Raw genomic sequence first — 51,142 nt, forward strand, 5'->3', positions numbered from 1 at the left:
ATTTATAAGTAATCTAAATCACTGAGTACTCTATTATTGCATTAATAAATAAATTAAAATTAGTTTTCGTTCCTAAGTAATTGGAACACTATCTAGTATGTAAAAAGTAAATTATTTCTCAAAAAACTTAGACGTTTATGGTAAATCTCGTCTGTGGTAGTACTACTAGTTCGGTGAATTTTTGGTAAATTCTAAGATCGAGGAATTTTTGTTAAGGATCGGAGATGGCGACAGATAAACGAGCGATGTATTAATTCATTAAAAACGGTACAGTTTAATCGTCATAAAATAAATACATCATTTGTCTGCAACGAGTTGTCTGTATTATACAAAATTACTTATTCTACGCGCTAAAAGTGTAGCTCTCATCACATTGGGTCTACGGTTTCTCGGGTTTGGGCAACAAAAGTTCTGCACGCGTTTCCACCATACGACGAATTAAATTCGATGGCGATTGTAAATACTGGCCGTGTACGCGGTCATAAGAAAGCGTGACTATCGTAGACACCCGCGGTAAAGACTGCTGTGCCATAATAATTAACGAAATATGCTTGCGGTCAAGTATGATCTCGAATAAATTAAATAAAATCCCGAGGAGTGCTCCTTTCCGTTGTTCGAAGTTCACCTTTAGATTAAAAACCGTCATCCACGTGTCTCTTAACCCTAAGATTGCTTCGTGGGAATCGGGTTTAAGACTTGCGCGATTACGATCTCACGCGAATCGCTGGAGAACGGGGACTTCCGGTTTCGTGGCAGCGAGCTTACGACGCGGGGGAGATCGTAAAGCGATTTGAGCAATGGGAACGTCGCGAACAGCGACAAGATTCGTAAAAGCTCGCCACGCGTCCGCGGATTCGACGATTTGCACTCGATTCCAGAGAGAAAGGCTATCGTTAATATACAAACTTAAGGAGAATCGTGCGCAGAGATTCAAATAACATCTGGCAACCCACCTAAACTAACGCGACGCTGGTTGAGGCTTTTTCGGAGGAGACGATCAATAGCTGGCGACTGGAAGCCATAATTGACCGGAGGACAATTAAATTATTTGAAAAATTGTAACAAATAATCTTTAGAATATCTGTTGAATGTGGTTGAAAGTTCCATCCTACCTGGGAGGTCCAATTTTTCTCTCTGACTCAAAATCATTTTTTTTTCAGGCCCATCGAAGGATCCACAATGGCCACACCAACCAGACGAAGTGCAAACGAGTGCAATTAAATATCGTGGTCGCCAGATACCGTGAATTAGTTTGAAAGAGCCTCAACTCGACGTCGACGACAACCAAAGTTGGACAAAATTATATAACCATCGAAACTAAACATATAAATACCCACCTTCCCTTTTATAATCAACAATTTTAATTTTATTCAACGATCAACGAACAGATTTCGATAATTTTGTCCATCCCTGATCTCCTTACCCTATCATGCATTTCTTTGTACATATATAAACTACACTGGAACATACAACCAAACATGTACACACGCACGCACAGAAAGCGTGAAAATAGTAATTTCATACGCACATATCCTGCGTGCAGAATAACAATGGGGGCAAACGAGCCGGCTGATTCGATTCTCGCTCGTCGATCGACGTGTTCGTCGAAACGCATAAAAATTTAGCCCGACTGACGTAAACGGGGATCAACGAGCGAGTCCAGAACACTGTTCAGCCTGATCGTCTTTGTTCGTAAGCGATGTTCACGGTTTCAACGTGTCTTGTTCCTTGAAGCCTCGATTATCGATAAACACACGGTTCCGCAGGCCGTTGTCCGATATGTATCCGGTCGCCATTTTGTACTGGTTCGCGTACATCACGCCGTTCTCTTTTCCCTCGTTCTGCGTCGACGGTTCCTTGCGATCCTTCACTCCGTTCTCGTAGCTCTCCGATATCTTCCTCTTCAACGCCATGGACGATTTCCTCCTCTTGTACGTCTTCACGTAGAAGTTCCGGAACAGGTAGTAGAACATGATGGCGTGAGAACCGATCCACCAGACGAACGCCTTCGGGTAGTTGCAGTCGATGAACAACAGCTGGAACGCGTGGATTATCACCAGGACGAACTGGACCATCTGCAGAGTCGTCAGGTACTTCTTCCACCACAGGTACGGCTGGATCTTCGGCCCGAGTGCGGCCAGGAGGTAGTAAGAGTACATCACTATGTGCACGAACGTGTTCAGGAGCCCGAAGAACGTGCCGTGACCGCCTACAAGCCGGAAATCGTACGATTTAACGATCATACTGGGTCGGTTTTAACCATGGATTGGGGAATTGAGGATCTTGCAAATAGGTTCGAATCTTTTTCCGCGTCCTTTTCTCAAACGGAACTCTGTGATTTTGATTGCACTATTCGAAGCGGCTTTTTAATCTCTAAAAGAGGGTTATAACACTTGGAGATTCAAGGATTATTCGAGGGACGCGTGGTGGATATTTTGATCACATCAATATTATACGAAAACGAAGCTCTTCTTCCAGGTCGATTACCATAAAGCAGGAAATCACGTACGATGAAAAGCTGAAAGCGAGATGAGAAAGGAAGAAAGTCACTTACCGGGAGTGAACTTGACGCCGAACCAGACGGATATCGGCATGCAACCGTGATGAATCACGTGGAGTGTGCTGATGTGATCGTTTTTCTTCCTCAAGACAAAGAAGATCGTGTCCATGAACTCGGTGAACTTGGAGAAGTAGTACCACCAGCAAGCGTGAGCCATTCGTACCGCCAGTGGGTTGTTCGAGTAGTCCACTGGTTGGCAACGTAACGAATAATGGCCTCCCCATCCAGCCACCACGGACTACAAAGCAGACAGGAAACAAACGTAGAGTTTTAGACACCATAAAAGTGGTCCTCGATCGTCAGCGCCGGGAGCTTTCACAATCTACACTTTGGACCGAAATCTAACCGACTACTTTCGATTTTACGTATTAGAACGTCAGGCCTTGAGAAACGACGGTTATCGAAATATTAATAACGTTGGTAAATAACTCCGGAAATCGATGGGTTAACGAACTCTCTGAGATCGAGTCCAATACTCCGATATATCGAAGCTGATCAATTTTAAAGGAACGTTAGTCTTGAGCCCTTTGCCTCTAAATTGAGTACCATCAGCTTCGATTTATCAAGATGTCAGACTCTGGGGACCTCCATTTGTTAGCGAGGGATGATTTGTGAGGAATGAAAGTAGTTTACCTCGGTGAAGAGCCACGTGGAGAAGACCACTTGGATGATGTTGTAAACAATCATGGTGTTCTTGAGATCGAAAGGTTTGCGGTTCTCCATCAGCTTGGGGCCTAGCACTTTGACGAAGTAAACGTAGGACAAGCATATGAGCAGGGTGGGCGTCGGGCCGCTCATCATAGGCCAATCGTTCACCCTCGGATCGCTCTTGTTGTCCATCAGGTCCCGATAGCTATCGTACACGATTTGCAGAAGCTTCGCCATCTGCGATACAATGAATGAACAGTTCACTTAAGGGTAGAAATAGAAATTATCAAAGATTTCAAAGATGTCAAAAACAAGTGGCTTGAGTATCAGGCTCGATCGAGCATTCAACTAAATAAAAATAAAATTCATCCGATTTTCTGATCATTGGGAGATGTTGCGTCTTCAGAACCATGTACGAATCGAACGTAAAAGGAGCCTAACCGCGCCGATGTGAAAAGTTACGAAACCTCTGGAGTAGCCAGCCAGGGCGTAATTCGAAGAACAAACGCGCGATTATACATCGAATTTTACGAATCGCTTCGGACTGCTCGGTTAGAAAGGAAAAAAAATGAAATGAAAATAGTTTTCGGCCATGGAATAGCAATGATTAGCGATGCAAATTACTCGGAACGCGTTAGTCAGTCCGTGATTTACGTCAGACGGAACCGTTTCGTTGACTTTAGAAATTTGAACGCGTGATTTTTTTAATTTTTTTTATACTCATCTCCTCCTCTTTCGTCGGAAACGAACGACAACGCCTCGAGGAAACAGTATTCGTCGCGTACCTTGAATCGACAATGCGTCGATCTTTGCAATAAATCAATGGACGAGTTGTTTTGCTAGCGAAACGTCAGAGTTGAATATATTTGCTAGGCGTTGCATCAATGTTATCTCATTGCCGATATTCGTCAATACTCATTTCTAGATAATCCGTACACGCCTCTTTTCTGAGAGATCTTCGCTTAACAGCGTTTCCTTTAACGAGAATTTTTAGTCGAACATTCAACGCTGGTGGTGAATATTTATTCATTCAAGTATTTCCCCTTGAACATACTGTTTATAAGAATCTCCATCTCTATTATGTCATTTTAATTTGCTTGTACGTCGGCGTTATGACCGGTTCGTTATCGATGATTAGTCTATCCATAATGGTCTGTCACATCAGTTATTATTATTGTTATTACCCGCACATACCATCTGGGTAAATAAAACGACGCTGCGATTAGACTTTTTTTTCGAAACGATCGAGGATGACCAAAAAAAGAAATTGTTTCCCAATCCATCGATAGACGGTTCAACGGTTCTTTCTTTGGTGAACGACACGACAAGTTGGAACTATAAAAATCCACGGGGAATGGGCGCTTTTTAGCTAGTCTTGCGAAATTTAGGAAATCACGGAACTACTTCTCCGAGAAGCTATATGGATCTGAGAGATTGATCGTTTCGAGCGTCGATTTTGCAATATCGCGCGATTAGGGCTGCAAGGGAGAAGCCTGATGGCCTCGCAAAAAACTGCAGCGGATGACAGGTAGCGATAGAAACAAGACAACAATTACCGATCAACTTATACGCGTAACAGTGTTGTAAACATACATGGTAATACGGGCAAGTTCTCACGATGCGGCGCTAAACAGTAGCAGACAGTCACGACTCGAGACAATTATCATTCATTGAATTTTGCAATTATCTATTCATCTTATTCATCGATGTCTTTATCAAAAAGCCCTTTGGAAAATTGATATTTAAAATTTAGATACGTTCTATAATTGGCGTTTGAGTGATTGTGGATCGATTGGCTCGAGTGTCATAAATACGTAATCGCATCAGTCCCATCGCTACCGGCGAGGAACTCGTTTCTGTCGCTTAAAAATGCGGCCCATCGTCCAGGATCCCGATCCTCCGCCATTGGATCATGCAACTCGGTTTGCTCCTCCGCGATTCGCGCTCGTTTTATGCCAGAAATTCATCCTCCCCAGAGATCGATGCTCCCAAATATTTTCTTGACGTCTGAATATCAAAAGCAGATCGTAACAGATCGCCAAGACTTTTCATAAGGATTCGATATAGAATATCACGTATCCAGGGATTTCTAATACTCGCCGATTAGGATTTCAAGGCCCCCCACATAACTTATTCGCATTTTCTCGTATCGAGCGCGTTCCAGTCGCACGGTCTACGCATAATATCGAAGTATCGTAGCCAATTGGAAAGGATTAAACGCAAATTTCTCTGTTCCACCCCGCCCAGGATCGGCCGTGTCACAACGTAATCATACTACTTGCAAATTCCCGGCTCGCTTCGCACGCGTACGCGTAAACGACATAGAAAAGCCGACATTATAAACCTCTGTGATAGACTGCCTCGTGGCTTACAACAAGTCAGATTGTCTTTAATACCCTTTTGAGGTATCTACGTCAACCTTCTCCGTTCTTTGGCTGTCCTCGTAGAACCAGTTACTCCGACAATGGCAATCTCCGTCAGCCTTACTAGGTTACTTATTAAAGCGAACCAACCTCCAGACACTATTTTCAACGCGCTATACATGGTGCTTCACTCAACTTGGACGAACTGTATCTTTTCTAATTTCTAAAGCAAGAATTAAATAACACTCGATTAAGATTTTTCGTCCACGTTGTACCGAAACTCTGTCGAAACTTATTTTCTATCCGTATCACTGTGTTTCAATCGTCATTTTCTCGCGCCATTTTACTTTTTCTCGTCAATTTCTTCTGCTATATCTTGCCGTTCTAAATTCATACTTTCTTGATCCCCAATGGTTTTCTTGCTTTATTGCTGCGACGTGGTTCGCGGTCCCTGTTGTTTCGCCCACCCAAAATTCGTGTATTTTTGTTTTCGATGCAAGGTTCTCTTATTGTTATCAGGCATGTGCGAGGAAACATAATATCGAATAAGGAAATTGAGCCTCGAGCAAACGTTTGTGATTTATTAACTCGAGAAGAAGAATTTCAAACAGCCAGTTAATCAGCTTCGAGTGTTAATATCGAATTTGTCACATTTACGAGAGACGCAGAAATTTACGATTAACGCGTAAGATTGTAAAATAGACGTTATCATACTTATATTTAATTTCAAAGACGAGAGAAGAGACGATCGACTAAATATGCACAGATCGTCGTTCCGTTTTTCCCAATCGTTCTATCTATCGAAAATTCACGATTTCATTTTACCGGCTCCTATAATTTGTCACCGTCGAGCGGAATAAAAATACGATCAACGACACGTGGCGGTGTTTATTCCTCGTTGCACAAGCGATCGGCGTGGCTCAAATTTCCAATTCGATTTTGCAAGTGATCCGCGCCAGAATAGAAATTCGTCGATCGGTCTGGCATTTCTGATTTAATATCGAACGATCGCCAAGCTCTTCGTTTCGCAATTACATCGGTGCAGCCTGTACCAGCGCGACATAATGTCATTAAGAGCGAAGTCTGCTCGAGTCACCTCGACATTGTTTTCCCGCCGATCCGTCCACGTCAGAAAAAGTGATTTCAGAAAAGTGTAAAAAGATTTTGTACACATTGACACCTTCGATTCTAACGCTTGTAAGATCGTAGATCCTCAGGAATGCTCGTAAAAATCTTCTAAGAAATCGATTGTTTTCTTCGAGAGGGAATTTTGGCACACTGCGAAACCGTGTCCCGTTACCTTTCTTGTATGAATAAGCAACCCGTTCGACTAATTCAAAATCAAGCAGACTTTAGGGAATAGTAACGGAACGGGTGCCCCCACTGCTCGCGATTTAGTGTAAAAATAAACGACCGAAAACAGGTAATACGAGCCAGTTTGTTTAATTATGCAGGTGAAAAAAGATATTCGGAAAGAGATCGTAAAGCAAAACGATTGCAAAGGCGCGTCGATGGGCTCAAAGTTCGAACAGGAAACCGTGCTCGAGGAAGCGAACGTTTCCAGATGTTTCCGATCTTTGTCTTACGGATTTTTATTTGTTTTTCCATTCTTCGTGACGTTCGTTTCCGCGAGAAACTAGCTAGAATCGTGTTTGAATTTGAATTCGAGTCGAACAAGAGAACAGTACTTGAGGTATGCTAATTTTTAGTGTAATCGAATTGGCTACCGTGAATCTGTGTTCGTGGGAGAGTCGTGTATCGACGAGCTGGGACTGTCAACGATCGATTTCGAATTCGTTTCGTTTCAGGCGACAGATGAGACTCGTATTCCGCTCCGTATCGTCGTTTTTATTATCTTATTTCCACAAAGAGTAGCTGGGAACGAAGAACAACCAGCGACACGCGCGCGAAATAGACAACTTAGGAAATATATTTGCAATGTAAAGCCTGCGGACACGCAAGGCTGCGAGGCAGGCGTCGCGTGATGCAATTGAAATCGCTGCTCTCTCGCCTGGCGATTCCCTTCTTAACTGCCATTTGCTGGCTGGTCAGGTGCATCCTTCTGATATGTTTATTAGGGCTGCAGCCGGAGTCAAATTAGATTTTTTTCCACTTCGGTAGAAGACGCTGGAGGAAACATACCGCGCGGGATTTGTTCTCGAACGCGTCGAGACTAATTTTTTAATTCGAAAATTAAGCGGAGAATCAGCTCGGTGGCGGTTTACTTTGATATTCGAAATTGCAACCACGGAAGCGTTGGGATATTCGACGAGCAAATAATTCCCGAAGAAGTGCCAATCCTGACGTTTATCCGCTAACGAAACGAAATCGCGTCGATTATCGTCCACGATAATTTGGGGACTGGCCGTCTAAAATCGACTCGGTGGACGGATCGATACGTCAAGTAGGCAAACCTGTACTTTGATCCCGTGATTGACCGGACGTTGATCGTAGATCTTCCTCATTTTTGTTTGACGATTACGTCATGTCGAGGACCGAGATTTGAAGGCAGACGTGTTAATTTCTATTAGTCGTGTCACTTCTAACGAAGAAATTACTATTTTAAGAAGATTTGCCAAGCGACGTTGACCTTTGTTCCGCGTTTCATTTTTTATGTATGTTCGAACAATACTTCGATAGAGATCTAGTTTTCCTTAATTGCTAGAGACAGAGTGCTGTAAACAGAAGAAGTTAATTAGCAAGCAGTCAATTATTGCTTGCATTTACTATTATGAACGATCGAAGAGGCACGGTGCAAAAACATTTGTCGCAACAACTTTGTTCAAAGTAAAACACAGAGATAAATCACGTTGGCGATAAATCACACTGATCGAGAACCGCAAAAGTATATCGAGACAGGTAGTTTACAGACGTTGTCATTATGCTATATTTTAATTTCCTTATATTTATCATTCTTATTGAAGTTGTAATTATTTTATATGGCCAGTATCTGTATTGGGCTCAAACACGATCGTGCTAATTTTTTTCGGGAAGTCACACTACGCGTCTAAATTTACCAATGGTCAACACTTCGTCGCCCAGTAAACGGTAATTTCTTCGAGAAATGTTTGCTATATTATGAAAATATTAGGAGCAAAATGAAAATTCATAGATCAGTTCTTCCACTGGTAGATAACGCACTAAAACAGGAAACGATTTAAAAAATCGCAAGTCAAATACTTGTATCAATATTCTACATTGTAAATTGTAATGTTCATCTATTATATATCGATGTTTTTAATCTTTCACCAAATATCGTGTTGGGTGAAATTTTCTATTTCCTCTGTGCTACGAGTTTTCATACTTTCTTCACTGTTTTTAAACAGCAGCATTCTCCACGAACCGCACAAATGTTTCAAACTAGCAGCTTTCGAGCCACGATTAAAATGATAAAATGTAATTCCTTTTCAATTATCAGCACAGAAGAAGAAACAATCACCCAACGGACGACACTAAAAACCATGAAACGATGTATAATTCGTAAACTTTCGGATATTTCTCAAAGGGCACCCGGTCGATAATAAAATATTGAAACAACCAGAGCGTTAAAAAAGAAACAGGTGAAAAAGAGGAGCAAAAACAATTGGCCACGGCACGTTTTGGGGTACGCACGGTCACGATCGATTCTACTCACTTTGAGGTCGAAGGGCACTCCGGGGTTATTTTTCTAAAGATCGTTAATTGATTGCAGCGGGCGCGTAATCACCACTACGTCGAGATCGATCTTTGCATCCAGCGTCGAAGAGAGCACCTCGTGCTTGACCACCTTCGTGGAAACTGAAGGCCCAGCATGAAAACCGTGTTTTATATCTGCATAAGCTCGTGACACCTGTGCCTGCACGTTGCCCGACGGTGTCGCGAGGCACAACACCATACCCCACCAACCTCCATCGGAACCAATTGTCACTCCTCCGATCACTGTCGATTGTTCTCGATCGTTCAAGGGTCGTCCGCGCGCCCACGACGCTGTATTCGGCTGTGGTCGCCAACCGGCACGACAGGACAACAATTAGTGGTCCACTCCTCGAAGGGGATAAACGCGTTCTATCCGCTCGTTGCGTCGCGTCGGGATACGTACCTTTTGCCAGACGATCCCCAGGCTCCGCTTTCGGGAACCTGTTCCTTCGCTCGATCGCCTTGGAACCCCTTTTACCCCCGACAAAATAATTTCCACCACCGAGTGACGGACTAACAGTGCGCCCTACCGGAAGCCACGATGGCCAACTCCCTCCGCGTGGTGTTCCCGCGTTAACGGATTAAACAGATCGTGTGCAAAGGTAAGACTAATCGGTGAGGATCGTCCACAGACTGGCGTAAATATCGTTCACTGGCGAAGAGAATTTTTGAAGAAATTATTTTCAGTCACGTTTTAAAGAGTTTAATTGTGTCTTGAAAATGATATCGAATAGTTTCCAAGTTCCTCAATACATTTCCGAGACAGAGTTTAATTCGAACGAATACTACAGTCGATATAATTTATTTTAATTGAACCATGTTAATTTGAAGAATTAATTTTGTCTTGAAAACGATTGTTTCCTAGTTCCCCGGCACATTTGCAACTGTTTTTTCGTCGCCGCCGCTCTATTATAGTCTCCATATTAGCATTATGTATCGTAACTGAATTTCGTTAACATTCCCGTTGGAGCAGTTTGGATCAAAAGTGAACGAAGATCGAGCCGATGAAATTGAACGTTAACGAACGCGCAAAAAACATCGGAGACGGCTTAATATTTGAATAAAGTTGGTTGTGCAATAATGCGTCGTAAGTGATCGCCGAGCAAAGAATCTTCGGAATGCATTGTTTGTGTTTCTAGACGACTCGTTGTTGTTGAAAGGATCTCCCGCGTTTAATCGAGAAAGGGGAATCGTTGGGTAAGAAAATGAATAACATAAAAGAGTGCTGAAGCTAATGGTTTTCTAGCTGAGTATAATCGATGGAGATACGGTGAACGGATGCACGGTTGAAGGTAGGAAAATGAGAGCCCAAGCGATAAATTACAATGTTTGGCAAAACGTAAGTAACCGAATAAGCAAGGCCCTGTAAACGAACGAGGAGACATCGTTCGTAATTATTCGAACAACGGCGTAACATAATTTTTTGCTTGAAAATGTATTGAAAGATTAATTTTCTGACCCCCGCCGAGTTATTCAATTATCAACGGGGTTAATTCTTATTAGAGATCACAATAGCAAGCAATTTTATGACTTCGAATAATTACCTGTTCAACAAGACGCATTGTATTGGGACTCGTTTACGTTCGAGTCGTGCTTGAAACTCATTAACGCCTAAAGCAATAGCATCTTTTGCTTCATTTGCAATTGTAACTCAGGACGAAACATTCTGTAACGCCAAACGTTACTGTAATTCTTCCTTTTTTTTCGTATATAAAGATTCAATAATTTTTAATACGCTTCAAATCGATTAGTGGCGCTTTAAATAGAAAGATATAAAGAGTCACAAGATTTTATTTTTTATCTGCATCATTTGATTGCCAAAATGGTTACCCTATGGCGTAGAAGAAGCGATCGAAAATTTTCGGAGCTAGCCTCTAATTGGTCAGTAGCATTCAAGGACATTAAGTTGCCTCCTTCATGTAGAGATTTTAAAAAAAATTCTCTTTGTTTTAGTTTTCGATTAGTGAAGGTCTGTAGAATATTTTTGTTGAGATCAAAAAATTAACGGCGTGGTGCGAATTTAAATGAGACGACTTACGAACTGCGAAACTGACGAGTTTCGGCAGCGTGCTAAAGCTCAGGGGAAACAATGCTCGCATAATAAAAATTCCCTGATGACGGAAAATTCGAAAAAAGTGTTTCTTTCTGCGTAAAAATAGCTTCGGCATCCGATGTATTTTATAACGAAATTAACGGTACACTATTTTTTTGCAGGCCATTCTCCGAAAGGTGCGACGGGTCACGCCAGTAGCAAACTCGGTGCAAAAAAATTACCAAATCTACTCGAACGTGTAATAAACTCAGTAATCAATTTAAATTTAACGTTTATGTAATAATGTCTATATAAAAAAATTCACACACATCATGCGTTTTCTGCTTGCGTTCGGACACATTGAAAATCCTGTCAAAAAATACAACGAGGAAACTGGAACTGAAAATAAACCAGGATCAGGAATTAGTTAATTGGTTAACAATTTTCGATATGTGGGACTCGGTAGGATTCTTTTTGGTAACATCAAGTACTTTCTAACAGTTTAACACGCATTCCACTGACGTTCCAATACGATTATGTCAGCGTTCGTAACAGCGCGAAATTTATTTTTGAGATGGCCAATTTATTTGCTCGATCTTTTAGGAATTTTTACTTGCCATTTTTGTATGCATACCAATCAGAGCTGTTTCAATAACGAACCCATGGTTATTTAATGCAAAACGCAACAAACCAGAGGCCACTTTTGCGTTGGATTCTGTTTGAAGATTCAGATTTTGGAATTCATTGTTCGTGACGTAGGTTTTAATGCATCAACAGTGAATTATTCATACTACTTCATGTAACGAGTAGCAACAAACGTCGATCAGTGTTATGCTAACCAGCACCACTTCGACAACGAATATCAACCGTTAATTGGTATTTAATGTCAGGTCTCAGAGGTCTCAAACATTGAGTGTCTTACTGATTCGACCATGTTTATAAAAATACCTTTCTCGATATCCTTTTGCACGAATGTTTTACGACGCGATAAGCTTCGAGATGCGTTTCAAACATGGCGTATATTGAAATAAATGACGTCGAGGATCGTTCCGTAAACCCGATAATCTGCGAATAAATGAACGTGTGCTGAAACGCTGACCAAACTTGCGATAATCGTTGCTTGGATAACGATAACTTGGGTTGTCACGTCTTCGTCTTCCGTTTAAATTTTCTCGTCGAGGTAAGCCACGATTTTTACGAAACTAAAATTTAACCACTTTTTTGACTTTAAGAGAGACGTCCACCCTTTTCTTCGAGCTACCCTTTCTATTCAATCGTTTATAAAATAAACATATAACGAAACAAAGAACAGAAAATATTGTTAGGGCGTTGCATCCGACCCGGCGAAACTTGTTTTTGCCTCGATGTTTATTCGCTGGACGTGATTTTTTTCAGGCCAAACGATCATTGATTAAAACTGAAATAATTAATGCTGAATATGACTAAGGGCGACAACGTAATTGCGGTAGAGAGCAAATGAAATATGTGTTCATTTATGAGAAATAGAAAATAGACGATAATAAGACGTGATTGCACAAAATGGACGATCGGTTAAAGTTTTCGTTTATAGAGAGAGGAACGCAATTACGGTTTGGTCCAGTACGTTTGCGGAGATTTCAACGCGGCGCGTCATCGGCCATCGTAAGCGATTAGTCGAGACCTAGAGCTTCGGCGAATAACTCAAAGACGGAAGTTTCCAAGGTCTTGGAACTCGTCTAATAACGCAGGCGTATCCTCGTTCCTTTTCCCTGTGGCTCTGCCGACTTACTATCATATTTTATGCCCGAGAGTAGGGACCTTGTGGCGATGATTGCGTTTTGTTGTACGTTCAATGACCTCTCACGGCGATGGTAACATTGGCGTACACTCGTCGCGTGGATGCTGTTCACGGCACAAAGGCCACAAGTTACGATGCCTTTTCGTTGCTTGTTTTTATCCTCTGAGAATCCTTTCGTTTCGACTCACAGCGTTGAAACGTAAATCATAACGTAGGCATGATTATACAAAATGTTTCATACGTTTGTATCACGCTGGATCGAGAGTTTTTGCAGAGTCAAGTTTTAAATTGGTTACTCGTTGTATAAAATTTGTCTAGCCTTGCAAAATTTCCGTATGCATATTCTCAGCACGAGGCGTTAGTTTCGTTAATTCTGTGCTATGAGATTTGCAAACACATTTCCCTACTATTTGCATACGTTAAAATCTTTATTCATAGATTTCAACTTGGAACTTTTATTCAACCCTCAATAATTTGAATTTTAATCGAAACAACAATGACACTAGTGTGACTTGAGTTTCTGGTGTGTCATCTCGTACAGCGTAAATGTACCACGCGTGAAAATATTCGTTGCATTGCCAGTCACAGTGAACAGTTGAAAATTAGTATTCGAGGAACGCGTGAGCCACCCGCATACACGCAACTCCACGCCCAGTGTCATTAGTTCTTTATATAATTTACTGTCGTACGTTGTGTGCGATTCGATCGCCGAGGTTGGGTGGTCGTTCGTCGAAAAAATTGTTTCTTTATACAAAATATTTAATCAGTGAACACCCAGTTTACATAAGAAATCGTTTCTCCAAGTTCGAAACAATTAATGTATATTTAAATCTACGCCAATAGTGTTCCGAAACTCCTAGGAAACGTTGGTGTAGCAAGTTCGTGCAAAGGCCATGATTTTTATTTATCTTAATACGTATGGTACATACTCGTGTAAGTATGCATCACATTCATACGTATGCAATTTAACTGAAACATGCATTATGTAGAATATGCAAAATAAAAAGTAAGCGCTCGTGCCGCAACTTCCTATTCGTTACATTAAAAGTGAAAAGTTCCAACTATTGTTCTAAAATTTCCGATTGCGGGGGGCATTTTGTTTCTAACGAGCGGTTCAATACATTGTTTACTTAAGCCATGAATAAATATTACACTTGGATTATGCGAGACGTAATAATATCGATCACAAGCACCAGCTGTTTGCATGAATAATTTTCATTCTTTAATTTACATTCTTCAACGTTATTCTTACCTGTTCGAGTTGCGTTATTGAAACGTTTTGACGGAATATTTCGCGTCACGTTGTTCAAACTTCTCTCGAGAAGATCTCGACGAGGAAAGCTGCTGGTTCAACGTTTATACTAATTACTCTGTTTGGTTTTTAGAATCACCCGGAGCAGGGATTCTGAACCCGAGGAAAATGTTATGTATCCAGTAAAGAATGGAAGAAACTTCGATAAAAATTAAACGTACGGAAATGACAATGCGTACAACCATAAATGAGCTTCTTCCATCACCTGCAAAGAGAATAATTGTCAAGAGACCTCGGACAATCGCAGAACCAATCTTACGTGCGATGTCGTCTGAAAATAATGCGAGATGACTTCTTCGAAAATAACAGAGCAGACTAAATATCATCCAGAAATAGAAGAAAGAAAATCACGATGAAGATTAGAGGTAGTAATAACCCATTAAGGTTTTATTGGTTACGAATTTATAGTACAAAAATTAATCATTTTGCTATTATTGTTTTACTGTAAGTGATCTAATTGGTTTCGAATTAGCCTATTGTAGTAATAGGGGGTTGCGGAACGTCGAGGAGAAAATATTGTAGACGAGAGGTCGTTTCTCGGAAAGCAGTTTCTATACTCTCGAGGAAAGGGGAATGGAAGAACCAGGTGTGTTTTACGGTCGCGATTTTTTCACACGGTGGTTGTGGCAGACCTTGGCCGTGCCATTCTACACGGTGGTAATTGGCGTACGGTCAGTGATTATCGTCGATGAAAGTGAAATTCAGTCGACGTGATCCTCGCCAGTAGCGGCGCTAGTGCCATCTTCTTGCATTCCAAGATGGCTCCGAATAGTCGCCCAAATCGAAGTCGAGCAATGAGCAAGTTTAGTTTAATTATCAAGATCAAGAACACCAAGACTGTGCTCCTCAAAGTCAGTAATTATCTTTCGATTTCATAAGATAGATTTGGCCTAACTCTGACAATGACTCCACTATTGATCCACGTTAAAATTGCTGCATGTCCACGAGATCGAGTTTAGGTTGCTCGACCAGTCGTTGTGGATTGCTCTGTCCCGCTATTCGGAATGCGTGGGCAAAAATCAATATCGAAACTGTTTATTCGGCAATGCCGTCCCGTTATTCGGCATAGTGTACGGTTAAAATGCTAGATTCGCTGGTGATCGAGGTCTGATCGAAGACTACTTAAGTCGTTAAGGTCGTTTCACTTTTGAACTTTACACCAAACGCTTAATTACGGATTTTACGAATCATCGTGTACCTACGTTTCAGTTTGTTCTTTTTTCAAGGACGGTTATCGTACCCGTAGTCGACTAAAGTTCTACGCTATACTTGACCCTCGAAGCGTTTACTGTCTCCGAATCTATGACGTACTTGAGACCAGAGTTAGGCAAACTGTAGACGGGATGATCGGTGACTGGTGGTACAAGAATAGAGTGTGATTCTATATGAATAAATTTGCCAAAATTTGTAACTTACACTCCAATCTCGGCAGATTACAAAACCCTGAAACCTCGCGTTACGTTGACTTTGGAACAGAGTTTCAGGAAGTGTTTGCATCTGCAAACGGAGTAATATTAGACCCGTGATTAATCGGGCCAAAACGTGTGATAAAACGTGTGTCGACGAACGAAACTGTCGAATCGGTTGGCCGAAGAATTGTCACGCGTACGATTATTACGCAATTAACATTCCACGGTTCGGGAAACAGAATTGTAAAGAAGAATTACCGAGGTCGTTAAGGTGGAGGCACGATAGTCTATAAGTATGAATATTTTATTACTGCCATTATCCAACAATCGCTTCGTTAATCCAATTTGATGCGAACTTGGATGAATCGTTTCAAATTGAATTTTTCATTACGATTGTAACCAGACCTTTGATCCACTTCATAACACATAGTAGATACGAAACAATTGTGAACAAAAATCGTTCACAATGTATCTATTTTCAACGTTCGATGGTTTAATAATTACAAATTATTTGCACAATTTTAAATACACTGTTTACAGCTTGTGCAACTGACAGTCGTGAACCAGATATGGTCATGTTTCGCATATCCGGGAACGATTTTAAACATTCAGGATAATTGTACCAGCAGTCTATAAAGAAAATATTTACATCAGAGACTCCCTTACCTATTTTTTACACTGAAGTAATTTTTAGATTCAGGAGGAAATTAGATCTCATTTTACATCTCATTTTTCTACAATCTCAACCTGAAAATAATTAATCTTCTTGATCAGAAACGCCTTAAAAGTATCCATTGCCTTTTACTTTTACCTTATCAGTATAGTCCACGAGTGGACACCACGGATGGAGCCATATATGCGATTTTGTACTCCACTGCTCTGTAATGTATTTAGAGTTGGAGCATTATTTGAATAAATTTCTTTAGATGCTAAACCATTAGTAGCGTCTGGGCATTGCAAGGCCAGCAGACATGTAAAATAAAAAAGACTCGCGACCCTGCAGTCTTTATGATAGATCACTATTGCATCAAACCCTTTTTTCTAACACTAGGAAGATTTTTCATGGTCTACTTCAAGGATCACTCCTTGGTTATTTTTTATATTAAAAATTATACGAGCTAGTTATCACGTATTCGTATCAACTATCAGCTGTACAAGAAGTTCCTGAAAATTGATGGCAAATTTCTTAAATTTTGATTACCACACGATCTCCTAGTCCCACGAAAGGATCGAGAATCGTTATCTTGAGCTTCAACCTTTGCGATTGTTCTGCATTAGGCGTATTATGTATGTACGACAATTATCGTTTTGTCCAGTACTTTTTTTTGTTACTTAAGACGTAATCGATGTTGTCACTTGGAAGTCGATCATTATGTAGACAAATAACAAGCATGTTCCAGTAAATTTCCGAGATTAGGAAACGAATAAACAACGCAATATGTCTCGTTGATGCTAGCCGACCTTAGTATGCCTGATTTTACATTCGATGACGTTAAAGGCTTGGGAAACACTTTGACACGCGAGAAACGGTTACCAGGAATGCACATTTGTTTACACGAAATAAAGTCTGGCGTGAATTGATAAAAATGATGGGCGACGAGACGTACTTAGGCGCCATCGTGTGTTTTATGCGCGTTTCAAATTGTTTCTAAATTGCTAAATGTTCTTTAAAATGTTCTTTCCAGGTCTGCGTAGAGATACGTACAAGAACGTAATGAAGAGACGTAAGTAAAAAATTTCCAACAAACAGATACGATTGTGATTCCCCGCGTTCGATCATTTCATAATATTTATATCTATCCTCGTCTTGAAGAATAATTTCATGATGCAATTGGCTTTTTGTGGGTAATTAATGATTCAGAAACGGATAGTAAGTAGCACACGATTACTGCTATGGTAATATGATTACTTTAGTTTGTAAATACGGTAACCGAGACACCTTTTTGCTTCTTGTGATGCAATTATCTCGTTCACATTATTGCAGAAGCGTCACAGCTCGCTTTAAATACATAATATTCAATGGAAATCAGTTTTGAGAAGCTTAATATTCACGCTAACCACACGTTTTATAATACCCTTGTGTAATATTTATTCATACCGATGCTCAAGTTCAACTATTTTGGTTGAAGCGTTTTTGGAATCTAACGAGAAACGAGAAAACGTTCTCCCGTTCACCAACCTCTTGAAATCGATGTTAATTCGATTCGATTTCAGATTACTTCGAATCTTTTATTATAGCAGATTATTATTTTCAGCCGAAAGATAGAAATTTAGATGTTCGTTCGTAAGTAAATGGCACGTCGGTCGATTATTTGAAATTTGTCACGCGAAAAACGATAATTACGATAAAAAAAAAATTCCAACTGTAAATCGTTAACAAAAATATCAATAACAATAGAGGTTATTATCGGTATCGGGTTAATTGGCCGACGTTAAGTATATCAATGTTTTGTGCTAATACGCATAATGATATCTCACCTTGCGTGGCATTGCGCACATATATCTATTCACACCGTCTGTATTTTTCGAACGTCATCGGTAAATTTTCCGTGTATCGGTGAGAATGTTTTAACAACATTTTTACGCACATACAGCGAGACGAAATTTTTGACCGAACCGTTGCATAATCGAAACCAGTTTCATCGGTAACGTTCGAGATTTCCGATCGAAGGGTGGTGATTTACGAACGAATCCACGCGACATTTAAACAACTTCTGATGTAAAAATCATCGTTTGTTCCAGTCTACAGTCACGTCGCGTTTGCAACACCCAGACTTTTTTGTTTCGAGAACTTGTATTTATTTGCATTTAAATCGTACATTTGTTGGGAATCCTCGACAATTTTATATCGCTCTTAGAATATGCAAGATAACGTAAATTTTTACTTTAATTATAAAATATCGTTTATCTCGGACTGCCAAACGCTGTCGGTAGCGCTGGCAAATTTGGTTGATTTATAAAATTTGTTCTAAACTTTTAAAACGAACATTACAGAATGTTTATCGAAACGGAACCATCGTCGTATCGATTGTACAAGCAGGACCGACTGCATTTCATTGACTGAATCGATCGCATGATCGTTCAAACGCATCGATGATTGCGACCGATTTCGTCACGTTTCGTCAATTAATTGCAAATATTGAACCTAGTGTAAACTATGACGTTCTCCCAATAATCTATCCTGCATACAAAGACATTTATGCTGCTTTCTTATATTCGTGGTTTGAATAAACCAGGAATCCATTAGTGAAATCAAAATTTCCAATGCGATTTGGACGTCACAGTTTTTGAACTTTGGTTTATTATACGATCGTCTTTAGCCTTGGATACCAGTAATCGTCGTGTAATGTGAGCACAAGTAAAAATTGTACGGTTCGAGAACAAATTAAGACATTGGCAATAATATGATGACGAATATACGGTCTGTTTCAGAAATATATTAAAATAATATCCTACGGGTTATGCACAATTTGTAAAATTATAGTTTGTCTTCGTTTATAGCTCTTTGAGTAAGGTTCAAATGAAACCATAATGCTGGAAAGTTCGTAATGTTAGCAATAACTAGACTGCTCGATTGGTTTTGCATGGCTCTATTGAGTAACGCTGAAGTATAAATGTTTATCGTTGTTATTATCCACGGAGAGCCTTCTACGAAGGAAAATAGGCTTCTCTTACATTTTCACCGATTATCGAACGCAACTAGACTTATTATTCCTCGTAACCGAAGGTTTACATTTGTTCTTAGCCGGTGGAAAAAGTTATTGGTCGTTGCGAGGGAAACGCTGACGATTATTGCACACTCGGCTTTATTATACGTTTGCCGAAGTCTTTCACTTTTTTTTCTAATAATTCACGATAGGTATGGTCGGTATTTCTCTTTATTCGGAGAAGAGTTGTACTCTCGTTTCGTTTTTAATTTGTGTGATGCAATACTCGACGTGAAAATAAAAAAAATTGACGCACCATAAAACTAAGGATAAAGTTGTAAGTTCGTTATTTAATCCGTACACAATTATAATCAATTTTATTAGGGTCTTGATGGTTTGAAATCTAAATAATAATAGCTAAGTGCAGATTCGATTTAATATTTCACTACATAATTGAAGTGGTCATTAATATTTTTATGATAGCTGATTGAGTATCCGTTTTACGTCTTCCCGGTGGAACTTTTTAAAATATTCGTTTATTAAGTTGGCCACGCTGAGCGTTATCGCAGCTATTGCCAACTGTGAGAATCTAACTTCCGCGAACAACTTCAGGGAAGTGATTGTTGTGAGTTGCGAATAGTTTCACACATCACGTTAATCTTGATAACGGATTAGTATAAATAACAGTATTATTGAAAAATGGTTAAGTTAACGCCAGATTTAATACAGCAATCTATGCAGTATATAAACCCTGTAAAGGATCGTGAATTGGATCTCAGAGGTATGTAAACGATGCACATCGAAAATATATAACCTAAAACTTGTTGCTAATTCTTTAATTCTTTAACATTGTTTCTATTTTCTCGCATTGCAGGTTACAAAATTCCTACAATTGAAAACTTGGGTGCAACTCTGGTTAGTACGGAAATCGATAAATTCTTGTTTCTTGACCTTTTTGTAATGTTTACAAACATCGTGGTTAAGCACGTCCTTCGTTTATGTTTACGGCGATCTACAAAGCCACGCGTTTCTAATCTCTATAAGTTGAAACCACGAAACGAATACCAGTGTACATAATTCATTAATATTTTTCAGGATCAATTTGATACTATAGATTTCTCAGATAATGATATTAGAAAGTTGGATGGGTTTCCTCTCTTAAAACGTATAAAAACACTCTTTTTCAACAATAATCGTATTGTTAGAATTGGGGAGGGATTGGAGCATTGCATACCAAATTTAAAAACCCTTATGTTGACTGGAAATATGATTCAAGAACTTGGTGATTTGGAGCCACTGACACAGCTAAAAAATTTGACAAACCTATGTCTATTGCAGAATCCAGTCTCTGCAAAGCCTCAATATAGACAGTATGTTGTATATAGGTTTCCACAACTGAGGCTTCTAGATTTTAGGAAAATTAAGATGAAAGAGCGCGAGGCTGCAGTTGCTTACTTTAGAAGTAAAAAAGGAAAAGAAATGATTCGTGAAATAGCAAAGAAAGCAAAAACACAAGCTACTGGCGCGTTCACGGATAAACCATTGACCACCCTAGAGGAACGCAATAAAATTAGAGAGGCTATCACAAATGCTTCTTCCCTCGAAGAAGTACAACGTCTTAGTAAATTACTTCAATCCGGACACATGCCCAGTGAAGAGAGAATACAGAATGGTTTGTAATAGTTTTTATAATGTACAAATATAGCAGAAGACATTATAATACATTATCCGAAATATTTCAGGAAACACAATACCTGAAGCAATGGAAGAAGAGGATGACTAATTTTTCACACATTACTTTCAGACTTAAAATATGTTAAACAAGAACAATCATTTTTATTGGTGTAAGTATTAGATCGATACTCTCGGCGAAATCGAGAACAGTATGTTAAGCTAATAAGAAATTATATGCTACACAACTTCAATTTTGTTGAGAGATAGTTCAGAGATTCGATAATAAAATTATTGAAATACCTAAATGCCGTGAAGCGATTTTGTAAACGTATGTTAGGTTACCAATCACCTTTCAAATTAACTAACATTTTTAATATATGCATCTGTTTATTTCAGTGATATTTTAATAAATCAAGTTTGTACCTATAAACGATTTTTCCTATTTTAAATCGAACACTCGAACCCTCGATAATTAGAATTATTTAGATACGTGGGCGTGCGGCGTCCTTACGATTTCAAGTCCGTTCGCACGTTACGGTATTTCAAAGGAATCGGTATTAGTTGTTTAATATTAACGTATACAAAAACAAAGGAACATACTTGCGTAAAAAAATTCGGGCTTCTTCAATATTCTTTGTGTTGTGCCAATGGGGGTAACAATTCTTCTTCGTTTGGGTTTGAATACGAAGAATATTGAGGAGTGAAGGAAGGTGCAAGTCTACTTGAATTTCCTGTTCCCGACGACTTCTGGTTAACTAACTTCAAAACCTGTTCCACATTCACAAGTTTTCAAGCACTTCTTTGGAAACATTCGTGTAATCCGTGAGACATAGCAATTTTTCTAGTTTTCCGTATTGTGACTTAGTTTGACGAGGATAACATTATTTCTTCGACGCTCCAAACGCGGGTTCTCCGTTTCTCTCCACATCCGCCGGAAGTGTGGCGCGCGTAGGACATTTAGTTTCAATTCTCATAGTTGATAGCACTTCAGTCTTATTCTATACTGAATCGATAAACGTTTGGATTTAACACCGAAATGGTAAGAAACCTCTAAAGCAGTGTTTTTTAACCCTTTTTCTTAGTTGTCTCTTGAGGCTTATGTATTTTTATGATATTTATCTTACATCTATCGTGACTGCTGTTCGCTAATGGAAACAATAGTGTATTAAGTATTTATTTATGACTTGTAATATTACATTACAATGTTTATTCATACGATATATTAAAAGAATAGCTCGTCAATGGTGTAATGTTTTCATAGATAAATTGCTTCGAATGAATTACGTAAGTAAAGTCACTAGATGTCAGCATTGCGCGAAGTGAACGGTCTTACATTATCGGTTATATACTTTTTATTCTAGTTATTGTAATTTTCTAATAATTCCCAACAAAAATGGGTAACGCGTTAAAAACAATAGGTTCGTCGGATTTTCCGGAATCTGAGATGCCTCCATCGTTCGATCCGAATTTAGGATTTCCTAATGGTCGTAAGAAACGGGGCAAGTATTTCGTTCGATTCTAACCCTCGAGTTTAAATTTATTGTCGATATTTTATGTTCGTCGTCTTTTGTTCACACAAGCAACAGGTTCAGTCAGTTTGTAACAAACGATTTGATTATATCGTTAAGATTTTGTGGCATCGTTGATATTACTTTTGTGTTATAAGTGCTTCGCCAGTGACATAATTATGCGTATAAAAACCAGTTTCGAATGACGTCTTCTTAAATGAAAGGTTTATGTCTTTATTTATTTTTTTAAAGATTGTATTGAAACAAAATTGGTTCTGTACGGACAGTTTATTCGTACAGACCTATTTAAGCGGTTTTTGAAGAAATTTTTAAGTGATTCTTTCGAAGATAAATGTAGAAGGTGCTCACGTTACAAGTATCCAGAATTTTTTAATTAAAGACTGGTGTAACAAGAAGTATTACTACTTTCGCGTAAGAATACGATAACATAAGTTAATTTTCAAAATTTGTGATCCGTTCTTCAATTTGTTAATAATTGTTTTTACATGAATGTTGCTCTATTCTTTTCTATCGAAACATTTCTTAGAATTATTTAGAGCAATGAAGATATTCAAGATTACAGATTTTGAATTATTTACTATTTGTAATTGCTAATAATAATATTATTGTACTTTATAGTAATGGTAGCGTCGGAGCAAGAAATCAATGCAGCTAGAGTTCCAACAAGGTTTAGAGATTATTGTTCTCATAAATATTTAGACCTAGAAGATTGTTCAAGACGAAATTTTCCTATTCACCAAAGGTGTAATCATGAATTTCATGGATATGTTCAATGTATAAACGAAGAGTAAGCTTTCAACGACAAACTTTCAAATATATTGTAACAAAAATTTTAATGTTTATTTTGGGCTTTTTATAATTCTAATGCATAATTGTTTCAGCTACATATTGAGAGAAAAAGAATATGAAAGGGAACGTAGACTTCGTAGGAGACAGAAAAGGAAAGAGGAGGCTATGAAAAAAGCTGCGGCAGTGTAGGTTGCAATGTGATTGACTATTGTTCATCTCTAGGACACTTATATAGATGGGTTCTTTCATCGCTGTAAATAAATAATATTAATAAAAAAATTGAATGGCATGGGTTGGTAGAACCATACTCTTGTTTCGTTGCTAATTCCATGCAGGGTTTATTAAGGACCTTAACCTCATTATTTCGTTGATAATTTTCTGACTTAATTAAATCGATATTTCCCATTTCTGGTAATATACTCTTTCAGCTTCTTTAGATTTTGGTTACATGTATCTAAATTATCTTCAATATACTAAAATTAAATAACTTAGGCCTGGTGTTGGTCTCAAGTAGTTCATTAAGGGCCTTGACCTCATGGTGTTTTGCGTAATCGAAACATTGCATGCCGGTTCGAACGAGAGCTTATCCAAAGTACTTATTCCCGACTAATTCTTTATTCCTCAGCGCTTTAATCGATCTTTTATTTGCTATCTAGACGAGTATTATGTCCAACCCCGATGAAAGGAAGTGTGTTTAGGTAGGGTCCATTTTACACGCGTCGAACTTGCGAGTAACTTAATAAAATTTATTTGTCATTACAAAAAGGAAAGAATTACATATGTACAAACAGTTTCGTCGCATGTGCGTGTGAAGCACACAAAATAAATTACAATCTTAGGCTGAGGTTCGACGATGAATCCGTACGAAAATCATCGGTATCGTCGGCGTGCGTCTCTCCCTGTAATAGTGGAACGACCGTTTCTGTCCTGTTTGAGGGGTTGCATCGAGAGGATCGATAGAGAGAGAGTCTGTATTACTCTGGCTACCTGGGGGAGAGTTGCACATGCCCGTGGTGGGATCGCCACCATGTTTCGTCGGTTCACCGTCTTCTCTGTAAACCGAGTGATTGTCGTTTTACCCCCGACGCGTGCGTGGCTCCGGGGATGTCTAATTCTAAGAGTAAAGCGTCTCCCTCTCCCTTTGTTCACACATGAACGTAGCGCAAGAGCACGTCGATACCCTTGTCCAAGACACGTTTCACGAAACCCGGCTCGTGCTTGCCAGACAGTCGACTCTTCGACGCTGTTCGGTGATCCTGTGTCGTTCCTCGTAGACGGAAACCGCGCGTTTACCGCACTGCGGTACTCGGCCACGTCGAGACCAACATCATCAACGCGATAATGTTTCGAAACTAGGCTACGAGATCCGATTTAATAGATAGATTTCGTAAGGAACGTTGCACACGTACATCTGAATCCATCGATTCGGTAGCCTGCTCGCTGGTGAGAGGAATTATACATGTACGACACGTGTGCGAGGTTGTGCGTGTCTCTGCTGCACAGGTGATACAGGTGTCGTGCTGAAGTCTGATACCGTTCTCGGTTCTCGCTGCAACACGACACTGCTATCCAGAGATGAGCAAAATTTTACTCGAAGAACAGAAAACGTTCGTTCTTTATTTAAAATCTTCGAGATTAGAAGGATTTTACTCATCTCTGGTTGTATCGCGTTGTTCGTGAACGCGTCCGCTTACGACTTATCGTTTAAGGGGTTACTCGAAACACTCGTGCAACGTATAAATAATCGAGAAAAACGTTTAGCTTAACGAGGTTTCGTCAGGTTGTGTTCCCTGCGAAGCGTTGAAAAAGTCTCATCATAGTACGGTTTTTGCATTAGATTGGTCAGTAATCAGTTTTAGTAGGCGTCTATGTTGAAATTAATTTGCAGAGAAGATAATTTTTCTATAGATCGTTTGGGAAGAGACTCTTCTAACGCGTTGTAGTTTCTCACGCAAATCCGTTTTTCCGCCTATTGATAAATTTGTATCTCGTCGCGCGCGACTGGATCGCGCGTAGATTTAAATAAACCCGCGAGAACGGTGTCCCGCGGAATGCGCTAACTCTACTCCTATATTTACAGTAATCTTGATTAAAGATCTGCTGACGCGTAACGCCTAAAAATAGAAAAAGAAAACAAGGACCATTAAATTAACGACACCAAGGACCGAATCGACGCGCGATGCCTCGTCGATTCTGGGTTTTCGATGCACTTTCAAGCGTAGCCTAAACAATTCGTCGAAAACTCCGAGTCTGAAAAGATGTTTCTACGTTAAGGCCAGGCGTTAGTTTCTCCGTAATGGCAAGATTTTTTATATAAATCGCGATACTATAGTACATGAGACATAGTGGGAGTTATCCCTGGATAGTTTTGGCTGGTCAAAATACATGAAAAGTATTATACGCCTGGCCCAGGGATGGGGAACCTACGACCTTTTAAAACGATCGACGATTATCTAAGTGTTTTGTTCACAGATCAAATAAGAAAAATCCTGATACGCTCTATTATCGATATTAAAAGGTTCCACATCCCCAACCCTAACGATTGCTTGCTCATCCCGAATTCGAGATTAACGAGTGCTTCGGAAACCCTGGTCCGAGCTGTTCGCGAGACCTGAGATATCCTGCGGAGGATACGAGGGATAACAAACGATAATCTCTCCCTTACGGAAGGATTCTGTAGGCCCTCGACGGAAGAACCGATCACGATCGTTCCGTACGATCGAGTTCGCGAACCAGCGTCCAATAGAATTGTCTCGAAACGTTCGATGACTAGTTCCGCGTGATTGTGCGTGTGTTCGATCGTTATCCGAAATCGATACCACGTTGGCCGGTGTTTGAGCAAGTTGGTGAAATCCCACGAGATCGGATACACGCTGAAAACACACAAGACAAAACGTTTTAACTGATCCACGATCGTTCGATCGCGCGTGGTCGAGGAGCTGTTGTTCGGAGCGTGTGTTTTAGAGAAGTTTGGGAATGTGCGCGCGCGTTTCAGCCCCTCGATTTATTCCCCCTTCAGCTCCTTCGTTCTGGACTTCCTGTACGCTTGCCGGTAGAAGTCGGAGAACAGGACGAAGAAGATCGACGAGTGAAGCAAAAGAAGCCCGGCCACCAATTTCGGGTAGCCGCAGTCGAAGACCAGGGCCTGGGTGCTGTGGACGAACACCAGGAAGAACTGCACCTGAAAATGGAACGAGAATTCATCGAGGGTGAGTTGAATTTTACAGTTCGTAATAATTTTCAAATTTTATTTGGACCATGTATGTTGTTAGCAAGTTAGTTAATTATACACACACGGAGGTAGAAATCGTTAAATATTTAGTGTTTTTTGTCGCGATTAAGCGAGCAGCATTTGGTAACCATACGGTCACGTGCCTTTCTCGCTGTATAAAGGTGTAATGTGTCGCAAGCCGAATTGTGTCACGAAGATACACACACGGACGTGGAGCTCGAGACCGAATGAATCAATGAACTATAGATTATACTCGAAAGCAGCTATGTCGAAAGGATAATCGAGGATATTTTGCATACTTCGTGCCAACGTTAGACTGGATAGGTTGAAACGATCTGTCTCAGCGATATCTCCCGATCGATTAAACCGCGATAACATTTCATTATACCCTTGGAAGACGTATAATTCTATTGAGTATGGAATAAGGTGGTTTCTAACGAAACAAACGCGTTACAGGGCTAAATAGTTAAGATGAGTATTCTTCAAGGATGTTTGAAGAGTTGAAATCGAGCTTGGTTTCAATCACCCTTCCTCATTGATGGGAGTTTGAGAGATCAGACCTGGAGAAATACTCCTCTGCACACCTGGGAGGAAAGCATACATTCTACAAATCAACGATATTCCCTTATAAATCGAATTGTTTCAAAAAAGTAAAAGTGAATTAATATCCTGAAGTCAATGGGGAGTAATGTAATAATAGGGTCACGTTTCTTAGACTCCATAGTCTTGCATCAAGATAGACGCTCACTTTTTAATGGGTTTCGTCACCGTGATATATAGTGCTCGAAACGGTGAGGCTGATGTATGATTTTATGGCCGGGCAGTTAACAGTTTGCCGGTTATTTAGCGTTATAGTTTTTAGAGGCCCGATATCATTAGCGATGTATGTAATGGTGGGAACGGGCCCGGGCGAGCCAGTGACGCAGGCCGCGTGCTTGATTTCTTCCGTGCATGAGTTTCGATCCTTTCAAACAACGTAAATCGGTTTTTATTGCATACACACGCCTTAGGTGCTGCACCGGTATTAATAACGTTGAATTTACCGAACGTACCAATTAATTTTGTCAACGAGCGTCTATTATACCTGTAAACTTTGGTCAGTATTTATCGTGAAAGCAATTTTAGCGTTTACTAAATTTGATTAGAAATTAAATGCAATTTGCACGTTGTAAATGTAACTTACGCTCGATACAATTTTAGCCTGTGAAACTCAGACGTTGAATAATCGTTCGGTTATTTGCCTGGTCACAAATGTATGCAACAATGACTTCGTGTGGAAGGCTCGTTAAAAAGTGAGCGTCACACTCTGATATTCTAGTTAACCGATGCGGTTTGCGCCGAGTATAAATTCTTCTGACTCGTGGCACCATGTTTCCCTTATCGCGGGATGGATCTTACCGCTCCCTGGCGATGGTTGGTACCACTGGTCGCGGAAGATCCTTTGATGCGTCTCGGGGAACGCGATAGGGGGAGTAGGCAATATCGTTTGGCGTCAGTTGTCCTTCGAGAGATTGGTGCCGATGGTCTCGCGGGATAAAGCATGGTAGGCGAGCACATGGGTGAGGTTACAGGCATGCAGCCGGTTCGTGGTTGTTCCAGCACGGTCGATGGCGACGACGGTGGTGGTGCAGAGGCTGTGGTGGTGGCACCTGTGCTATACGGCATATCGGAATGCCAAATTATTGCGCCACCGCGACGTAGTCGGCCTAGTCCGACCAAAGCAAGTCAGCCTGCAATTGCCCAACGTTGTATTTTTCACTTTCCCTCACCCCTACCACGCGGTTTGCGTAAAATTTCGTCCAGAGATTTGCTTGGGTGGCCACTGATGGCACAGAATCCGCGAAAACACGCGTATCGATACTTCCTACGCATCTTCGCGTCCCTTCATCCTACGCGAGATTCGTCGTTTCTCGGGCAAACGTTCTCCACGTGTTGCAACGAGTACCTAATAACCTCTGTTGCAAGTTCTCGGTGCAGTTTGGACGGGCAGACGTTTCAATTGGTTTTGAAAGTCATACACAAGGTGGAATAACTTTAATGGTTACGAACGATTCAATGTTCCGATGGTCTGGGACACTAGAGAATCTTGACTGCTTCAGGTATGCGCAATAACGTGGCTTTAGGTCTTTCGAGATTTTCTGTGCATTCTACAGAGCATCTTCTTTTATATCTGTTCTGGGTTTCTTCTCGTTTTCATAAATTACTTCTGATCGATCTTCATCGTCTTCATTTCCATTGTCTCGCGTATAGGGTCCTTGATCTAGGTTTCATACATTTTATTTATTTCCATAGATTCCTACCCTTCTGGTAGAAGAAACGATCAGTGCCTGGAATCATGAAAACAGCTCAAACGAAGAACACGTTGACGAAATTAGTTTCTTCGTAGCCAAACGATTGCCCTCCGCGACTCGAGGTCTGCGACCAGTTTTAATTCGTCGCGCAATTAGCACACAATAACTCCTAGCGAACGGTCGTTTGTTTCGCTGTTGGCGAGTCCGTACGCGGTCCATTGAATCGTGTTCGTTTTCCCTACTCCTGTCGATTGCAGCAACGCAGCGTTCGCCTGGAGCCTATCCGGTCGAAACGTTGCGTTTCGACCGCGTTCGCGACGATGCACCCTTCGAGCTCTCACTTTCATCGATCCGCGGATCACATTAAGCGCGATTATGTTAAACTCGCGTTGCGCAAGAAGAAGGTATCGCCGATCCCATTGCATGAAAATCGTTTGGCGATCGTTCACCGCTTATTGCGCGATCTTTTGCCGCGGTCACGTGGACCGGGGAAACGCAAAGTCGAGTTCTCGTTTCGACGATTAAGAATTTAGCCGCCGCGCCGTTACACGCCTTTCGTTTCTTCTCGAGCAACATTTTTTTGAAAACGAAGAAGCTTGGGAGATCGATCTTGAGGACTCAGTTTTTTAAAACAGAAAAAGATCCTACAATGTTTATCGTAAATTGGAAACTGCTTTCTACAGTCCAAATCGGTTGAATTAAACGTCGAGTAACGAAACGTTATAGTTAAGCGATGGAATGACATGCACGAGTTGCACCCGTAACAAATGACCATTGATTGCGTTATTCGTTAGTAACGGTGCGAGGTTTTGTAGGGCAAAAAGATGCGAACCGAATGATAAAAGTCGAGAACGTTGTTCCGTGGTCGATCGGAACACGCCGATGAAGTTGTGTGTTACTTCTTGCGACCAGGAACCGGGGTATTTTTTTCATCGGTCAGGCAATATCTCGTCATGGCGAGTGGGCTGCGACTAAAAACAGAACCTGTTCGCGATTGTGCGAAATTCCCTGCTCGATGGGAACGGTCGAAAATTTTTAACACCTTTCATCGATTCTTTTACGAGACGTTGAACAGCGCTTACCTGTTGCAAGTGCAATGTACGAACTACGATCAGATAACTATTGGGGCAAGAATTGTCTAATATCGTGAATTAGGTGGTCAACTGCAACGAGAAGAGTGGAAAATGCTTCGAAGGGATGTGGATCGATCTACCTACCAGTTGGACGGTGGTTAGGTGCTTTTTCCACCATAAATATTTCTGGTACTCGGGTCCCATCGCGGACACCATGTAGTACGTGTACATTATCACGTGCACCGCGTTGTTTATAAGGTTGCCCAGGGTACCATGCCCTCCGGCGATGAATTTCACGCAGATCCACGTCTCCAAGGGCGTCAGAGAATGGTGGTACAGGTGCAAGAACGTCACCTGGCTGTCCTTTTTGCGCAAGATGAAGAATATCTGAAATTTCGTAACAAATATCAGTCGCCTGTTCCAATATTGTCGGCAAATATTCACGAAATTGAAACAAAATTCCCAGCTAGAAATTTTCTTCGATCGTCTACACTCTTGAAACATTGTACGTTACTCCATATACGTTACCACATGCTGTTGCAATAAAAGAATTTCGAAAATCTTAACGCAACTTCGCCCGATTTTAAGCGCCGAACGTTGCGTTCGTGAGCGCTCGAAGACTTTCGCGGTTCGTACGATTCATTTTGCCCGCGACGAGCATTCTTTTCTTTTCGAAATGGAAATTTCGTTGACGGAGAGGATAGTTGTACGTACCGTGTCAGCGAATTCCGTGAATTTGCTGATGAAGTACCACCAGCACAGGTTCGCCATACGCAGCGCGGACGGATTGTGGGAGTAGTCGACCGGTTGACACTTGTAACTGTAATCCAACAGCCAGCCAGACATCAGGTGCTGTAGAAAGGAGTTCACGGTCAAGGCAATGATTTCTGATTTTGTTTTTTTTTCTACGAACGCAGTCATTTTCCGCTGTCAGCGTAATCGAAGCATAATTTTTGATAGCCCGACGCGAGAATGTGTTTCGCTACGCGTGCAATTTAAACGTTTCGTCCTCCTTTTGTCTAGTTTCTCTTCGCGCAATTACGGAGATAAGCTGACCTTCGTTCGAGTTCCTCCCACGCGCGGAAAATAAAAAATTCCTGGCCCGTATTGGATCCAAAAAAATGTACATCGTCGATTCGCTGTTCACAGATTTCAGGTGTACGAGAGTCCCGGAAAGTCTTTAGCAGTACGCATTAGAAATCTTAGAGAGTCGTAGGCAATATCGGAGACGTAAGATACATAATATGTTCAGTAAATTTATGATGAGAAAATTATACCGAGACTGTGAATCGAGGTTACCCCCGAGTGAAAGAGGTGTTTTTTTAGCTCGTACGATAATCAACGAGGATTTAGTTTATGCGTACGGCTCGCGATATTGCATTCGGATGCGCTAATAACTTGTTCACCCGGGTTGCGTCATATCACTGGATTACTTAAATCGTAATTGAACGTTTCAAGGTCGTTGATAGTAGCCACTGTTATTAAAGGCTTCGATTATAAAATATATGAAAAGTAAAAGACTAGGACGAGACTTCTTGTAATTTCTGTTCTCTTTACGAGACGAGATATCAATTTATTTAATACAAATGTTCAATTTCTAGCCAAATCGGGCGATGCGTTACTCCAATTTCCCTTCAAAGTCTGCAAGAAACGTTCTTCCGATCTCATATGATGTTTCCGCGTTCGTTTTTTGAACTACCCGCGTACGTGCTTAATCTGAATTAGGTCAGGTGATTGTGAGAGAGTAGCTAATGCAAGAAGAGTATTATGTGTCCAAGAGCCAGTGATGCATTAATAAAGCTGTTACTTGTCTTCCTTGCTATTCTAACTCCGCATCCTGCACAATAGAGTACTCGCAGGATGGTTTTCGGATGCATTTCATCGTGTGCATAACTTCCGATGCAATTTTAGATGCATTTAGTATATCCTTACTTTGATTCGTACAATTTTCTCGTCGGTTACTATTCTTGGTAATTTGCAATATTTCCACATCTTCGAATCTCGTTTCACAATTTTTTAAATCTTTATATACAATTATAATAATTCCTCCTCGAAGGGTCGAATACTTTCAAATTTGCTTCGAACGATTAAATATAGCCGCGAATGATCCCAGTTTCGAACACTTCGGGCCAAGTTAATTACCACCGCGGTTGATTGGGCCCGCAGCGAACGTTTCAGTTACGCGAACCGGTCCGATTCTAGGTCGTTCGTCAAACTGTCGACACCTGGAGCTCAAGTGCACCGAGAGCCATTGCTTCCCACAGTTTTTCTAATTACTATAATTTTTCACGACGGTCTTCTTCAGTTCGAACGACCAAAACGAGCACTGCTCTCTAGACGCGCAAATCGCGAACGATCGGTTCGTGGAAAGTCGAAAACAGGATGCTTCGCCTTTAACGAACCGCGAGCTACAAGAGTGTACAAATCGATTGGGCAACCGTCGTTCGACAGCCTCGTCGGTTCGCTTTTCTCTTCATTCTGCAACTACATTTCGCGAACCGGCGCTTTCTCACCCCCTTGTTGCCCCCTCGATTCGCAACAGGCGAAAATCCCCGTGTCCTGCGGAAATTCGCGCTGGTTTCGTTCGAGCGACTGGAATGGAAACGTCGACGGTGTCGAAACGACTGTTCTGTTCTTGTTTTTTTGAAAAGAAGCATTTCTGATTTCTCTTTATTCGATGCATTTTGCAAGATTTGCTTTCAGCGAATTACCGATCCACGTTTTGTCGCATTCCAGGGTCTCCGGATCGTATAAGATTTATTGGAGGAACGAGAGGAAGAATTAGAAATCTTGTGGGGGTGTAAAAATTCAATCGACAACGATATTTCCAGCTTCGAAATACGGGTTTTCCGTATCTTTCACGATACCGCAGAAAGTCGTGGCGTAGTGTATCTTCTCGTCAACAAGTTCGGTATGCAAATCAATGCACCGTAATTAATGTTTTCTCGAAACGATAATTGCCAGCGATGCTTTTGCACAACGCCGCGAAACGGACACGCGCATATCAATGGAGTGAAAAGTGTTTCGATCCGGACGATTAAATTCTCGTTAAGGTGTTCGCCTAAGCGCGGATACTGGCACGCTTCCGATCGAATTCCTCGCGGCGCGGCGGTGCAATCGTTCGATCAAGAGACGTCGAGTCTGTCATTACGATCTCCGTGTACGCGTGTAAAAACGAAAGATGGATCGACGCAGAATCGTTTTAAAAAGGCGACTTATGGGGAAAGTGAATCCAATTGTTCACGAAATTTATTTACGCAAGAAAATTCCAGGGAAGGAATTCTGGTTCAAGGTGACTAGGGAGTGACTCGAGCGTCCTTGGGGACCTTCAAAACACTACTCGGTCGTTCACCAGTCTGGGTCCCATCAGTTTCTCTTTCCTCTCGAATTTATGGCGAAGGTCGTTGTTTCTGCCAGGTGCTCGAACTTAAACGGACGAATTCGATAGATCGTAGGTTGAAGAGAGCGAAGGACAACGTGGAAGGCCTTTGGATCGACCGAAAATCGGGATCTGACGAAACACGTCCAGCAATTTATTTTTAATTCGACGAAATTGTGTAACAGACACGCGCAGGGCGATGTAATTAGGCTTTCGTTTCGTTGGTCAGTGTTGACGTCAGCGCGTTATTATCGAATCGGTCCTTGGATCCAAAAAGAAAATTCTGCGAATTTATTAGAATGAAATCGTCCTTTAAAAACGAGGTGGTCGTAGTAATAACTGTAATATAATAGTATATGACCAACAAAAATTCATTCTGGTCGATCTCATCCTTAACTACCACAAGATATTTATGGAGTTTGATAACGTCAGTCACTCCTTTCTTGTTGTCATTCACTTGCCGGAGATTGTCGACCTGGATCTCCAGTTTCTCGACTGACGAGAAGACGAGTAATTAAATATAACAATGTTCTTCAAGCTCGTCCCCGTATCTGACGCCCCACAAGATCCTCGTTCTTTATTTGTTAACTTATTTATCATCGACATTGCGCTCCTATTTCAACACAGCCGGTTTCCACTGTTCGCGGACGATCTGAAAGTGTTTCGCGCCATTAACCGCACTAATGATACTTTATTACCTCAGGAGGACATGTTGAGACTCTAGGCTGTGTTTTATGAACAATTTATTTTATAATATCTCTAAAATCTATCAGCTCTTATTGCGGCAATCGTTTACTTACGAATATCGTCTCGATATTGCATCGACTTCCGTTTTCTAACGAGCAGTCGGTATCGTTGGAGGGTTTCTTTCGTCGAATAAACGAGTAAATACGAATTAATTAAAGAATCGACCGAGGAATTCGGTGTCAAAACTATAAGATTTCAGTCTGCGTTATTAGCAAACGCTCAACAACGTCTATCGCAACGCTACGCCCACGGGATTCATCACGGTCCACTGGAGGCGTGCCATGTAAATCCGGATTATCGAATTTAAATTTTCCTGACAAAGACCCATCAGCGTAAAAATGTAATCATAATCAATTTGTAATCAATAAAATACAGCATTGTTCCTTGAAACGTGGTTATTAATTTGTCTTATTCCAATTGAACCTTCGATGATTTCACATTCATCCAGGGAATACTATACTTCGTTCTTCGTGCTACAGAAATTGGACATTGATCGCAGGGATCGACGAGCATTTATTTCAGCAAGTTTCAGCGCGACTATTTCCACGCAATGGACATTTTCATTCGGTGTCTGACATTTTCGTCCAGCGACCCACTTGCGTTTGCAATCCTCCGCTCAGAGAGAGGGGACCATGAACTTTGAATCGCGTTGGTGCATCGATCTCGCGTGAACCCGTTGGCACGCGAGCACCATCGTTGCGACCATCAAACCTCTTAATCACCATGATTTAGAGAAAGTCGTCCCTGATGTTTTGAAACGTCCACGAAACCTTGGAACGAGTGAAACGGTTGACAGTTAGCGTCCCTCTTTTCGTCACGTTAGTGGCTATTAGCGTCTAGCGAAACTGCTCTCTTCCCATTCGATGAAAAGATCGCGATTGTTCCTAATTGCCACGCGATTCTTCACGGTTAAGTTGATGGACCGCTTTTGTCACGGGATTATTATTCGCCCCATAAATCCTCTTGCGCAAAATCCTCCGACAGGTTTTTCTAACTCATTTCACACGTAAAGTTCAAAATGAAGAACAACTTGGGAGGTTTTGGTATCTCTATCGCCTCTAGAAATTTAATCTCGTATTCCAGTAAAAATTGCTTACCTCGTAGAGCATCCCCAGCGAGAAGACGACCTGGAACGCGTTGTACGCGACCAGGGTTCCCCTGAGTTTGAAGGGTTTCCTGTTGGCCATCAATCTAGGCCCGAACAACGTGACTCCGTACAAGTAGAGGAGCACGATGAGAAAAGTCGGGATTGGCGAGTCCATCAAGGGCCAGTCGCTGACCCTCGGATCGGAGATCGTCGTCAGGATTTCCGTGTACTGATCCAGGGCCATTCGTACCAGCCCCTGCGCGCCCACGAACGATCTATTCGTGTCGGTCATCTCGATCCTCGGTTCCGGTTCCCTCTCGGCAACCAACTCCGCCGCCGCAGATGCCATTTCTGCAAACGAATAAGAGAGAGGTAGTGATGCTCCGTTTCCTATCAGATATCTCGATATTTTACGTCGGAAACGCTTGGTTACTGGCAACAGCGAGTATTCGCGACTACGGACCCGGTTGCGCAAACTTGGCACGTTGCGAAATTTTTTGGAGAACTCGTTTCACCACGTTCATTATCGACGAGACGTCCAAGACAAAAATAAACCATAATTTCTTGAGGCGGTCAAGGTAATCGATGCAGAACGAGGCATTTGGGAAAGGTTGGGAAAGGATGGGGATAGGTGGTGAGAACATGGAAAAACTCGGTTAGTTATGTGGTAACAGGAATTTTTTTAAGTATTACGATATCACTAATAGTCCAAACACGTATTTTTACATAGCGTTACTAAGAAAATTGAATCGTATCAGAAACTATCAGTTATGAGGTAGGTGAACTTCATCGTGGAAAGTAAAAAATTTCAAATCGTTCTAAAAAAATTATTTTTAGCTAGGGGGGTAAATTATAATCATTTTTGTGTATATTATAAATATATTAAAAATCGAAAACTAATTTTTAAGAAAATCGACAGGTGTATTGAAACGATCTCCCATGATTTACGAGCATCGCGCAGTGGTCAATTTCGAGTCGTGGAGGTCTATGAGCTACTTTGTCTCCCGTGGCACGTCCGCGGGGTCCCGTATGTCCAAAGAGAACGAAGTTGATCGACGATCGTGTCGCGCGAAACGCTGGAAGCTGAACGCGACGGGTCAGGAAGTTCGTCGTTGACGTCATCTTCAAGGATCGTCACTGTGTCGCATCGTTTTCTCTTGTCCAGCCTCTCGTGCCCGTTGAATTTATGCGATTGTGGCTATAAATCAGTATCAGGAGCCTCTCTGAACACAGGGAAAGAGCTTTCATAATTTGATTCACTCTGATTGTCGACTCAGACCTGCCCAAATCTCATTATTACACGAAATATTTCACTGATTCCTGACAATCGAATCGAAGTGAAATCAGTATAATGTGATTTGCAGTTAATAAATTACTCCAACCACAAATAATAATTGCACAGAAGTTCTTGATCGAGCCTCGTGCATCGTACAAATGGAAATTGCGCGACCAATTAAGCTCTTAACGAGTAGTTAAACTCTCCGCTAATATTTTCTTTCGCTTTCTATCGTGAGCCTTTTCAACTTCTATCAAAGACTGCTTACTCGTTAAAATAGAATGATCGTCGTCGATTCTCCGATTCCTTTCCTTTTGATAATCACTGGCAATGACTGGGTACGTCCTCCCTGGAGATAGTACGTCTTCAACTTTTTTTCAATTTTTACCATCGGTTTCCAGCGATGCTCTTCACCGGAACAAGGTGACACCGATACAGTAGAGTATCATTTCTTGCTAGATTATATAAGAATTTTAAAAAAATTCTGCGACCAGGGTGTCTCGTAACGCGTTTCCTCGAAAAGGAAATTTTTCTCCGATCACAATACTTTTCTTCCTTATACAGTTGCGTAGCAAAAAGTCGATTTTTCAGACTGGAATCCTGTTTCGCGCGTTGCGTGTGTCAATTAGGTCCGGCGCTAACGCCGCTACTAGTCCTCGAAGCGTCGATTAAAGCCGACTATGCTCGTGGGAGTATCAGATCTGCACGTTGGGCAATTCCGGGGAAAGATCGCGCGCCCTTTTTCCATTTCCTCGCAACCGGTGCCGCATTTCGCAAGATCGGTGTCGCAAGTGTTGCTATTTAGTTTGTAGGCGCGCGTATGAAATGTTCGATTTTGCGTTGATGCAACGTCATCGGGCAACTCGTTTGCGAGCGGACCCCCCCCCCGATTCGTTAAAAACATTGCCCCTGGTAACCTCGTCGATCCCCCTTTCCTCGCAAATTACAGCGATCAGAGATTATTACGTTCGACGGGCAAACCACAATCGCTGGAAACTGGATAACAATCTTTCTCGAGTCGATCTCTTCGCTCTGTTCCAAAAAATAAAAATTGATTGTTGTCACTCTTAATTTTGGTTTCGTTTTCCAACGTTAAGTTTCCTCTTCGAGGATTTTTCTGTGGATCTATTCGGATCTAACGACGCTTTTCCACGCTTTTCCCTCTTTTGATAGACATCGAGAGTCATCCCACGACCGGTTTACGCCTCCCTGTCGTAAAATGTTGCCACAACCGTGTCGAAGTAATACCTGACATTTAAGGTGCTAAGTAAAATACTAATTTCTAACGTGTCCAGTAATCGGATACATGCAAGTGGAACGTTTACGATGATTAACCGTCTGTTTACCCGCGCCTTGAAGCTTTCAAAGCTTCGAAGATTTACAAGACGAACACATTTGAATCGCTAAACTCGGGATACGAAGATGGAAATGAACGACACGTATTCGTGACCTAGGATATTCAAAGACCCAAGCTGGTTCTAGGTGAAGGCCAGAATTTTTAAGGACTCCAGCAACTCCCGGGGACAGGACAACGGAATTAATGGAGACGAGAACGGGAGAAAGTTTCGCAGAAAGGATACTTAGCATTTCTTTGGGTTTGAGCTTAGACTTTGAGACGTGGACCGCTATTGTATTGTATGAAAATCGGGTTTCACTTCCTGCATCGCTGAAATGTTTCCGGATGGCTCTGACCTGTATACACATACCGAGCACATAAGGATCAACGAAGAATGACTATGTTACACGTATGGTGGATGGAACGAGCAAAGCTAACTGTATATCAGCGAACGCCGTCTTTTGACTTTCGCTATCCGAGAATCGCGCGAGCCGATCGAGATAAGGCAAATATTTACGCTCGTTCTCTCTTTCCTTCGAATTTGGTCCTGGAAATTGTCGTTATTACCTCCCTCGCCTTGCAACGACAAACTTTTTTGCACAAACTTTCTCTCGTTACGAGCGAGCAGTTTAACCCGGTTCGAAATTTTTTTTGGAGTGGACAAATATTATCTGGCGTTCCACCAAAAACCCTTTTCTCTGTTAATTTTTACTCTAATCGGTGCAAATTGAATCTGTCCTTGCGTTCGACGGTCCGAAAATCGGATATCCGCGAAACAATGTATGTATCGCTCACGAAAGAGCAATCTTGAATTTCATTAGACATCGCGCGGTGGATCGTAACTAGAGTAGAACCGGCTAGAAGCGCCGCGATCGCTGAGTGTCGAATGTTCTAAGGCCAACGCGGTCTGATAGGCCATTTAGCGTAACGAAATCGCGTTTTCGAGCCGCGAAAAAACTAGAGTAACGGTCATACGCAGCTGCTTCCAGTAAGTTGCTCAATGTCGTTGCACCGTCCTTTCCCCTTTCTTGGTTTCACCGTTATCGCTTTTACAGTCGTTCTTACGTATTCGTTCGGAATACCATTCCCCTCCCCCCCCGGAGAAAAGTCTACGTCTACATTGATCGCGTGATTATTAGCGAGGGGGTGGCTCACGGGGAAGGTCGCCACCGTGGATGTGAAAATGGCTAGCGTCCTCTTCGATAAGGCTATCGTGGAATCGAGAATCATCCCCCAAAATGACGGGAACTTAGGGATCTTTAGGTCTTACATAAGTGAAATCAGATTGTGAAAACTCTTTACCCAATACTTCTGTCAAATCTATACATATATAGTGAACTGTTTCCCTTGATTTTCACAATCTGATTTCACTTGCATAAAATACGAACACGTTTGCAGGGAAGAACGGAGTCGTAAAATCGAATTGAATAATCAGTTGCCTGAACGTTATAAATGTTTTTCGATTTGTAAGTGGCTGTTAGAGTGAGTGTGAATCGGAATTCTCATACTGTTTTACGGTTTTATCCAAACTTGTGTTGTAAAAGTACCCGGAAAATGCCACCGACGATAAAATTGGAAAACGCAAGTGTTCGAACTTTCGCTATTCTGTAATATTCGTTTTTCCAGATGCCACGCTTTCGGAAAAATATATTTAGATTTCTCTAAAGTCTTCATCTAAACTATTCTATATTGTATTAAATACAATTGTAATTTCATACGAATTTTTAGACGCCTCCAGACGCTATATTTTTACGTTACAGTTTAAAGAAAGTCCAGATTATTAGAGCTTTCGATACACCGAGGAATTCAGACGAAGAAACGCCTGAATTTTTCATTCCCCGCATTTAGAAAGTGCTTTGCGTTACATATTTATATTAAATGTCCGTATCTCGATGCTGTATCACTGAAATTTCTAAACCCTGGAGTGATCGATTTGGCGCGAAACGATTAACCGTGTTCACACGTGTCATTGTCTTCGATAGTAAATTTAATTATCTTATCGCGGAACGTACCCCGTGTGGAATCGTTGATTTATCGAGGCGACTAGCCCGTGGTGGTTGAACGGTACTCGTTGCAGAGAAAGTTTCAGATAACCGAGCGAGGCCGATGGATCGGAGGATGGAAGCTCCGGAGGCGCCGCGACTCACACTGTTCGAAAAAATTACATTTCACCTTGAAAGTGCATAGATCCTCGAGAGCAAGTTTACGGACGATCATTAAAACTGCAAACATTAATTTTGCTTAATAATTTTTATATTATTTTACGTGGAATGAAAATTCAATAATTTAATTAAATAAAAAGGAAGAAATGAATTCACTGTAAAAGTTTCACTTGCTGCGTAACATTTTTAATTCTATAATGTATGTAAATAATGAAGAAAATAATAGAATAAGATTTGTCAACTTTAAAGTTATATTGTTAAGATAACAGTTGGTATTGAAATGGGACTTTTTCGTTTGAATGGCCGTTTTCGAGCACTGTGCGACGTCGCGAAAAGAGAGACCTAGGGAAAACAGAGAAAGGTAAATCGTCGGCGTCGAAGCGCGGGCTACTTCAATGGGAGAGAATTCGAACGCGATAATGACACCGACGTCACGATGATTCCCCGTTGACGAGGATGATGCTTGCACGAGCGGCAACGTCTACGACACGCTTGCTAGGAGTTTAGTGGGTAAGTGGGTCGACGTTTAAATGCCGATCATGCTATAACGTGTTTCCTCCGCCTTGTCACGCTCTCGTCTGCGGTGTAGCTCGCACGTTTTCTTCCACGGTCCATATTTACCCGGTGTCTTTCTTTTTATATTTTACTTTCCGATCGCTGGTACTATTCGCCGATAATCGTAAGCCACGGACAAGAGCGCATTTAGAGAATCCTTTCGACGATTTATCGTGACGTTTCTCTTTAACGAGGGACCGCCACGAGGCAGGACTAGGACACGTTGCCCTAATTCCTGCGACTTCCTCCCATAAAACTGTCACGCTCAGGGTCGTCAGGGAGTTAATAACGCGTGTCTTACGTTGCTGGCCATTCCAGTGGTAAATCGACCACTTTGTGCCATCTACGTCGGGGATTTCGTTTGGACCAAATCACGAGTTTACGACTGTTCCGCCATAGATCATTCCTAGGCGGGCTGTATCGATCTAATTCCTGTGGCTTCCCGCGAAACCGTTGCCAAGTAGTTGATAAATCGAGTTTGAGTTAAGCAGCTTTGAGGTCGTTCCACTTCAAATTGATCGCTTCTTGTGTTCGATGGTAGCGATATTGTTGCAGTTGAATTATGATCCACGTAAAACTCACGATTTTATTTATCAGTCAGACTTTCCAAATTCGCTCGTATTCCTCGATTTTTGCAGCCTCTTCTCAGAGACAAGATGACGATATAATCGTCGTTACTACACTGATGCCACAACTTCTTTGCCGTGTAATAAGTGCACATTCCATCTTTCATTTTTCCATCGATACAAATGAAAGCAAAATACCAGAAACTGGCAGACAATGTAACAGGAATATCACACTGTTAACACCGTTTTCCGCATCATCGATCAAACGCCAATGGGTCTTATTGATTAATTTGTTACGTGTCCGTTCTTTGATGTCGACATCGTCTTTCGACACCGACTACGTTTTGTACAATGCCATTAACACGTACGAGTTTCTCGTTATTTGCTCTCGTTTATCGGCCACTCAGGAGCTGTTGGATTTTCCTCCTTTCGCCGAGAAAAACGCCAGCCAGTGGAATTCATTAAAATACAAATTATCGTGACCGAGCAAATGCAAAATGCCGCTTTCTACGCACAGACGTTAGACAGATTGTTGCTAATAATTATCGACGTCTGTATTACGCCCGGTTTCTTGCATCTGCCGCGTTCCGGTTCCATTGAATTTCTCTTTCGTTTTTTGTCAACCTTAACCTCGTGCTCTCGCCGCGCGACGACTGTCCGTGAAATTCGCTGCATATTTATTAACGCGTAAAACAGTTTTTCGTTAAATTTCTACGACGTTCGGCTCGTGAGTTATGGCCGCCATGGGTTCCTAAAAAAGGCACGAGACTTCGAGCCTCCACCTACTTCCTCGCTTGCTCGCTTTCAGATATTATGAACACCCAGTTTCTAATAGTTTGGAACAAAATGGAAATTGCCTTCCTTCTCTTTCTTCGACGGGTGATTCAAAATAGGGAAATAAAGCTCAAATATTCGATACAGTGTTCCATTCGCGTGTGCTCGGGCAATTCTCGCAAATTGAATTAGCGAAACTAATTCTACTGAACTGTTTACACGCAATGTTCGATAACCCCTTGGTACTATCGGTGAGAAATTAGCAGGTCAATTGCGTGTCAATTTCTTGGATAATCGAATAAATTATTGGTAGAAGTCCCATTACAGGTTTCGCGTTGCCTGTGATTTATGTTCGCAAGTGCACCGTCCTATTTCTATTCAGCAGCCAGACAAGTCTCGAACGAATGACTTTCTAAAGGATGCATAGGTACTGTTGGACCCATTTTCAGTGGAAATATTTGAGGAACACGTATGAGAAGTTTGCCAACACTCGAAAGATCGGGGGCTCGTATTTGGGCCGAATTGGTCGTTTCAGGTATCGCCTGTGAAAGTAACCAACTGCACATTGCTGTACCAAAAAGGGTAAAACTGGGGAACACGATCAAATGGAACGTGTGCTCACACGGACCATTTTTTTAATGACTTCGTGTTCCCCTCGAATTCCTTCTGGTTCGATAAACGTAATGAAATTTAATAGCTACGATGCTCGATGGACAGTTTTCGAACGTTTGTCACTTGTGTTTTCAAGCTTCATGCTGGTCCCCTGTTATCTGTAATTGAGTCGAGTCCTCTCCGTTTCACGTATCCGGGGATGGTAACGTTTCTTTTTATTTCGAATCGAAGCTGAGTCCCACGCATGTCGTTCGACGAGAAAAGTGAGTGGGATCCACCAAGATCGAGCGAGATCGAGCAACAACAAGCGAGTGTCGGATTGCCGATGTCTGGCGACACGCGATCGAACGATATAGCACTCGTGTGGGATGAGTCATCCGACATTGAAAATGAAAATTGGGATATTTTGGAGAACATACGCTTCCGTAAAAAATAGACCAACCCTTTATGGGATCACTTTTATATGATCGTTTCACAATTTCAATGATTTGAAGGGTCCTAAGGAGCACGTGATTAAAAATTCGTGTCTCAACGACACCGGCTCTCTTCTTCTCACTTTCATCTCACGATTTCCGGTTAGGGGGAACGGTATTAGTTTTACAGTGTCCTCGATTACCGTGGCAGGTCTGGGTGAGCAGTAACACGTTTTCTAGGTCCCGTCATATAAAACACATTCTTCTACAAATACCATCTAAGAAAGCATACCGCACAGCCTGAAGAAAGTCGATAATCTACCTCTCTCTCAAATCGTTTCAGTCAATTCACGTCAAATCGATCACTTTTTACGGCTTTTACGAAATTAAAGTATGACGTGGTCCTAACAATAATAAAAAGATCATAGGAGTCGTCATATTGTTCCTTTCGAATTTTTTAAGACGCCAAACGGTACGTCACTTAAAGTTTCTTCGAGAATAAATATATTCGAGTCCTCTTTGAACCTGCACCGATCCTTTCTCCATCGAAGTTTGTCAAGGTGCGCCAAGTGCTCGTAGTTCGAACAATATCTCTTGCATCACGTTTAAACATCTGCTGGCTCCTCTTTTCAACGACGTCTTTCCAAATGTTCTGCCCCCTCCATATTACGATAATCGTTTACTCGTGTTTGGTAGTATTCTGGACGAAGATTATTCGCGTCTGTTTGCGCAATTGTCTGGATTTTTCGTAGCCTCGGTTGCGGAACGTCGGTAAATGCATTGTGTAATTTATGCTCAATTTTGTATCGTGTGTTTACCGTGTCCGACATTCCACGTTTGCTCGACACCATTCCTTCCCTTTTGTTGATATTGAATATTTTTTATCGACGCAATTTGCGTTTTCAAAACGTCCGCGCGCGTTTTCTATCGTTTCGACGAGGCTGCGTTCGGTTCTCGCGAAGAAAGCGAGCAAAGAAGCCTTTTTGCACACATTCCCTTCACACGTTCTCTCTCGTCTTCGATTTTATCGTCCGGCCAATAATGGGAACTAACCGTCGACATTGTCGTAAAGATGTTTTCCGCCATTCGGCGTTCTTGTCAGCGCATTTAATTACACAAGAGGCAGGAAATTTTCAACCCGGTTCCCCCAATATCTGGTCGTTGATCGTGAATACGCGATAGCGTGCCGGTTTTCGCTAAAAGTTCGTCGCGATCGTTTTTCCCCATCGCGTGAAAGCAAGTTTCTTGGCTAAGGTCGGTTCTAACGTTCGCTGAGGCGTTTCTAATATATCACCGCGTAACAATCGATAAACGTTTAGGCCATTTGTCCGAGCTGCAGTTCGCTGAGAGCGATAAAACTCTCTATTTAACGCAACGGTCGATTTAGGGTGTTACGAAATCTTAAAATATTCTGTAAATACTCTCGAGCATATTTGAAAATTAATTGCATGTTCTTAAACTATATACTTGAAAGTGTTTCACTGAATTTTCACAGAATTTTTTTAGATAGTTCGAAGAAACTATCGTCGTTCCACGTTCAAATTAACTTCGTGGCAAATTGGTCTAATTCTCGACTGATTGGACGTGGCAATTATGTATCAAAGAACAGGCTACATTTTCTAGGAAGTTTGGGAAGTTTGTTACGTTTGCAAGCAACCTTGATCTTGTCCCACAATCTAGCAATAAGGTTTTTGTTCGCTTCTGGAACGCCTGGAATTCGTTAACATTTTATATCGAGTTACAGTTTCCGAGACGGTGAAATAGTTACGTGCTTTGCGATAATAGCTAGTTAGATCATAATGACAACGCTGTAAACAACTTTCGCTGGTTTCTGTCAAGTAGCGCGAATAGATAGTTCCAGTTGTATCGCGATGCGCGGAAAAAAGAAAATCACACCACGACGGGTGGTGATACTTCGATAGGAAGAATAACGTTCATTTTCACTGTTATTCTTTCATATTTATAAATTTTTATCGTCCTCTGATGAATAAAAACCCGATTACAAATTTCTAAAACGAAGCCTGAAATTCTCTGACGATATAGTTTCTGTAAAATATTTTTTTCTGGTTGGAACCACGAAATTAACAACTATTGTCCATCGTTTCGAAGGAGAGAACTCTAAACTGTTGTCATTTTTTAAATAGATCCAGCGATTTGCTGCGAAAAAATTCAATTCAGCGAATTTCAGTAGTAGAAGTAAACGTGTTGGCGGACGTCTCGCGAAGTATTCGCTTCTTCGCGATCTAAGATCTATCGATGATCAATACATAGATACACTAGAACGATATCTAGACTTTCGAGTCAAAAATCTACAATTATTGTACATAGAATTATAAGAATTCATAGGATATTTCTTTCAATGAAATTTCATTATTTTCCACCAAGAAACACACGATGAACGCTTTGAGAATCTTGTGCAATCTCGTTGATGATTCTTAAACCCGTTTAACAATGTGGCGCGTCAACAAGTACGACAAGTATTATAAACGCAATTTCATAATCGATGGATTGAACATGGGGGGGCATGTTTCGTGGTCACCTCGTTTGGGGACGCCCAAAAAAGGAGGTTTATTCTCGTGAGACATTCTCGTTGCACTTATGAGTGATTCATGATAATTTAGGTGACTCAATCCGTGTAATTAACTCGTGGTAGAGATCTTTTCGATCGATCGTGTGATGTTGTTACAAAAAATTTGCAAACGTACCCCGTTTTGTCGTCGCGAAGGTGGCGTAACCCTTTAAAATGGTCCAGCGACCTTGTACCAAATATTAACGTCGCGTTTCGTTCGAAGGCGGGTTGCGTAACGCGACAGGTTCCACGTGCTCCGACATTCTCCCGAGGGTTACGGAACCAGGTAGTTGACCGTGCAGGGCAAAGGCAAACGATTTCTCGGTCGCGTGACTCCGCGTGAAACTTTTCAATGAAACGCGGCGCAGAATCGTTTCGAAGATGGTCCACGGGGTCCAATCTGGGTCAACGAAGTCATTATCATGAATTATTATCGTCAAACTTTGGAGATAAATAATTCCTTTATCTTTGGTCCACGGCGTATTATCGATTAAAAATGTAAAAATAATCATTTTTTGACGCCATACCTAATCTTGTTTATTTTTATCTCAAAGGAAAGGATACGGAAAGTATCTCTTGGAAGTTTCGATTTCTACAATGTAGCACTGTCCGCTGTTTTCCCTATTTAAGAATGTTGTTTTTTAATATGCGTAGCACGCGATAGCGATGTTCACGCAACAAAGTTGTAGCATCGCGTTTCCTTTTTACGTATCAACTCCGTGAACCAGTTTCTCGTTGACAAACTCCATTACCTTTTCCATTTTCCTTTTCCGTTAATCTTGTAATTTGTTTTTTTAAATATTCTTGCAAGGTTCCGTGATGCATTCAGTAGTATTTTTGAAATATTAAACGAAGAGTTTTCATTTTTTAACGGAATTAAACGACACCAGTCGTCTTCGTCTTTGGAAATTAAACAGTTGTGCAACGTTGGGAGTTCGCTGCGTTTTCACGGCTCGTAGCTTCAACTTTTATCGAAATTGAATTAGCGGAGCAACTTTCGACAGAAGTGAATCAGGTTCTTCCGCAATAACGACAGAAAATGACGAAAAATTTACTCGAGAACATGGAATTCAAACGTAAGGTTTAAACACACTTAATCGGGAGACCTTAAAACGTATTTTTCAATTAAAAAAAAATTTCTTTCTATCACAGTATCCTCGTAGCTTAAAAAGTAAAAATTATATCATCGTGAAACACTTTGTTGATATTTAAACGTCTTCCATAACAACTTTCTTCCACGCTCTGAGATTAGCTGTATTTTTCCGGTTGTTGGAATCGCCTCGGGTGTTTTTATTTGCATAACAAAGATGCTACAAACTACATACACGGAGCACATGTTGAGTTTGAGAGTAATTACGCTCGTTACAAACTAATAACATCTCAATTATGCGCAACAGGTAGAGCAGAAATTTCACATTGAAGCGTAAAATTATCAACTTTTTTTCCGTTAATCGGCTGATACGGCGTTAGCGCCATATTAATTGTGCTCCAGTTTGCTGGCTCGTTTTTATTTATTTATTCGCCTCGATTTTTAGATGAACGTACATAATTTGAACAATAAATTGCAATTTCCCTCGTCGTAATTTTGAAGAATACTTCTTTTATCTGGTCTCATCGGGCAGGGAAAGGCTTGTTCGTAAACTATGTTGAAAATCCCGGTTACTCGTTTGCAAGCAAATTTCTCTTTAATAGAGGATACGAAAAAGATTCACGGCGGGTCGCGATATCACCAGCGGCGGTGATAAGTCGCGGTGTATAAGATAAGAGTCAACTTGTTTCCGTAAGTTCCTCGATGGTGAAATGGGTCACGCGTTCTTTCTTACAGCATTCTCTTTCGAGAAGCCCAACCGTCAGGATGCACCGTGACACACATTTCCGATCGGACGTTTATCGATCTGGAATTCGCCGAGGCAGCTTATTACGAAAACCGTATGATCGACCGCAGTTGACTGCTAGGTCCGTGGTCATGACATTCTTTAAATTTTTATCTTTTATTCCGCTCGATCGATGGAACTTTCTCCGATCAAACTGCAAGGACACGTAACTTGCTTGAACCTTTGCTCCAAATAATAAGTAGTTCGAACAATCTGAATATCTCTCGCCTGAAATGCAATTTTTTTTGCGTGATTATGTAGCAATAACAATGGAGTGCAAGTCTGTTGGAACGAGCACTGGATGATCAACAGAAATAAAGAGTAATTTATGGATAAAAAATGATATACAACAGTGTCGATCGTTATCAGTAATTAGAAACTAAACAAGAACTACACGTCAATCGTCACGTTATAAAAGGAAAAGATTTTGCAGAAACACGCAAAAATTAGTATAACTACCGCTTTCTCCATTTGCTTGTCTACTACTTTGTTAGTTCAGGCTGCTTTACGTTCTGTGTACACGATTCCAACAAATGTTTAATTCACGATCTATTTGTTTTATCTGGTGTTTCAAAAACAGACTTTGCTTTTCGCCTGTATTTCAATCTCAATATAATTTTTTATATTCACGAGCCTAATGCAGACTGGACAAGCCTATTTAAATTCTTCCATTCCTTTAACGCAACATTACAGCGAACGTTGGACAGATCCTTTTACTCTCTGCTTATGCATGGCATTTTCGTCGCACAAATGTTGCCAGAAGTTGCAATTGTAACGTAATTTATAGTCTTGTTTGCGTCGTTACAACTGCGTAACGCGCGTATTCCATGGTCTCGTTCATCGTCTGGAATGCGAGCCTCTCTCGCGAAGAGAGAAATAAATCTCCAAACATACGGTCACCGAAACTATGCTTCTTCAGAAATAAGATTCTTACATTCGACAGTCCACGAAGCATTTCTTAATCGAATACAAAACACTACCCTTGCAAGTTTTCTCTTCGAATGATCTAGTTTCAAGAAACAATCGAGGTTTCTTTTTTGGGCAATGGAAAACGCACGCTTTCGTACGACCAACGAAAAAGTATTTCTCTTGCGTGCAGGATTAGCACAGCGTTTCCGTCGCTTGAAGGTCAGCGGATTTATAACCGCGAGTAAAAGTGAAACTCTAACCAAAATCTGACTTTTTTGCACGCTTCGATACGGAAAAAAATAATAATTAGACGTTGGGTAAACGATGGGACGATGTCTGATCGGTTAGGGGTGCGTTCTACTTGCTGGCGTGGAAACGCTGCGCCAAGTAGAATACTTCCCTCAGCGATCAGACGACGAGCAGACAACGTTAGGATCGCTTTTGATGAGAAAATTTGTCTGCTCGATTTTGGTAACGATATCTGGGTCAATATTCTTTCACAAACTTCGCTAATTATACCAGAAAAAAATTTGTTCCGATTTTCTACTCTTCGCTAATTTGTTACGCGTTCTTGCTTTATATCATATTTTTATTTTAAACTATTTACTACTTGATGTTGAAGTAACAGCGTCCCGTAAAATATGCAGTAAAGTAGAAAAAGTTGTTTTCCCGATGAAAAGTAGAACTTCAACATAATAATATTGAAACTAAGGTTCTCAACACGACAAATGTAACAAAGTTGAAACAGGAAGCGATACAACACGTTTTCATTCGTCTTGACGAAAATTAATAGAGAATAGGCGTAAACCGATTGCTTTTGATTCATTAACTTTCGATAAAGGCACGAGCGTTGCTCCAGTTGCGCGAGTCGCTCGCACCGATGCGCCCGCGCCTCCGCGCGTTCACTTATGGTTGTCCGTCGCGTCAGAAACCGTTTCCCGCTGTTTTCGTGATGACGCGCGCTCGGATTTCATCCGTACTTTCTCGCCCTCATTCTTCGTCGCGAGTATTTCTTCTGGAAATTATATCAAGGGCAAATAAAAAACTGCCGATAGGAGGGGGGGAACCGAAGATAAATTACCTTTCCTGCAGCCAACATCGCGACGATTCATCATCCTACTAGGCGAAACAAAACGCCTAAACATAGGCTAAAAAGATTCACCTATCCACTCGATGCAACTCAACTTCCACCATTCTGTGATCCTTAATTCATTCTACAAATTCCCTAAGTGGACAGTAAAAGATCCAAGTTTTCCGTCTCTCTTCTCACAGTCTGCCAACTTGCCTAATAGCTCGAGTTTCACAATTTTTCCTACAAATTCCCTAAGTGGAACTGTAAAAGATCCAAGCTTTCCAGAGTCTCCCCATAATCTCGCGCCCCCCAGCCTCGAAGTCAGCCCGGAAACTTACCTAATCACCGCCGGAAACCGATCTTCGAACGCAAACTCTCGCCACTTCACTTCACCCGAATCTCCACCGAATGTCGCGCGTTGCAGCAATCGTTCGATCTTCCTGGAACCTGGCCCTCGGGATCGAAGGTCTAGATCTGCCCCAGCTCGGAGCAATCGACTACCTTGGACGTTTGAAATCCCTTGTGCTCGTTCACTAGCACCCTGTTCCTTGGAATCGGTTTGGTCACAGTGTTCCTACCCTTGGAACGACACACCTCGATCACACGCGCCAGGGGTCACTGTCACAACTGATCGCGGCGCGTCTGGGGGGTCACGCGTTCCCGGTGGCACGCGTGTGCTGTGTCAGTGGCGAAGACACATTCACGGAATGTGGGTCCAACGGTCGATGCTGCGTGAATAGTCAGCGGCGCAGCGAAACCGCGGTTTAAGTATTGGTTATGCTAGTGGGGTTCGGTCGAGAGGCGACGGAGGTGGGGACTTGTGGGCCTTAGGTGATCGTCTGAAAATCCAGTGGCACGGGGAGTCAAGGTCTCCCTTCCCCGTCGGTTGGGAGTGGAACACCACGTCCTCTTCGTGTTCCACCCTCCGGCCAAGGTCGTGCGCACTCAGGGTGCTTGTTTACGTCCGGGGAACACCGATTTCCGCCCCCATACTCGGATTCTTGCACTCAACATCGAGAACACTCGCGACGACGAGTTAAATCATAGACTTCTGTGTGCAATTAGAATTTAATTGCATCTCTGGCTTGTTTGTCCAATCCTCAACTGGTCTAGAAATAGTTATGGGTTTAATAACAGTCTTTCATTGAATCGTCTTTGTAACGGGGTTACATTATCTACATTATTATTTTCTTGTAAACTTCTTTTTTATGGGGTTTTTAATTACCACTACTATAAAACATTTTCTGACTCGTCAATGTTTTCCGTGGCATTGTCCTCGTGCTCATTTCCCAATCCAAATAACTTCGAGCTCATTAGGAAAGGCCAGATTTGCTGATCACATGCAAATTTTTCATTCGAAATACTTGCACCGTCGTATTAATTTATTCCCCATCCTTGACTCCGTTTACCTTTTCCCCATTTCGCAGCTTTCGACCTTTCGATTCGGGTTTTCCAAGTTTTTGTGTGTCGAACGTAATGTTTACGAAACGATTTCCGTTTAACATTTCCCTTTCTGGAGCGCAAGAAGTGCATTTCTGCAAAGTTCGATCGTTTATAGAAATATCATCGTTGGCTGGTTGTTTGTTTTCCCGGTTGGGAATAATCGTCGTTGCCATGAACTTCAATTGCCAGTGAAATTAAGTAATTATATTACTACATTTACGCAACTTGCGTCAACTATTACATTTAGTTGCTCGCAAAACAGATCCTTCTGACGTTTTCTGTTCCTACTGAATGTCAAGAGCGTATCATTGTTTGCGTAGTTAAATAATTACGTAAATATTAGGTGTGGTTAATTGG

At 41.4% G+C, this 51,142-nt stretch overlaps 4 protein-coding genes across 6 annotated transcripts; 2 read left to right on the forward strand and 2 right to left on the reverse strand.

The window, feature by feature from the left end:
* Positions 1 to 254: 254 nt before the first annotated feature.
* On the reverse strand, positions 255 to 9,360 carry LOC122395581 (elongation of very long chain fatty acids protein AAEL008004-like). The gene is made up of 4 exons (XM_043393267.1): positions 9,206 to 9,360; positions 3,194 to 3,445; positions 2,555 to 2,798; positions 255 to 2,209 (listed from the first exon to the last, which is right to left on the reverse strand). The coding sequence occupies exons 2-4, from the start codon at positions 3,443 to 3,445 to the stop codon at positions 1,704 to 1,706; spliced, it is 1,002 nt and encodes a 333-aa protein (XP_043249202.1). The 5' UTR covers positions 9,206 to 9,360; the 3' UTR covers positions 255 to 1,703.
* Positions 9,361 to 20,051: 10,691 nt separating this feature from the next.
* On the forward strand, positions 20,052 to 21,391 carry LOC122395569 (probable U2 small nuclear ribonucleoprotein A'). The gene is made up of 4 exons (XM_043393242.1): positions 20,052 to 20,204; positions 20,298 to 20,338; positions 20,519 to 21,095; positions 21,166 to 21,391. Exons 1-4 carry the CDS (start codon positions 20,123 to 20,125, stop codon positions 21,204 to 21,206), a joined length of 741 nt encoding a protein of 246 aa, XP_043249177.1. The 5' UTR covers positions 20,052 to 20,122; the 3' UTR covers positions 21,207 to 21,391.
* A 1,017-nt stretch (positions 21,392 to 22,408) lies between these two features.
* LOC122395801 (NADH dehydrogenase [ubiquinone] 1 beta subcomplex subunit 7) lies at positions 22,409 to 23,702 on the forward strand. The gene is made up of 3 exons (XM_043393667.1): positions 22,409 to 22,596; positions 23,245 to 23,413; positions 23,508 to 23,702. The coding sequence occupies exons 1-3, from the start codon at positions 22,491 to 22,493 to the stop codon at positions 23,602 to 23,604; spliced, it is 372 nt and encodes a 123-aa protein (XP_043249602.1). The 5' UTR covers positions 22,409 to 22,490; the 3' UTR covers positions 23,605 to 23,702.
* Positions 23,703 to 24,149: 447 nt separating this feature from the next.
* LOC122395735 (elongation of very long chain fatty acids protein AAEL008004-like) lies at positions 24,150 to 50,068 on the reverse strand. Of its 3 annotated transcripts, XM_043393559.1 has the most exons (6): positions 49,681 to 50,068; positions 39,849 to 39,984; positions 35,235 to 35,575; positions 30,726 to 30,863; positions 30,156 to 30,398; positions 24,150 to 26,596 (listed from the first exon to the last, which is right to left on the reverse strand). In XM_043393559.1, the coding sequence occupies exons 3-6, from the start codon at positions 35,571 to 35,573 to the stop codon at positions 26,420 to 26,422; spliced, it is 897 nt and encodes a 298-aa protein (XP_043249494.1). In that variant the 5' UTR covers positions 35,574 to 35,575; positions 39,849 to 39,984; positions 49,681 to 50,068; the 3' UTR covers positions 24,150 to 26,419. The 3 variants fall into 3 exon arrangements, with proteins under 3 accessions (XP_043249494.1, XP_043249493.1, XP_043249496.1); XM_043393558.1 differs by lacking the exon at positions 39,849 to 39,984; XM_043393561.1 differs by lacking the exons at positions 39,849 to 39,984; positions 49,681 to 50,068 and adding an exon at positions 45,624 to 45,968.
* Between the last annotated feature and the right edge of the window lie 1,074 nt (positions 50,069 to 51,142).

Source organism: Colletes gigas, unplaced genomic scaffold, assembly GCF_013123115.1.
Source record: "Colletes gigas isolate AHSC1104 unplaced genomic scaffold, ASM1312311v1 Colletes_gigas_Sc00006, whole genome shotgun sequence".
Lineage (NCBI taxonomy): Eukaryota > Metazoa > Arthropoda > Insecta > Hymenoptera > Colletidae > Colletes > Colletes gigas.

Bases quoted from the DNA above. Each gene is read 5' to 3' on its own strand.
- LOC122395581 (XM_043393267.1), bottom strand. From the start codon at position 3,445: ATGGCGAAGCTTCTGCAAATCGTGTACGATAGCTATCGGGACCTGATG. The intron at 2,799-3,193 runs GTAAACTACTTT...TCTGCTTTGTAG, and splicing joins CCACGTGGCTCTTCACCGAG to TCCGTGGTGGCTGGATGGGG. The intron at 2,210-2,554 runs GTAAGTGACTTT...TCCGGCTTGTAG, and splicing joins CGGCGTCAAGTTCACTCCCG to GCGGTCACGGCACGTTCTTC.
- LOC122395569 (XM_043393242.1), top strand. From the start codon at position 20,123: ATGGTTAAGTTAACGCCAGATTTAATACAGCAATCTATGCAGTATATA. The intron at 20,205-20,297 runs GTATGTAAACGA...CTCGCATTGCAG, and splicing joins TCGTGAATTGGATCTCAGAG to GTTACAAAATTCCTACAATT. The intron at 20,339-20,518 runs GTTAGTACGGAA...AATATTTTTCAG, and splicing joins AAAACTTGGGTGCAACTCTG to GATCAATTTGATACTATAGA.
- LOC122395801 (XM_043393667.1), top strand. From the start codon at position 22,491: ATGGGTAACGCGTTAAAAACAATAGGTTCGTCGGATTTTCCGGAATCT. The intron at 22,597-23,244 runs GCAAGTATTTCG...TGTACTTTATAG, and splicing joins TAATGGTCGTAAGAAACGGG to TAATGGTAGCGTCGGAGCAA. The intron at 23,414-23,507 runs GTAAGCTTTCAA...TAATTGTTTCAG, and splicing joins GTTCAATGTATAAACGAAGA to CTACATATTGAGAGAAAAAG.
- LOC122395735 (XM_043393558.1), bottom strand. From the start codon at position 35,573: ATGGCATCTGCGGCGGCGGAGTTGGTTGCCGAGAGGGAACCGGAACCG. The intron at 30,399-30,725 runs GTACGTACAACT...ACGAAATTTCAG, and splicing joins TCACGGAATTCGCTGACACG to ATATTCTTCATCTTGCGCAA. The intron at 26,597-30,155 runs GTAGGTAGATCG...TTCCATTTTCAG, and splicing joins ACCTAACCACCGTCCAACTG to GTGCAGTTCTTCCTGGTGTT.